Source organism: Zingiber officinale, chromosome 8B (assembly GCF_018446385.1).
Source record: "Zingiber officinale cultivar Zhangliang chromosome 8B, Zo_v1.1, whole genome shotgun sequence".
Taxonomy (NCBI): domain Eukaryota; kingdom Viridiplantae; phylum Streptophyta; class Magnoliopsida; order Zingiberales; family Zingiberaceae; genus Zingiber; species Zingiber officinale.
In genome coordinates, this window is record NC_056001.1 from 22,912,574 (window position 1) to 22,975,423 (window position 62,850).

Consider the following 62,850-nt stretch of genomic DNA (forward strand, 5'->3'; position numbering starts at 1 on the left):
CTATTTATGTTCTATGCAATCGAAAGTTTCATTTTGCAATTGACATTTATTTATTTTTAATAATAAAAATATAAAGAATGCATTTAATATGATTCTTCTAAAACATTTTTTTCTCAAATCCTCTATTTAAAAAATAATTTTTAATAAAATACCCAATGGAATATTATAAGAAATAATATCTATTTCGTACCAGTAAGAGTGAGCCACGTCTGTATTTTTTTTTTTCCGGGTGAATTGAAGGTATCTTGTCCGGACAGGTCACTGCTGATCTGGTGAGCGGCTGAACCCGTCGCGTACTGGCAGCAACCCGTCGCCCACCGGCAAACCCGGCGACTGTTTTTATCTGCGACTGAGAAAGTGAAGATTTATAACTTGAAGGGTCAAATTGAAATGTTACTTCGTCGAGAAAACAAAACCATCTCGTTCTTTCCGTAGAAAAAAGGACAACTTTTTGGCTTTCGCCGCCTCCTCATTTCGATCGATTCCATCTCACCCGATTGGCCGATCGCCAGCTCCATTCCTCGTGTGCGAATCCATCCATTTGGAGGCCGAATTAGGTACTGTCTCCCCCCCGCTCTCCATGACATTGTTGTTTAGATCTTAGCCTTCGAGGCTTTAATTCTTGGATGGCTGCGAGATCCGGACGTTCTTGTTTCGTTTTTGGTCAAATACCCATTTTTCTCCTGATTGATGCGTGCGTTCAAGTCAGTTTGAGCATTTTTTTTGTGTTTCTTTTCTGATCTAGAAGTGGATCACGTGCGAAATTTCGGGCATCCGAGGAGGTAGTGGGGAATTGTGATGGCGAACCGGGTGAAGGAAGACGAGAAGAATGAGAAGATAATTCGAGGGCTCTTGAAGCTTCCTGCCAATCGGAGGTGCATCAATTGCAACAACCTGGTGAGGTTACTTTCTTTCGGTGAATTGACGTTCTATGTAAAAAGTATGCCCTTGGTGCTAAGGAGAAGGCCATTTATATTTAAATAGAATAAAGTGAATATGGTTTTGTTGAAAGGTGGTCAATTGATACTACACTTAGACAAATTGAATAGATTTCAGTTGAAGGTATGATGGTAGAGGGAGGTAAATGGAGACTTCATTAATTAAATTTGATTTAGTAGATCTAAATGTTATTAGCAATATAGTCTTGTATAGAGTTGAATGGAGAGATAAAATACATGTACCTGATCCCAAATTGCAGGGACAAACTACTTGATGATTTTTCTGATTGTACTTGAGACATGGTATGTGTTAGATTATGTGCAATTATATATATATATATATATATTTTAAAAAATGAACACTTTATGTTGATTTGAGATACATAGATAGGTGACTATAACCATTTTCATATGCGATGTGGAGTTAATGTTGGGATGAAAATCCTTGCCTGAGTGAAAATATACATGTTTGTAAATATTTGTAAGTAACAAGTGTTGGTGCAGTCATGTCCTAAGTAATCGTGTTTGACTAAAATGTTTTGATGTGTTGGGCAAAGGGTCTAATAAGTTACATTATTATTGATGTGTGCATAAAGTTGCGTAGTGACTTGGTAGATGTACTTGGAGTTTGCAAAGTTTGACTTGGTGCAGTCAAGTTGGTGTGGCTCATGGCTCAAGGTTTGCTAGAGAGATCAAAGAAGGATGGTATGAGATATATGAGGGACCGTATGATGAGGAGCATTGAGGTGACAACTTAGTTGGAGGAGACAATCTACATAGGTAAACATGTGAAACATGAATGTGGAATGAGTTTAGGGCTCAATGCATCCAAGGGAATTATGACCTTGTGGGCAGAGGGTTGCAAAGATAAACTCTCAAGTCTAAATGAGAGATGACTTGTATAGGTAGATTATTATTTAAGCAAAACACTCAACAAAGAAACACAGTCTTTGTGTTTATGGTGTTTTAGAATTGTAGTTGATGATCCGGTAGTTTGGAGGTTGATCCCAGTCTAACTGCTTGTGAATAAAACATTTTTGTTCGGAGTTCAGTATAATCATCAATCAACTGCTAGGGATTAAGTTAATTCAATTCTTCTTTGAATTTAAAAAATAAGTGTCTAAAGAGGATCTTATGCACTACAATCAACTAACAAGGTTTGAGTTGAGTCAAAAGGTTTCCAGTCGACTGGATTTCCAATGAGTCAAATGGAAATAATAGTTAGCGGTGAACAATCCCGTGATAGACTGGTGAAAGAATTGAGTCAACTGACATTTAACAAAAAACTGGACGAAACTTATCGAAACATTGATTGAAGACTATAAATACAGGGGAAAGGGAGCTCAAAATACAACAACAAAGCCATTCCACAGCTACACTTTGTCTTCATTTTACTTTTTATAGTCTTTTATGTTCAGGGCTTAAGTTTAATCCCTCAATCTCTTAGTCTTTTTAATACATCATTGTGTTTTTTCCATTTGTTTTGATTGCAAAATGGTCTTGTATGAGGTTTCTCTGGCTCTAGTAAGGAGAAAAATAGTGAATTTTCAAGGACCGACTCACCTTAAGAATATGTAGGCCATAGTACGAACTGTAGGCTCAAAATCACATAAACTCTATTGTGTTAAGGCTTTGGTATTGCAAAAGAAAAAATTTCTTATCAGCTCAAGCACTATGCTCCCTCTCTAGCCATCCAGTCTATCTATGATCCATTCCCCACAGTAATTCAATTTGTCACCAATGCAACCTCATTTCATCAGATAATATCTTCATTAGTTAGGTTAACTATGAACCTTTGGCAGAATTAGTCTACATGAACAATCAATATATTCTGGAAGTAACACCTCTGTAAAAACATTAATTTCTTACCTGCTAATACTGAAGTAATATCTAGATTTTTATGCTATTTGGTAATTTTCTAGCACATTAAAACTGAGCCTTGGTTTCTATTTATTTTAGAGCAAACTTGATTATTGGTCCTGGATTTAAAAAGCCTCTTGGTACTAGCTTGCAGTAAAGCAAGGTTTGGTATACCAGACATCCTTGTATGCATATGTCATTTTGTAGTGGTCATCCAAGCATCATAGTGGAATAACAGAACTCATTATCTTTTATATGCTGTTCATTTTTTATTTTCATAAGGCAGTCAACTCTCAAGTTTTTTGAGTATCATGCCTTAACTTGCTAGTCTAGGTAACTGCTGTTCTTATAATGTTCCTAAAATCAGGTCATATATGTAGATTTCTCTGATTATATATGACCTTTTTTTTTCACAATAATGAAGATTATTACTGAATCACAAGTCATCATCATAGAGTAGCCTGGCCTTGTTTGGGTAGATATAGTATATTGGAGTGAGAAATGTGGAAATTTTCTTGATTTTAGTATTTTGGGATCTCAAATCACATGAAATGGTGATAAAAGATTAGAAATAGCAATGACCTTTTGACTTTTATTCCCATTGGAGGAAGAGGCATGAGGATGAATTTGAAAATAGGAAAAAAAAAGAATTCAATGAGTATACAACAATGCTTCAAAAACTAAGTTTTAGTGGTTATGGTAATTAAAACTTATCAATCCTCATCCTATTCTGCATGATGGGTTGCCAAACAAAAAGTGACATTCAGTAAGTTACTAAGTTATTCCTATTCCTAAGTTCTCTTTCCATTCTCTCCTTTTTCTTTCATTATAGCAAAAAGGTGTGCCAGGACTTCACAAGAATCCCTTAACAGATATGCATACAACATCATATCTGAAGTCACTCAACAAATTAGGAGAATTCGTGGATAAAAATAAAGATGTAAAAATGGTTACTAGTGAACAATTTTTTTTGCCAATCTATGCAACTTTATGTTGTGCCAAAGCCCACTGGTAGTTTGTGTCTAATCAGGAAACAAACAATTGGTTGGTGGCAAACACAACACTCTAATATTTAGTTTTGACTATATTTAATACAAATGTCCTATGATTGTTGTGCATATAAAGCAGAAGAAATTTTAGCTATTTACACAAGCTCAAACTTCCTTCTTGCATGCGTGCTCCTCCAGAAGCACACACAATAATGACAAATAATGGTAAGTAGAGATTGATTAGTAGCATATTCAATGAAACAAGTAATTTTCTTGCCTAATATGGATCACATACTATCCCCCCTCCTCCCCCAAACTGAAAATCCATAACGCCAATGGCTATGAGAATACCATTTAGTTGACCTATACCTGTTTCTTTGATAAGAATCGATACAATGTATATAAGAATTAGAATCCAGTTCTTCATCAAATTCAATAGGTGAATCAAATTCAATGGGGTCTACGATACCATCTTCATCCATGGGATCCCAAGTTCCAGGATCAATCGAAAGTTCAATTCTATTTGAACTACTCGTAGCAATTGTAACAACCAGTTTTGCTATGTTAGGAGATATCATTATTGCTGAACCTAATGCAACCATTGCATGTGCTGGTAAAGAGTAATTGAATAAAAATTGAATACCACAATACCCAAGGGTTCACAAACATCTGAGTAAACACACAGTTTTGTCCTAGTAACTTGCTTGTTATGTTTCATTTGTTAAGCTAATGTATATTTCTTGACAGGGTCCACAATATGTGTGCACAAATTTCTGGACATTTATCTGTACAAATTGTAGTGGAATACAGTAAGTGTTCACATTTTTTTTTTAGCTGCATGGATTCATTCCTATTTTTGTCCAGTCGTTATTTATATGATATATTATGTTGTATCATTTTTCCTTGCAGTCGGGAGTTTACCCATCGTGTCAAATCCATATCTATGGCTAAATTTTCTTCCCAAGAAGTTACTGCCCTTCAAGAAGGGGGGAATGAGGTACAATTCTATTGAAAGTATTCACTCACTTTTTTTTAAACATATAATTTGGCAACTCTTTCTAAGCATGTAAAAGGTACTCTGTTTCCTACAGCGTGCAAGAGAAATTTACTTTAAGAACTGGGATTCACAACGCCACTTATTTCCAGATAGCAGGTTACTGCCCATTCTGTCCTTTCAGTTCTTTAGTGAACTATCATGTCTTGTTAACCTTAACTGTTTGCTATTCCTTTGAGTTGCAGCAACATTGATAGACTCAGGGAGTTCATCAAGCATGTTTATGCTGACCAAAGATATGCTGGGGAGAGGCCTGGAGACATGTCTCAGAGGCTGAAGGTAGCAACTGATGGAGTTATTGTCGATTTGAAAAGTTCTACTTTTGTTCACAGAAAAGTTACTCATGTCAAATCTGCTTGACTAAAATTTGTATTATTTGTGAGCTTGCAGGGCGATAGGGACAATAATAATGAAAACAAAAGTGAAGAATCATATAGAGGTGGTTCCAGAAGCCCACCATATGAAGGTCGCTATAGTCCTAGTTATGGTGGTCGAAACGATGATCAACGTTTCAGATCCAACTATGGAGGAAGAAGTCCTGGGTCTAATTTTGGAGGGAGTCCTGGATACAATCAGGGTGATATCAAGAGAAGTCCGACTCATTTTGAGGTGGTAGATGATAGAGTTAAAGATGACAAAGTTAGAAATGGAAACCAAAACAGAAGGTTTGAAGAGCATAGGTTTCCGCACATGCCAAAGCCAGATGGGAGATCACCAGAACATCAGAAAGATGTTGGTAAGCTGAGTCCTCCGGCTGTGCGCCCTGTGAGCGATATCTTGGGTGATAAGGTACCCCGACTTCAGGTTGGCAGCATTCCTAAACCAAATGGATCCAGCGTAGCTGATGATTCTGCTCAGACGATGGTAAGTGATTGCCATATCTTAGGGAACATATTATCAATTAGGGATATTAACATGACTTTTTTGCTATCTTGTAAATGTGGTACGCCTACAGGCCCTCTAGACATATTTTCTGCCATGTGAATTTAATAGAAAATGACTTGATATTTTCCTTCTTTTTTTCCCTCTTCCAAAGCTGTTTTCTCACTGATAGCACTGTTACTTTTTTTTTGTAAGTGTAACTCATAGAAAAACACTTTGTCTATAATAACTCATAGAAAAACACTTTGTCTATAAGGCTTATGCCCATCCGTAGCCAAAATCTAAGATGACTTGAGATTGTTTTAGTCAATATTCTCATAAGCTAATGTACGAATTAGATAAATGAACAGAGTAATAGATATTTCACTATTTTGAATGCATGTATTTTTCATTATATTGGTCAAAGCTACAAATTTCTGGACTTTGACAATCAATCGAATGTTTTATTTCTTGCATTGCTCACACTTAATTGTTTGATTTCATACATAGATCATGTGGTTATTTGTTCTTCAGAAATCTTCTTGGATCATTCACACTATATCTACTATGTTGCAGAGTTCTTTATCTCCAAGCAGCATAGGCTCTGCTGATGCAAATTCAGTGCAGAAGATGGCATACATGGATAGTCTTATAGATTTTAGTGTGGATCCTGAACCTACTGTTGCTCCAAATCCAGAGCAGTATGTTCCTCAGCAAACCACCACTGTTGCTAGCGATGGGGGAGAGTGGGCAGCTTTTAATTCTGGGCAGCAAAGTGCGCCTCAAGTGGCTCCTAATGCAAACCCATTAGTATCAGGTCTTGCCCAGTTATCAGTTTCGGGATTAGCACCTTCAGGGAGTATTTCAACTTTGCCTTCTAGAATTGATTTGCCCACAAAAGTTGGTATTGGTGGGAGCTTGCCCACTGCAACAAAACAGCCAGCACCATTATTTTCATCCATGGATAGCATACCTACTGATCAGCTATCCAACGCATCTGGAATTGAATCTTCAAACAACCAGGTAGAGGCATTTTCTTTTTTGTTCACCTAGAGTTCCTTTTACTTTCAATGTTCTTAATTTGCAAGTTGTGTTTTGTTTTTGCCAGAAATGGTTGCCATCTGCTCCACATGGGCAAGGCTCTTTAAATACCCCAATTGCAAATCCTGCTGGACATCTTCCTAGAGTTGCTACTAGAGCACCACAAAATACAGTCACGGGAGTTTCTTCACAACCATCATTGGAGGGAAATACGTCTAGTGGGAGAAAAGAACTGCCAGAGGTAGCACACAATCTTATTACTAACTTCAGGAAATTGACCATCATCACTCAAAATTGTTAGTTTTGTACAGGATCTTTTTGCCTCACTTTATCCGACTGCACCCCTATCAATCTTATTACTGACTTCAGCAAATTGACCATCATCACTCAAAATTGTTAGTTTTGTACAGGATCTTTTTGCCTCACTTTATCCAACTGCACCCCTATCAGCTCCAATTTGTCAAAGAGGGCTCTATCCTGGTATGGGGTATAACATGTATTACCCAACCAGTCCGGTAATGAACTTTCAGTGTATATGAGTCTTATTAACTGTTCATTTGTGTAGTGTTCTTTTTAGACTAACACTTTTCCTTTCACCTCCAGGTGGTGCCGGCAATTATTCAATCTCCAAAATCTGTGAACCCATTTGATATTACCAGTGATCCAGCTGCAATGGTATGATATCTCTTTTATTTTTCAACATTCAACAGTGGTAAAAGATTCAGTATGTCACATCTGTGAAACATCATGTATTCGCTATGTGCTTATCGTCATGTCATCCACTGTAGTTCCAAACCCTGAAAAGGGCTACTTCATTGGACAGATATCTACTAGTGTAAAACTTCATAAAATCATTTATCATGATGTTTATCTTTATATAATTATCAAATTATATTTCTGATTATCTTTTTCTTTTTTTGCTTATTATTTTCCTATTCTATGATCTTAGAAAATATGCAATCACAGAACAAATTTGCTTACATGACTTTGCTTTCATTAGTCAACAAAAATATCGGAAAGGTCAAGTTTTTTTTCATTTATTAGCTTTTTGAATATTTTAAAAGGTTCATTATGAAAGTTTAAATTTGTATTTAAGTAGAATGGTTAATTAAGCCTGCACACAATGCCATTGATTTACTTTTCATATATGTTGATGATATGTGCTAATTGATGAGAGAGTAATGGGAATAAATTCAAAACTTTAATTGTGTAAAGAAATTTTATAAAGTAAGGCTATTTTCCTAGGTGGAATAAAAAGTAGGGAAGATGGAAAGATCAAAAGGAGATAGAATTAGAGAAGAAGGGAAAGATCATTTCCTATGTATTGTTTGTTCGAGGGAAAAGAAACATGTGAAATTTTTTGCCCATCTTTTCCTTGGAGGGATTCATAGGAGCAAAGAATTATTATCTTATCATTTTTATTTTCAAAAACTTTAAATGATAAACATTATGAAAATTAAGCTGTTCAATTTTGACTGGAACAAAATGAAAGAAGGAAAGAGAAATACTTCTCTCCCTTTTCTTTTTCCTCCCTCAAATTCTCTCCAAAAGAAATTGAGAGATTGGACATTGGAATCACTTCTACCTCTCTATCCACTGCGTTTCTTTTTGCAGTGTTTCGTTTGTAGGAAAGATGCAAATGTTTTAAGTTAATTGGTGAGGATATGCAAGATGAATGGATTTGAAATCCTTGCAAGTTATTATTAAACAACAAGAAAATATTGATGAAGGTAAGATTTGTAGGATAAAACGTAGGTGATTAAAATCTAGAAAATTTTGAAGTCTTGTGTGCTTATTGTTGTGTCTTAGGTTAAATTAAAAAATTTATATACATGTGAAACAGTCATATAATTTATGGTTTGATTTTTATGCAGTTAACACATATTAAAGTTGGTGTTTAAAAATGCTAAACGGATGCATAAGATCATTATTTCTATTGTGGAGCAATTAGGTATAACTCCAAACATATGATTCAACAAGAAAGAACTAAATTGGAGTATCTATGTGTTGGCAAGTTGAATCTATTAAAGTTGGAGAGAGGAGTATTATTTAGAAGACCTAAATGTTACTAGCATATAGTTTTATGTAGTCCGATGGTGATATATGATTGTATGTAGCCAACCCCAAATAGTTCAATGATGATATATGATGTATGTTGCCAACTCAAAATAGTTGAGACACATGGATTGTTGTTATTAGAATGTTTGATGCCTGCTCACTAATTGATACTCACAGGAGAGTAATTAATAGTTATTGTTCACCTAACTTATTAGGTAAAACAATTACAATCAATAATATTGAACAATTTTGACATTATCAATATACTCATTCGAAATCCTTTGTGCACTTAGTTTCAACTTTCATTTGCCACTTTCTGAATGTCAGATATTCTCCAAAGCTTAAACATGTTGATGATCAAATTTTCTGTGACCATTCTTGATAAGTGATATGTACGGCTACTCTCTCTTTATAAATGCAGACATTTTTTTTTTTTTTACAATTTTATAACATTTTTTTGCAAATTAGTTTAATATAACTTTGAGTACTTAAAAAGTGTGTATATTATTAAATATTGCTTAAATGTTTGAAATGGAAATTTTCTCTATTATCTAAGCATCCCAACTTCCACTTCATCCTTTTTGTTAGGCATATCACATGTTCTCAACCATTCTAGTTTGTATCATTACTTTCCAGAATTGTAATATAAAGGAATCTTAACCTTACCTTGGAATTTGAATATATTTTTTTTATTTCCAGAATTATGTGCTGGCTCCACTTTTGACTAGACATTTCTCATTGTGAAAGCAATTGCCTCATACTTTGATATGTAGATAGGATAATATTCTGTGGTGTATGAGCAAAGCTTTCATATATGGCTAACCATCAACTGGCCTTGTAGCTGTAACATACTAATGTAATGGGTGTGTTTAATGGTTTGCTTTTCTCCTGATATAGGTGACGCCTCTTCAAGGAGCATTACCAAACATGTCTCCTCCAGGCTCCATACCTCAAAGTTCAAGTTTTCGAGCCCTTTCCGCACATTGGATGGCATCACAACAATCACCCTATGCATTTAATATGTTGCCAAGTAATTACATGATCACTTGAGATTTCTAGTCAACTAATTCATGTAAATTTTATGTTACATTACACTAATCTAAAATTCAACCGTTAGGTCCCTTTGCAATGTCTCAGATTCCAAACAACATGCCTCCACAAATAACTAATGCCACGATGTCTCTGGGGTAAGTTCTCTAGTTGTATCTAATTCTATTTTGTTAACTAGTGTTAATTTTCACCTGTTATTAAGGAGTATGATATTATTGAGATTACTTATGTCCTTACTGATTTCAATTCCCGTATCAAGCTTCTGACAGATTTACTTATCATACTGTAATTGGCCATCTATTCTCAGTTCTCCACAATCTTCTTCGGTCCTTTTATTGATTCCATGTAGCAAATTTAAGTACGTTTTAGAAAAGAGTCAAAACCTAACTAAGAATTTCTCCTTCTCAATGATGGATTTTTTTTTTAAATATACTGTCTTAAGGTTTAAGTTACCTCACTTTTTAACTAGATTATCATGCTATATATAAATTTACTAAAAGGGAGGTCTTGAAATTGAAAGGTTGCACATGGAATACCCCACACTCAAGGAGGTATATAATTTTATCCTAATTATATTACTTTGTGGCCTTAACAACAATTAGGTGTAGCTCTAACAGATAATAAAAATAAAAGAAATAAGTTTAGGTAGTATATTTTATAATTAGAATAGTCGAATTGATTAGTACAAATAGTATATAGGGTAAAGTGAGAACAAAAAATATTATTTAACGCAATAATTTTTTAAAAAATTAATTTGAGATTACTAATAATATATAGCCTTGTATAAAGTGCAATGGAAGTATAAATTTCATTAGTTATATTAACTTCATAAATCTCTCTCTCTCTCTCTCTCTCTCTCTAAAGTTGAATACTCCTGAAACTGAAATTTGCATAATTTGATCAATGAAATTTCAGTCCATTGCCTACCTCACTAGAATGAAATTCTTCGAAGTAATATTATCTTTGGTTTTTGAATCTTAATTATATATTTGTTACTGAAATTCAATATAAGCATGAATGTGCTTCCCCCTCATCGTGTACAAAGAGACCAACATTTATTTCACTAGGCTAATCTTTTTTCTAATTGCAGACACTTTAGAAACGTAGAACACGTTTTACATGCACTGATACCACGTAATCTCTATCATTGCAGTAATCAAAGTGTGTTGTCTGGTACTTCAAACATTGGTCAAAATCAGTCTTTCAGTTACAACCAACCAAACACTCCAAACTCCTTTGCTCCTGTGGGAAGCAATCCCTTTGGATGAACATGAATTTCGGAACACTATTATTTGATATTTATGTTGGCATCTTACCCATTTGTTCCCTACGTGAATCAAAATTTCATTGAGGACCTGACTTGATGAAGCAACTACAATCCACTCAAAGGTCCACAGTCTTTCTGCTGCTCTGATAAGACTGAAAATTCTAGTTCGTCATGTGAATGAATTGAAGAACAATGGTGATTAGTGTCTGATTTTGATGAAGGTGTGCGAAGAGATCTTCCAGACTATAATGTAAATTGCTGTTTATTATTTGAAAATTGCCATGTTTGTTTAAGTTTGTTTTTTCCACCCTTATTGTCCTTCGGTCTGTGCATGTTGTTTAGTAGATTGTGTGTGCCAAAATTTTCCATTGTTTGGATGCCTTTTTTCCATTTGTAAGTTTTGCATCATATTGTGCCTGTAAACATGTAATATTAGGATCAGAAGGATTTCTAATAATGATATGCAAGATTTTTCCGTTGATGATTGAACCATCTTTTTGCTTTTCTCTGTCTCCTTACGTGATAGTTAAATTTAACTTGATAGTTCATAACTGTGCAGATTTCGCTTGAACAATTGCCCTGTTTGGTCTCCTAATCATTCAAAATTCCAATTAGGGTACTCTATTAGTTCAATGAACGCAACCTCCCCTCCTCAGTGTTAACGTTGACAATGGAAGATGCACAATGGTTGTGCTTGCAGTCAGTGAAAATGTTGTGATTTTAATCTAAATGTTTAAGTTTCATCCAGCTAATCGACTTTTCGAAATATAATTTATCCACACTTAGCCTTAAGTCTAAGTTATGAAGAACACAAACATAGATACGCTGAAAAGTTAAAGAAATAAGGTTACCTACACCATTATGAGATGTTATCTTGTAGGAATATAATAACTTGGACTAGCAACGATGGAAAAATTAACTTTTAAAAAACATGTATAACAGATTTTGAGTCATCCCACCAAATAAAAATAAAATGAATATCAAGATAATAAACAGCACATGGTTTATGACCATATTTGAATTATTGCTGTAAATTATTTTATTTCTCTTTTGCATATTTATATATGAATAATTTAGTTTTTTTTACCACTTGGGTTTAGAGTAACTATTCTCATTAATCAAACACATACATCAAAAGGTGAAGTCGTCCTTAGTGGGCTTTAAGTAGGGGTGTCAATTCGGGTGGGTCGGGTCGGGTTGGGTCGGGTTGAGTTTTTTTTTTTTTTTTTTTAACCCAACCCGAACCCGACCCGAACCCGAGTTCAACCCAAAACACCTCAACCCGAACCCGAACCCGACCAACCCGATCAACCCGAACCCGACCCATATAACCCGAAAATCCGATTCAAAACGACTTTTTTGGGCTATTTTCCCTATAATTCTTCACTTTTATCTCAATATTCCATCATTATCATACAAACATGATATTAATATACATAAAAACATCTAAATTTTTAAAATAAAATTTGATTTAACTCTAAAAAAACCCACAAAACCCTATATTTAAGCCAACCCGGGTCAACCCGGGTCAACCCTCCAACCCGAACCCGACCCGAACCCGAAAATGCCCAACCCGAACCCGATTTTTTTCGGGTCGACTCGGGTTGGGTCGTCGGGTCGGGTTCATTTTTGACACCCCTAGCTTTAAGATGGCTCATGCATTTTGAAAAAGGATAAATTATGAAGATATTTATCCTAATATAACGGGTTTTTAATGTATTTTTGCACCTATTACAAATTGACCATCAAACACACCACCACTTATGTTTTCAATGGAGATTCTGTAATATTTGGCAGCTCAGGGGCAAAAGTATAAGAATTCAATACTCAATCTGACGTTTTGAAAAAAAAATCTAAACTATTAAGAGTCATTTCTAAAAGAAACAGTATGCACAATTGAAATTTCTCATTAAAGAACATAGTAAGCTAAGAGCATTTTATTCTATCAGAAAAAAAAATTCATCTTAAACTTTAAATGGTATAACTATAAAAAATTATCTTATTCCTTCTATAAATTTTAAATTTATAAATAGTATTTATCTAAATTTAGTGAATGAATTATATTCCTTAAATGTTATAAAGGAGAGAGAAAAAAATAAAAAAATTGATACAAAATGTAGTTAAAAATGAATATATGAATTTAATAAAATAATTTTTTTACTTTAAATTATATTTTTTTAATATGAAAACTAATATGGATACTCTAATCCCGTCCTTTTATAAATTCTCTGGCCTTTTCGATGCCATAGGTAAAAATGTCTCATAATTTATTTGTCTCTATTTAATCGGAGTTTTGGATTATTAAATAAATAAATAAATTTAATAAAAATAAATAAATAAATACTTCGGGCCCTGGTTCTGTGCTGCGTCTCAAATCTTCACTCAAGATTTCCTTCGATTCGCCTCTTCTTTTGCTCCCTCCTCCCTCCTCCCTCCTCCCTCCCTCCCTCCCTCGGCACTGCCCCAGCAGTACAAGGTTTCTCTCTCGTAGTGCCGTTGTAACTGCCGTCGGGAAGAGGAGGAGTTGATTCGTCCCCCTGAAACGACCTGCGAGGATACATTGCCGTCTGAGCTCGAGGCGTCGCAGGTGGAGCATGTATTTCAATGTTATGTTGTATGGTATATGTTCAATTTCGATGGGCTTACCCAATTTCTGGTGGTAAACAATTTAACCGTGTAGTTGATCATGGAGGAAAATTTTCGATGGATAAATTTTGGTTGTTAGGTTTCCTTGAAACCAAATAGATTTTTGTTGGGTTGTGCCCTGGTTGGGATTAGTCTCCTGCACTGTCAAGATTTGATTTTTCATATTTTATTTGATTTAGATCTATGAATTTGTTGCCTAGAGGTAATTTATTTGGAACCGGGATTCCATGAGGCTTCCGTGCAGTGTATTCTAATTCTCATCTTCTTCCTCTAAACGATGACACTGTTAATATTACCAATGGTGTTAAAACTAAGATTTATGTTTTTGATTTTGTGGACAAATAGTAGGCATATACAAAGGAAAAAATGAACATATTGCACAAGTGGTTATGTTTGATACCCTTTTTCCTTTTTTTCATTAAGATTTAGAGCGAAGATTTCTTAGAACCCTCTAATATATATCTTAGCTTTAACATTTAGCACAAAGGAAATTATAGGCTTTCCCTGATTTGCTTCCAATGCTTTGATTGTGACGTCAAAACTTCTACCCTCTAGGTAGCAAGGATGTCGACTCCTGCAAGGAAGAGGCTGATGAGGGACTTCAAGAGGCTCCAACAGGATCCTCCAGCCGGTATCAGTGGCGCTCCCCATGAAAACAACATTATGCTTTGGAATGCTGTTATATTTGGGTATGCTCGGAAGGAACTACTTGTTGTCTCATCATTACTTTCATGTGGTGGATTACTGATACTTAGGTATTATTAACTGCAGCCCAGATGATACACCTTGGGATGGAGGTAACTGATAGTGCACAGTTAGATCATGTTGATTTTGTATCTTGCTTTTGTATTATTTAATCTTGTTTTCAAGTAAGCATTAAGGCCTGAAGTTTGTTTCATTCAACTTGAAGTATAATATAAAGTAACGACATCTATGCCTTGTGTCATGGTATACATTAAAATATGCCAATATTTTACTTATCATTGTTTTATAAATATTATAATCCATTCTGGATTTATATGGTAAACAAACAGGACCTATTCTTACCTAAAGAACTTGAAGTTAATTATTCTCAGTAACAAGGTCTTAAGATCAATTCTCACCTTCCCCAAGTATATTTCAAGCCTTATGCCTGAGTGGTAAAGATCTTAGCAGATGATGCCAAGCTCTAAGGTTCCAGACTTGCTTCATTATTAACTATGCTCAAGATCTTGAACTGCTACAAAGATATTGGACTTCAACATAGCTTTGCTCAAGATGCGCTAGATGCACAAACGCACATACACTAATTTTTCTGAACTTGCCCTACCCTACCGCTTGTTATGCTAAAGATATTAGACTTCAACATTTCTGTGCTCAAGACACACACACAAACATTAATGTTCTAAACCTACCTCATCGCTCAAGACTTCAACATAGCTTGCTTAAGATTCACACATATCCACGCACACTGCTTATGATATTAAGGATGTTAGGATGTTAACATTGTTTTGCTCAGTAAACAAAAACATAAAAAGACAAATAATCAATGATAAAATCGCAACAGAATGCTTCCAACTTAACACAACAAATCCATGTAAGGAATGACCAGTCAACTTCTGTTGCAATTTCTTCAATTGCAAAACTAAAATATTGATGTAATACCAGCCTGCTGTACAGGGATGAATGTAATCCTAGAAGGCAGCAATGATTCTCTGCTAATCATTTATCTGGACATGTCATTTAAGACATTATATCAGTCTATCTGTGCGTGGAAGTTGTACAAGATCTTAGTGTACAGGGAAGGAAAATTCCACATCAACAAAATGCAGATTTAGTATATTTGTGACTAGAAGTTAAATAATGAGATTATAGTGTGTCCAAATTTCAAGGTTGGTCAGGTAACCAACTCCAAATAGTTAGGACATATATGACATGATGATGATCTTCCAGATGGTACACATTCCAAGGATGCCATTCACTGTATGTTACTGAAATCAATTCCAAGGATGATGGAATGCGCATTTGATTCAGATAATAGTCATCTAAGATTGAAGCTGGGGTCATTAGTAGGGGGATTGTTGCTATATTGCTTGCATATTTCAGTCTACACTAATGCACCACATGCATCATCTATTTTCTATATAATCCCAAACTTCCTAACAACCAAAGAAACACATTAGAATGCACCAAGTGCTAGCAGCTACAGCTTATGTGTCTCTAATATGGCAACAAAAATCATTAATTCCATTTAGATATTTGAGCACGCCACCTATAACTAGCAATGGCCAAAATCATCTGATATCTAACATTGAAATCCAACTCTTGTGTCGTCATGCATTTATACAATAAGGGTCGTGTTTAATATGTGTCTGTCAACTATGCCACAAAATAACTCATGGACGTTGTTAGACCATTGGATTTTCCATGCACTCTCATACATGACCGAGGGTGGAACCTAATATTCTCTCAGCAGGAGTATGACTGTACACTACCTACCTGACTATGGTGCATCCAATATCACACTTGCACTTGTTTCATCAGTATAACTTGTGACTAACACACGAGCAAAACAAGTTTGTTGATATAGGTGGAGCCTGGAAGCCTTTATTCACTTAGCGTAACTCACTCTTCATATTGACTTGTCTTGTCAATAGTCAATACTACGCTTTATTGTAGTAATAAGTCAAATATCACAAACAAAGATGATGAAGTTGAATGCAACATCACAAAGAGTAGCCATGATGACATGATATTCTAGTTATGCCACACCAACAAGCATATAACTAACAAGCACCAACATAAGTAAATACATCTTAATTATACAATTGTATATAACCAAAGAAAAATACAAAAGACTTATAGAATGAGAACCATGCCAAATAATTATCCTCATGTAAATGATAAATAACAATGGGTGTTAAAAAAAAAGTAATCCATTACTTTATTCTCAATAGTTAACTTAAAAATTATCCTTAACAACAAACTCAATAATTAGTCAAATATACTTTCCCGATAATTACCTCTATTGATATAACTAAATATGACTTGATTAAAAATCTGAAATTTTCTAGGATCAACATGTAGTGCCGGCAGGTTTCGTGGTGATAATGAGGAACCTATTCTTGTTTGAATATTTATTTGTCATGTTAAAATAGCATTGCCAATTTCATTTTATGCCATTCATGAAGCGTTGCTATGTCCTTTTTGCAATTGCCATTTAGTTTCATGCCTCTCTTCTTAAGTTGAAATATCTGCTTTGGTCAGGCACGTTTAAACTGACACTTCAGTTTATTGAGGATTATCCAAACAAGCCACCCACCGTACGCTTTGTCTCTAGGATGTTTCATCCCAACAGTAAGTGAAGTTGCTTGTTCCCATTTTCTTGAAAAGCTTCGTGGTGAGTCTACTGTAAAATATATATTTTTAAAGACTACATGCACCTCACAAATAAATTTTTGGAGACTGCAGATATTGCTACTTATAGTATAATACTGCATGATCTTATATGATTTCCTTGATGTTTGACTGTTTGTATAGCATGATGCAATTTTCCCAGCAACGATTATTTCTATCAAAAATATGCTATGTTGTCTGATTGCGAAGAGACAATTATGTCTTGACTACCTTGTCATCGGATAAGATCATTAACTATTCATTACCCTTTAGGCCTTTACAACATAGATCTTTAAAGTTCAGGATGTTTATATCACCTTATTGTTGTAAATTTTTTAGGCGTCATCAGTTCGAGGTTGAGTTTGTGATTATAGAGATACTATTTGCAAAGGCTATTCACTTGGGCATTTCTAGATTTAGGTTTGGCACCTAATTGTTCTTTATGCTTGCTTTGCATAGAAATTGTCAAAGTCCAAGATGTTAACTATCATCTAGCTGTTTGAGAAGAATTGATGTTGGTTTAGGTTTCAAATTCACCCATGGATGCTACAATAACAACAACTAAGCTTTTATCCTACTAAGCGGAGTCGTCTATATGAATACTCTTACGTGCTCGATCCACTACTATATTCTCATTTATTTTTAAATGAATTTTATTTTATCGTTGTTATCTAAGTCTTTTTTGATCTCCTCTTCCTCGATAAATGTGCATAATCATCGTAGTCTCACATTGCCTAATTGAGATAGTTATTGGTGTCTAAGTACATATTCATATAATCTTAAATGTATCAATTGAAATTTTCCCTCAATAAGCACAACCTCGATTATCATGGTCATTCTCGTATGTCCGTACATCCACCTTAACATTCTCATCTCTGTAACTTATCTTTTGTGCTTGCTTCATAACCTAACATTTAGCTCCATATAACATAGTATTTTAAATTCACTCATTGGATGCTTTTATATATATATATATATATATATATATAGTAAGATGTTAAGCTATGGATCAAATAATTTTTCGTTTTTTGTTTATTTTTTTAGCTTGCGTTTATTTCATTTAGGGTTTTGTCTTTAGGGTTTATGAGTTGAGTTATAGTATTAAGCCCAAACAAATTTTCAAATCGGAAAAAATTCTTAGGTGTGCACGAGATGTGCGGCGTAAGGTCCGCTGCATATCAAATCTCTCTCTCTCTCTCTTTATATATATATATATATATATATATATATATATATATAAAATCCAGAGTTAGTTACTAATATTTTGACCACACACACTTATATGGTAAATTTTGCAAAAAAAAGTGGTGCATTGAACAGGGATTAAAACTATAATTATTAAGATGTAAGAGATTTTTTATCAAAGCTATTGTTAGAATCTTGGAGTACCTCAGTATTGACTCCAGCATGGTTTGACAAATTAATAGAATCATCTTTGAATATCCTAGAATATCTTCCATTGATTGATATTATCATAGCATTTAAGAGAGTTCAACCATGACATATCTAAGAATTGGACTACTTGTCTAAATAAACATTTAATAATGCTAGGGGTGTAATCGAGCCGAGCCGAGCCAAACTCTTGGATGTTTGAGTTTGGCTCGTTTATAATCGAGCCGAGCTCGAGCTTTATTTAACGAATATATTCATGGCTCACGAGCTTATTCGAGTTTTTATCGAACCTAAACGAGTTTAATAAATATAAATTATAAATTATAAATTTAAATATTCATTAAAAACTAAATTATATATTTTTAAAAAATTATAATATTCTTGTTAAAATTTATAATTTTATTTTAATAAATAAATTTAATATATTTGTCTATGTTTTTCATAAGTAGAGTGTAAATTCAATATTAAAACTATTATTTTTTTATTTAAAAGTTGATTCATGAGCTTAACGAACATGTTCACGAGTTAACGAGCCGAATATTGTGAAGCTTGAGCTTGGTTTGTTTATCTTAACGAGCCTCATTAAACGAGCTCAAACGAGTTTTTATCGAATCGAACTTTGAATAGCTCACAAGCGGCTTGACTCATTTACACCCCTAAATAATGCCTTCTCTCTCTATAACCTTTATATAAGTCATGATGCCTGAGTGGTTTCTTTTCTTGCCCTTTCATCTCCCTTGTCAAGCCACTAATATAATAGATTGAGTAGATATCTTGATGGTAATACAACTCCTAGAAGCATGATACAATAGATTGAGTGTGTGTATATATATATATATATATATAGTTTTTTTTTTGATAATCCAGGTAATCTTGTATTGTCATTTGATCTATCTTTTCGTATCATTGTTGTGTTTGTTCCAACTATTCGAGATATTTCTCTATAAGTTTAGAATATTATATTCTAAAGATTTTTTACCTAAATTTTAACTTAAGTAAACATTTTAGTTAATAAGCTAGTACTATAGTGACTCTACAAACCCTTTGGGTTATGCCCGACATGACTACTAAAATTTAAGCTGTGCTGAGCTTGGCTTGGGCAACGGGGCAGGCTAAGTAGTAGGGGCTCATACCATGCACTAGATACAATTCGTGTCGACTTAGGAGTATTTCCAATAAAAATAATAAAAAGACCAAAAGTCCCTTAATTTACAAAAATAATTTGGGTGTGGGTATTTTGATCAACTTTAATCTAAATTTGCCTTATTGACCTTAAAAAATTTTAAAAACTCTATAAAATTTTACTATAAATTTTATAGGGTTGCATTAGGTTACCAACTAGTGTTAAACTATGATAAATGTAAACTATTGTGTTAATGCTAGGTTGTTCCCTATAATCTCGACAAGGACCACTATATCTCTAGAACTCGGGTGTAGTGTTAAATAAGAGTTTGCATTGCAGAGTCCGACTAAAATGTATAAGCAAGCACCGCTACATCTCCCTGAGAACTTGAGCGTAGCCTTAAATAGGCAAGGGTTCTCATACTATAGGTTGGACAAGAACAAATATTATAGAAAAACTAATAGTCTAATATTTAGAACATGGAATATAGGAACTCTCACTGGTAAATCAATGGAAGTAGTAGATGTGATGATTAGGAGAAAAATTAGTATTTTGTGTGTACAAGAGACAAAATGGGTAGGTGAGAAGATAAATATGATAGAGAACTCGGATTTTAAGTTATGGTACATAGAACAAGAAATGAAATAGGTATTATTGTAGATAGTTCATTAAAGGATGAAGTTGTAGAAGTAGTTAGAAAAGGGGATAGAATTATTGCCCTTAAGATAATAGTGACAAAAGAAATTATAAATGTAATTAGCATATATGTACTGTAAGTAGGATTAGATGAAGCTACCAAATCAAAGTTTTGGGATGACCTAGATGAAGTATTACAAAATATTCCACTAAATGAAATGATTTTAATAGGAGGTGATCTAAATGGGTACGTCGAAGTGAAAAATGAGGAATATGAGAGGTACATGGTAGAGGTGCAAATGAGTCAAGCCGCTCGTAAGCAGCTTGGTCTAAACTCTATTCGAGTTCGAAATTGACCGAGCTCGAGCCAACTTAATTAGAAATTGAGCCAATCTCGGGCCTAATTATAATTGGTTTAGTGACTCATCGAGCTAAACGAGCCATTAATAATATATATTTTTATATATTTATATAATATATTAATTTATTTATTAAAAACTAATAAAAAAATTCGAGCTCGAGCCCATAATTAAATATCGAGCTTGAGCTCAACTCTACATGCTCGAGCGATCTCGAGCTTGAGTCGAGCCGAGCCGAACTCGAGCCAGTACATGGGAGTTGTGGATTTTGAACGAGAAATGAAGAAGGAAAAACTATATTGGATTTTACAATAGCATATGACTTTATATTAGCTAATACGTTTTTTAAGAAAAGAAAAGAACACTTGGTCACATTCAAAAGTGGGAATAGTAAATCGCAAATTGACTTTCTTATGGTTAGGAAGAGGGATAAAAAGATTTGTAATGATTGCAAGGTCATCCTTAGAGAAAACTTAACTACTCAACATAGGTTAGTAGCATCAATAGAAAGAAAATATATATGATTCTTAGAATTAAGTGGTGGAAGTTAAAAGATAGGAAACAAAATATATTAAAGGAGAAGATAGGAGTATAAGCATTGGGTGAAATATACGGTGATTCTAATACGATATGTGATAAGATTATATTAAATTTGAAAATAGTAGCTAAGAGTGTACTTGGTGAGTCAAAGGGACATGCACCACTAAGTAAGGATTTGTGGTGGTGGAATGAGAAAGTACAAGAGAAAGTGAAGAAAATCGAACAGCTTATAAGGAATTATATATTTGTAAGAATAAGAAAAACTTAAAAAAATATACAATAACCAAGAAATAGGCTAAGAAAATAGTGAATAAAGCAAAAATGAAACTTTTAAACGATTATATCAAAAATTGGATAGAAAAGAAGGGAAAAGAGATATTTATAGAATAGCTAAAATGAGAGAAAGAAAGACAAGAGATCATATTCAAATAAAATGTATTAAAAATGTATACAATATGATACTAGTAAACGATGAAGAAATGAAAGAGCGATGGAAGATGTATTTTCATCAACTTTTTAATGAAAGTTTAGGTGATCAACTTAACTTAGGTAATTTAAGTACGTCAAATGAGTATAAAAATTTATTGTAAATTTTAAACTTCAGAAATAGAACAAATTTTAAATGGAATACACAATATAAAAGCCGTTGGACGAAATGAAATTTCGATAGAGGAATAGAAGTGCGTAGGGAAACAAAATATTGAATGATTTACAAAATTATTTAACATGATATTGAAAACGAAAAAAATGTCTGATCACGGAGGGTAAGTACTCTAGTTCCCTTATATAAGAACAAGGGAGGTATACAAAATTGTGCAAACTAGGAGTATTAAACTAATGAGTCATACTATAAAACTTTGGGAAAGAATAATAGAAAAAAGATTAAGGAAGGAGACCATGGTGACCGAAAATCAATTTGGGTTCATGCTTGGAAGGTCGACAATAGAAACTATATATCTTTTTAGACAACTAATTGAAAAATATTGGGAGCAAAAATGAGATCTACACATGATATTCATTAACTTAGAAAAAGCTTATGATAGAGTCCCAAGAGAAATTATATGGAGAGTTCTAGAAAAGGGAGATGTTAGCATAATATATATTGAACTAATTAAGGATATGTATGAGAATGTAACGACTAGAGTGAAGACTTCAGACGGAGTAACTGAAGTATTTCTAATAAAAATAGGATTACATCAAAGATCAGCTCTAAGTCCCTATCTTTTTACACTAATTATCTATGAACTCACTGCACACATTTAAGGTACAGTACATCAAAAATCAGCTCTAAGTCCCTATCTTTTTACACTAATTATCTATGAACTCACTGCACACATTTAAGGTACAGTACCATAGTGCATGTTATTTGCAAATGATATTGTTTTGGTAGATGAAACACGTGAAAGAGTAAATACTAAACTAGAATAGAATTTTGGCGGGAAACACTAGAAGGGAAATATTTTAGGTTTAGTAGAATAAAGACAAAATATATGAAATTTATGTTTAGTAATATTAGACGTAATGAGACAATTGTTAAGACAGAAGATGACGAGTTGTCTAGAACGGAGAGCTTTAAATATTTAGGATCATTTTTGCAAAACGATGGAGAGATTGAGAGTGATGTCTTACATAGAATACAAGCAGGATAGTTGAAATGGAGGAGAGCGTTGAGTGTTTTATATGATCGTAAAGTACCTCTAAAACTTAAAGGAAAGTTATGTAAAATCACAGTTAGACCTGCTATGTTATATGAAGTTGAATGTTGGACTATAACTCGAGCACATGAGCAGAAGATGAGAGTTGCAGAGATAAGGATGTTAAGGTGGATTTGTGAACATACGAGAATGGATAGAATAAGAAATGAGAGCATTAGAGAGAAAGTCAGAGTTGCATCTATTGAGGGAGAATTCCGAGAGATACGTTTAAGATGGTACAGACATGCACTTAGACGACCAATAAATGTTCTAGTTAGGTGATGTGAAATTATGACAAACACGCACATCAAACGAGGAAAACTAACAAAAGACTTGGTTAGTAATAATAAAATAAGATAAAATTTATTTAAGTATAAATGGTGATATAGTAGGGGATAGAGCCCAATGACATAAAATGATTCAAATAGCCGATCCCACCTAGTGGGATAAGGTTTGATTATTGTTGTTGTAGTATTTTCCATGTAAATATATAAAATTTTCCTTAAATTAAAAAACTTTTTTTAGTTTTCTTTTTTAAAAATATTTTCTGACTTTTATTTTTGAATATTTTATTGTTTTTATAATTTGCTTCTTTTGATTTTATTTTTTATTTTTAAAAATAATTTTTATCTTGTGGGTGTAAGGCTAACATAGGCATGCTTCAATTGAACCCATGCCCATATTGAGCAGATTAGTGTGATGTCACCAATAGCCAACGATGTGGCTTGCCATATCTGGCCTTACACAACAACTAAACTAGCCAGCTGGGTCCTGCCATGCTCGGCTCGAGCACAACTTGTTGACGCCATGTATTCAAATTATATCATTTGGTTCCTTTTTCTTTTTGTCTTTATAAAATAATTAATGGACTACCTACCTCAAATGTTATAGGACATAACCTTTGATCTATGCTTGGTTTTATCATTTTGTTATGCTAATGCTTCCTAAATGATTAGTTTACGCGGATGGGAGTATATGCTTGGATATTTTGCAGAACCAGTGGAGCCCAATATATGACGTTGCTGCTATTCTTACTTCCATTCAGGTAGCCTACTTCTGTTATAATTTCCAACTTTCTTTAGCATTTTTCAGGGATTAAATATATATTGAAAAATGATGTGAATCAAGGAGGGATTAACAGGAACTGTATAAGAACCCATCACGTTTATCCACTAGGTGCACGAGTTATGATTAGTTTGAGATTTACACAGAAAAATAAGGCAATTAGAGCTCCATTCAAACATAACTTGATCACAATACTTGCCCATAGAACTAGTTGGGAAAGACGTGTAGGGAAAGAAGGCTAAGGAAACATGACTGTGGTTCTGAAAATCTCTTGAATCACATGGAGTTGTTGCCATCATTAGATGAAGACCTCTGCCTCAGATATCATCTGTGTAAAGCTTTTGTTTGATTTTTTATGATTTGTCTCAACAGCACACCTACGATGAAAATGGACTATTGTGATCTCCACATGCAAAAGTTTGACGACGACCCATGGTTATAATTTGTCTGAACAACACACCTAAACGATCATCGGAGTCAATTGGTTAGCAAATATAGTCATAGAATCTGCAAACTGGACCCAGTCTGACCAGCACATTAGTCCCTTTTGATCTTATTATAACCAAAATAGCAATTCCTAATCTTTGGCAGAATGGATTGTGGTTGAGATATATTCTCATGGATCACTGAGCAAGTTGCACGATAAGAGACTGAACCATATGTTATCTAAAATATTTAATCTGATATTTATATTCCACCCGATATGGGTTAATTGCATTGAAGGCCTGCCATGCTGATCTTGCGGACTCAACTATCACCACTTCATCCTTTGTTCCATCTAGAGTTGCCTAAACACCATCACCACCTCAGATTTTGCCATCTGTATAATATGCAAAAAATTGCAATGGTGCGTGGCTAATTTGCATAGAGCAGCTTAGCATGGTCAGTTCCTGGCTCGTTTGACTCAATTTTTTGCAAGATTTGCCAATCTTGACCCAAACAATAGCCAATGCACTTATTTGGTACCTAGTGCAATTAAAATACGAAAATATCTAGAACACTGTGCTCCCTATCGAATTTGGACTGAGATCCTACCATTATCATATACAAACTATAGTTTCAATTTTTTTCTCAGATTTATCTAAGGCATGAAAAAGATGATTGACCTCTAACATTCAATAAAGAAATCAAGTTGAACTGCTTGAGATTGTGCTTTTTTTTTCGATAAAAAGTTTTATTTAAATTTTCTGATCTAATACTTGTTTTTATGAGAGGGTATATTAGATGTTTCACATGCGTTCTCAAAGAATGCATTTTTGGATGTGCTCTCAGAAGTATTTCTTATTGCTTTTATCCTCTTGCACAAGTAGAATGATTAAGAAAATACTGCAATTTAACCTGAATGATTTATCTAAATGCCAAATTACCCGCAGATATGTCTTAAGGGGCAGATTCTATTAAAATATAGGATATGATTGGAAAATAAAATCTGGAGTAACTCTGGTTGAGTTGTATATCAGCAGTTTGCATCAGGAAATTATACCACTAAAATTTTCATGAATCCTTCAGTTTGAAGTTGGAATAGTACCCAAGGATAGTTGAATGAGTTGATATAGATCAAGATGTAGAGCTTATATAAATTGGTTAAACTACCTTGTTCCCTTAATACCAACCTGCACTTGGTAGAATATTTTGTAATACCATGGGGGATTTAAACCACCAAGATCAGGGAGTCGTGGTAATAACTTTCATACATAGGTCTTTTAAAGTTATTGAATGATTTAGGAATTGTAAAATTTATTCTGTTTGAGTTACAGAATGTCTACTCAGAGTAACAGTAACTGATTACTGCTGCAGTCCCTGCTTTGTGATCCAAATCCCAACTCCCCTGCAAATTCTGAAGCTGCGCGAATGTTCAGCGAGAACAAGCGGGAATACAACAGAAAACTGCGTGAGATCGTCGAACAGAGTTGGACAGCAGATTGATTGATGGCGGATTTTTCCCTACTAGTATCCTAAAGTTATGTTGCCGTCGTGATGAATAATGCTTGTTTAAGTTGGACGCAGGCAAAAATGTGTAAATCTTATCCCCTCGCTTGCAACTGTCAAGTTTGGCGTTTGTTCTGGTTAGGGTTTGCTTATCGTTTAAACGCATGCATTTGCGGCCAGTAAACGTAATTGCATGCTAAAGTGAAACTCAGTATTTGTCATGATAAAAGTACAGTGTCTGATGCTCAATACTATCGTTGTAAAACAATAAAATTATTGTATTAAGTTTTCCTTTTAGCAAAATGTCATTTAATCTCCGGAGTTACTTTTGAAAATACTTTTATAAGAATTTATCATTTCATGTTACCTATTAAATCGGTATTTCATTTAATAGCAAAATAATATGAAACTACTCGTACAGTCGTTATTCCAGATTTAAGGGTGCCATGAAATTTAGAGTGATTATTTTATTTGATAAAATTAATTGTGTGGAGGTAATACGCCTAATTAGTCTTATCGACTATACTTAGAAGTCGATTTGATTTAATTTGACGAAAATTTGTCACCGATATTAGAGTAAATCGAGAAGTACACGTGACGATCAATTCAGAAGTCTAGCATCTTTTAGTTACGCCTCTCATTTAGAGAAAAAATTTCTACAAATACATCATAGTTGAGGATCGAACCGTAGATGTCTGAATGATAATTTGAATATCCTATCACAACACCATAATCCCGTAGATGTGTGGAAGGTTTTCGAGTCATTACATAACGACGTTAATAATTTAAAATTAAAATGAAGATTATTAACATTATTAATTAAATCATCAAATAAATGACATAAATTTTTGTGTTATGAATAAAAAAACAAATAAATTTATGAACTGGAATGTTTTGAATGGAACGATAGAACGATAGGTTTGCCTATTGAACTTTTCTTTTTTCAATATTAGTTTAAGTTATTCTAAGGGTTCTGCAAAGAAGCCCGCGCCCTCTAAATTGACTCTGCACATAAACATAATGGTGAAGCCCAACAGTCCTGAAACCAAATATTCATTCCCAATGGAAATTCACCTTGGAAGAAATGCAATGAGTTTCCAAATCTGAATGGTTCCACCTGTGTTTGCAGCTTCTATTTCAAATGAACTACAAATGATCACCAGCTTTCGCAAGATCTGTCATAAGAAAAGCTCATTTGAAAGATACTACATAATCTATTAGAAATTTGGAAGTAAATAAAATATGAATATACTTCATGTTCCCTTAGATGAGTCTAATGGTTAACACATGAGATGTTACCATCATGAAGTCTGAGGTTCGAATTTTGACAAAATCGAGATAAATATCTCCCTTATATGTTAGTCACTGTTCCAAAAGCTAGTAGCCGCCCATGATTTACCTCCTCTGTGTTGACTCTGGGGCAGGTTGACGGGAACGCTGGGGGCGAGCGTATTCATCTTTTGCCGCCATGTTTCACATGAAATTTAGTTTTTTTGTTTTGTTGTTTCCTAGGGTTGGCCTGCTTTTAGTTATTTATCAATCATTGGTGTCAGCAGATAATTTTATTTCAGAACTGTTCAAGATACTTCCATAGTGTTCTACTTAATAAGCCAGAGGTTCCACGGTCATCCTAAGCATCTAAAAGGATTTGCAAGTCAAACAGAAACAATGCACACCAACAGAAAATTCTTCACGAACTATTTCATACTCCAGATTTTATTTTTTCAAAAAACGATATAATTCTCAAGCACACAATCTACTCAAATTCCAATTACACTTTGATATTGTTAAACGAACTCAAGAAAAGGAGCCAAGAATCAGAAAGCACAACAATGATGAAAAAAATACACAAGTTAGGGTTTTGAACACAAAAAGAAGGATGATGAAATCTACAAGGAAGAAGAAGAAAAAAAAAACTTGTGAACTACCGAAGTATAGACCCAAGTTACATTAAATCAACTAAAGTGCATTCGATATGCAACTAACACCTGCCCAAACCTCTACTTCCCAAATGAAGCAAAAGGTCATGAGAACGATTTGCACAAGACAGAGACGAAGAGAAACACTTCGGGCAATGAGATACCAGGAACAACAGAGAAATAACAATGAAGCGGAGGAGAGCTGCGTATGCGTTGACAGCATTGCCGGTGGCCTGCCATCGACGAAGAGGGGCCTGAAGGAGTGTTCAACAGGTCAGCTTGAATCCCTAATTGGCCAAACCCTTTCACACTCTCCTCCTTATCATGCAATCTTCGTTGAAACAAGTTGTATTGTACATACAAATTAAACTCACATAACATTTTATGTACCAAAAGGAAATAAATGAATGTTATATGAGGTTCAATGCAATGAGCTTTATCTTACAACAGCTTTAACATGAGAAAAAGAGGTTCAAAGAGGTTCTTGTTACTAACAATAAAATAAATGCAATCATGAAGAATCGGAATTTGCCTTCAAAATCTCAATGGCGTGACAAGCAATTTCCAGCTAACAGTTCACTGTTGTGCTTCCTATGGTCACTTTTCCTAGATCCTTGCTTCGGCAATCGTTTATGGAACCAAAATGCTGATAGTTTACAAGAAGGATAAGGTGTGTGTATATATATATCTTCAAAATGCTGATAATAACAAGGACGTACCAGCTCTTCCCTCTGCCTGCTTCAGAATTTTAATTCGGTAAAGAATCCTTGTGTGCGCTCATCTGAGATAAGGAAAAAAAGTCAAACAGGTTAGCATTATGCGCAGAATATAATTTGAACTCCATTGGAAAGTACAAGTAGATCAGAAATGTTTGTGTACCATACCGCTGTGAAGGAGTTGACAGGCCAAAGTCGAACAACGACCTCTTTTCAAAAAAAGGGACTGATTTACACACATCTTCATTCTCTGTTTGGTAACTCTCAACTAATGTGAAAAATTATTGGTATTAGAGTGAGAAACCGTCAATGAATTACATCACTAATATTGAGATTATAAATCTACTTTTTTTCTCTTTTTTTTTTTTTTCAAATAAAACCTTATATACTAAGTGTTTTTTTCTTGATATATAACCTAATGTTTTAGTGAAAGGAAAGCATGCAATAGATGTGCAAATAGATATACATGAAATTTATTGGGAAAAAATCATGGCTCACTAGTAAAGTCAACTCTGTCATTTGTAGGTTAAGTCTGTTGTCTTCTTACATTGTTCCACTGTCAATCTATGAGATGACTTATCTTTGATGTAGACTAATCCATATGATTCTTAGTTGTGTACCAGTAACAAAATTAAAGCATAACTAGGCAAGATGAATGGAGCCTCTAATACTCTGACTTTATTTTTGTCCACACATCAGATGCAACACTTTAGGTGACACCAAGTTGGACACCAACACTCACACTGAGCATGTGCAAAAACATAAAAAGTAAAAATATGAGTGTGGACAATTAGATTGATACTTACGTTGATACTCCTATTCTAATCCAACATAGGTTAGAGAATGGATGCATATTCGGCTAATTTCTTTAACTAGGTCCGTAAGATAACATAGATTTAGATCTCTCGAACAGTCTAATATACTAGAATATTTTGTTTGTGTGATCAAACATTTAGGCAAGAATACTACTATGAATTGCATGCTCTATTGTCTATAATTACCAAAAACTTACAGAAATAGACCAAAATACAAATAAGCACATGGAAATTAAAATAACAGGGACAGGAAGCAATTATAGAGTAAAGAAAATAAGTTATCTTTAAACTTTCATAGAAGCAACTTACATGAGAACTGAAAAGACAACCTTGCCCTATTGTCATCCCTACTCGTCATTCTTTGCCAATGTCAGCATCTTCACCTATTCAACAAAGAAATAGCTAGCATACACTACACAAAGATCACTCTAAATTAATGAGAAAAGATGAAACAGTTTGAATAAATCGTTACGGTAATAACTAGTGAGTTTATCCAATTTGTTATGCCGAGAAAAGATGGATATCTTGGTTCCCATGCGGCAACATAAGACAGGAGACAAAAACATGAGTTTTTCACATATAAACCACCCTTAACGTCCCCGCTAATTGATGGGATTTAAATGACAACACAAGTATTCTCTCTCCAAACCGGTAGCCTTCATAAATGAAGAGAACCAAGTATAATCAGCTAAATCTCTTACTTTTCACCTCCATTTCCACTCTGGATGTTGCATCACTGAGCACCTCTGCTATGCTCACCACTTTTTGCAGCTTTCGTTGCTTGAGCAGTAGCAACTGCTTAAGTCCTTGATTACCATTTTTCTAATGATATAAAAGTCAATTAACATTGGCATAGTTGATTCTTCTTGCAAATATGTGATGGATTCTTGATCAATATACCTGAAATAAATTAACTAAGAAACCATATCTTCCAAGCTTATAGACAGTATGAGTGATCCCCACCACCAAAGGATTTCAATGAATGACAATGCCTCAAGGGGGATTTTAGGCTAAAAGAACTTTTTTTCAATATCGGAATGTGTGAATTATCTAAAGGGAACAAATGAGATTAAATCAACAAATCAACTTCTTTGATAGTTCGATTGGTAGAAGAGAATATCATAAATAAAATTCACTTTTAGAATTATTAAACATTTCAAAGAATTTTTATAAATGAATTAAAGTGTGGAAATAAAGTATATCAAAATTTATGTATGAACTCAGATATAATAAAATATATTTAATGCTCAAAATTAATTACTATTAATTTAAAACTAAATATGCTATTATTTGGAAAAAGAGGCCTCTACTTAGTAATTAGGCAAAATAGACTGAAAACTACTGTTAAACTAACGATAAAACAAAAGGAAAAAAAAATTAGGAATTACATAGAAATGTAATTAATGTATCAAAAATGGATGGTGGCTCCTTTACCAGGAATTCCATGAGATGGTTAGAGGTTCATAGACGAAGGACATCAACACATTAGTCAGATAGTAATAGCACAGACCAATTGTGTGCACTGTAAAGTTTAAAGTAGATAAATATATCACTTTCCTTTTTCTAAATTTATTGAATCAAAAAACATATAATTTATGAACTGGAATGTTTTGAATGGAACAATAGGTATAACTATTGAACTTTTCTTTTTTTCAATATTACTTTTAAGTTATTCTAAAAGTTCTGCAAAGAAGCCCGTGCCCTCTGAATTCACTTTGCACGCTAATTATATTTCTTTATAAATCTACAGGTGGCAAAATTAATCTAGAGGTGGTAACACTTGATGAGATTAAACAATCTTCAACGTAAAAGGTGCTCTGTAAATTCACAACGTTTCAGCACGACAAATCTAACTATATATATATTTGTATAAAAAATCTAGGAATCCCTCTTTTGTTTTGTTTTTCATATCTAAAGTGATCTTGATGGCATAAACCTTATCCAACCAACTTCAACACCTTACATTTTGATAGTTATAGTAGATGCACTGATGCATTGGATCCTAAACAAAGACAATCTTCCTAATTACCTCGGATCGCATGTTTGTTAATTATCTTTAACTGCATAGTTATGGCAGGATGCAATGCCCTCTACCCTTCTTCATTCCTACAAGCAAGTTTTCAATTGATCACACACACTCCAGGTGTTATTTGGTGAATTTCACACAAAAAGCTAGTTGATAATATTAGCATTCATGTAGTGTGAGACAATCAATTAATGGATTAAATCTAGTAGAAACTTGAATAGTAGAGTTTTTAAGCAGTTACTAAACAAAGGGAGCAATAAGTTCATCCTTGATGATATTCAATCAACCATTCCTAGTTTCAATATCAAATCATTCACATTCCTATAGAGAAAGCATTAATTTGGAGATTGGATCAAGGATCTGCTGATTCAATGATTTAATCGGTCGAGCCAGAGAATATCATAAATAAAATTTACACTATTAGAGGTATCAGATATTTCAAAAAATTTTATGAGCTAGCCACCTGGAGCTTTTCAGTTAAACTTTCTCAACCAATTTTTTAAACTATGGATATAACAAATTGGCCAGAGAGTAATAACATACAACCACTACATGTACATGGAAAGGTAAAGTTTAGAGCAGTTAAATAGAGCATTCCTTTCCTTTCTAGAACAACAATATGCCTACAAGTTTCGGTCATCTTCACGCTTGGCTTGATATGGTATACTGATTTCTTGAATCCAAACCTGTTCCAGAACCCCTACAGTCCTAGTTGAATAGATGTTTGTTCATAAACTAGTAGATGCAACATTGAACATGCACATTGACTAAACAAGAAGTTTTCAAATCAGTATTCCGATAAACCAAAACTGATCTTGATGCTTTCATATTGGCTGCCTAACAGATACTTAAGTCCTAGTTTGTTCTAAGTTTTAGACAGACACACATGAACATCATTAACATTCAATCTATGCTAGAGTGGTGTTACAGCTATAGATCATAAAAACAAATATGGAAAAACTCCACAAATCCGGATTCAAGCTTGCTAATTAAGCAATATAACTTCAGTCGCGAGAAATACTTAGCTTAATTAACAGCCTAAAAAATAATGGGAAAATGATGAAGATAAACTTATTAATTGTAGCTCAATGGAAGAATCAAGTATTAGTGGTGGCCGGTAAGCTTTGATGGGATTAAACAATCTTCAACGTCAAAAGAGCACAAAATTGAAGTAGATGAGCGATCAAAGTTAATATTGGATGAAATGGTAATAAGTAGATTCACATGGAAACTTCTTTTTCTTATTCCATTACTTGGTAGTGTCTGAATATAAAAGGCATGAACTAAATGAAACAATTTCACCTAGCATGACTTATACACATAATAGTCAAGCCTGAGAGTCCTGAAACCAAATATTCATTCCCAATTAAAATTCACCTTTCAGCAAGACTCTAGGAAGAGATGCAATGAGTTTTCAAATCCAAGTGGTTCCTCCTGTGTTTGCAGCTTCTATTTCAAATGAACGATCACCAGCTTTCACAAGATCTGTCATAAGAAACACAAGAGCTTAACGATAAGTAATTCCGCTCATTTGAATGAAACAACATAATCTATTAGAAATTTGGAAGTAAATAAAATATGAATATACTTCATGTTTCACAAAAGATTCAGTTTCTTTTTTTTCTTGGTTTGTCCTGTTTTTAGTTATTTTTCAGTCATTGGTGTCAGCAGATAATTTTGTTTCAGAACTGTTCAAGATACGTCAATAGTGTTCTACTTAATTGAGGCAGAGGTTGTGCATTTCACAGTTGTCCAATTCCTACGCTCATCCTAAGAATCTAAAAGGAATTCTAACTCAAACAGAAACAATGCAAGCCAACAGAAAATTCTTCTTGAGTTATTTAACGTTCCAGATTTTTTTTTTAAAAAAAGATATAATTCTTAAGCACACCATCTACTGCTTCCATATGCCAATTAGACTTTGCTATTGTCAAACGAACTCAAGAAAAGGAGCCAAGAAGAAGAATCAAAAAGCACAACAATGATGAAAAAAAAAACACAATTTAGGGTTTTGAACACAAAAAGAAGGATGCTGAAATCTAAATAGAAACAACAAAACATCAAAGAAAGGGGAAAAAAAACTTCTGGGAGTTAGAGTTAAAGCTAGGGTTCGGGGGTAAAAAGCCAATGATGGAGGAAAAACATTAGAGAAAAAAAAACATCAAAGAAGAGAAGAGCTTTTGCGAGTTGAAATCGGCAATTGCAGGTTAGGGAAAAAAATTTGGACCATTTCTCGATTTATGCGTGTCATCCTTGCGCAGGGGCCATGCTAATCTTCTCTGTATCGTTCCAATTTTATCGGATGTCTCCGAAGAGACAGTTCTCTGTAGCCGACTAAACTATAAACAGAAGCAATGTTATATTAAAACTTCCGATGTGGGACTAATCTGCACTCGATATTCAAATAACACCTGCCCCAACCTTTACTTCCCAAATGAAGAGAAAGGACACGAGAACAATTCGCACAAGACGGAGACGACGAGAAGCACTGCCGGCAATGAGATACCTGGAACAACAGAGGAATAGCGATGAAGCGGAAGGAGAGCTGCGTGTGTGTGGGCAGCATTGCCGGCGGCCTGCCATCGGAGAAGAGGGACCTGTTGGAGGGTTAAACAGGTCAGCTAGAATCCCTGATCGGGCAAACCCATTCACAGTCTCCTTGTCAGACAAACTTAGCTTTCATCCTATCATTTTAAAAAGAATTCAATACTCAAAAAGAATACACAACATAAGACAACAAGCTCGGCTACTGTACAAATGTCAAATAAAATTTACTTAAAAAATCGTAAGTGATTTTACCAATGATTCGAACTATCAGTTTTCTTTAGATATCCAGAGAATTATGTACAAACTGTTCAAGCAATATGCGATTTTTTTTTATATATAAATATATTAGTTCATTAAGGAGGTAAAATTATGTAGATTATGCGAGTAAGAATAGATGACAAATCCTTTGGTTTACAATTCCTAATCTTTTCTTGGCCTCTTCCACAATTTACACATCGAATTGTGGCGGGAATCCGGCCAAATTTAACTGTATCTCCTCTGGGTTCACCTTTCTACCTAGATTATAATTTAGATTGAGCGAGACAGCCGGTGGATGACCTGCCCCGTTGCTCAGAGCCCTACATAGTTTTAATTTTAATTTTAATCTTAACTTTAATTATAATATAATATAATTTAAATTTAAATTTAAATTTTAATCTAGTTTCATTTAATTGAATTTAAATTTAAATTCAATTTTAATTTTAATCTTAATCTTAATTTTAATTTAATTTTAATTTTAAATTTAATTATCTCACTCGATCTATGTTTTCAATCAAAAGTATCCCTTAAATTTGTGAGATGATTTATATTTCAAATTTTATGTTAAAGATAGTTTGACCTTATGCTAGATTCAAGTTTAATCGTTAATTAATTAAATGTGCATTTCAAAATCGGCTTCCAGACTATAGCGAGACATAGAGACCTTCTTCGTTATCGAAGCAATGACCACTTCTAGATAAAACCTTTTTAAGAAATTAAACATTTAATCTTCTTATTGATAAATTTTGGTCTAACTAGTCTAGGATGTGGCGAGGTAGCTTCGGTTAGTTCCACTTATCTAAGTAAATCAACAAGGGTACGCCTTACCCGACTTGACTCCCTAGACAAGCTTCCCTAATGTACTATCATCTCACCCCACCCTTCTATTAGATTGAACATAAGTCAAATTATCCTTTTAACCTAGTCCTAATTACCCAACATGGTAGACTATTGTTTTAGATGTGCCAACTAGTTTGGTGCCCCCCCTAAATTATTGAGCTTGGGTTTTGTTTCAAGTTTTATGTTTATATCAATTTGTTTTGTAGTTGTAGTAAACTTGAGTTTGATTTGTTAGAATTCAATTTGCAGTTTAAGTTTGTGTTTGATGTTTTAAATTTGTTTAGATTTGTTTTATTAGGTTTATCTTGTTTTGTCCTTAGGTAGTAAATTTTATTTTTGGATATATAATTTTGGTTTTATCCTACTGGCTTGATTAAACAAGCTTTTGGAATCTAAGATTTGGTTTGATTTTTGTTCTGTCAAAAAAATGAGGTAAATATTTTATTTGAACTGGTTTTGCATCCAAGTCTGGATTTATTATAGACAACTCTTTTGGATCCAAGTATTAAATCAAGGTTTTTGGATCTTGTTGTAAATTTTTATAGTAAACTCTTGAGATTTATAATTTCAACTTTCAGTGTTGAATTCTCTTTATCAAGTTTTACAACTTGAGTTGAGTTTACATTTTCAACTTGTTTAGTTTTTAGGTTTAGATCAAATTGTTCTTTGAGTTCTTCATTTTCTTTACTAAGTACATTTACTCGGTTTTCAAAAGTAGATAATTTTCTATGTAAGCATGCAATAATTTTAAATAACTTTTTGCTTAATATAGTTTGTACTTTATTGGAACCTTCAGAAACGAGTACGGACTCGTAGCTCAACTCGTACTTAGACTTGTCTTATTGTTCTGACTCGCTTTCTGATTCCGTTCTGGTTGTCATCAGTGCAAGGAAATTGTTCTGCTTTGGTTCGTCAATGTCCAATTTTGAAGATGACTCATCCCAAGTCGCTTTGATGACCTTTATCTTCTTGAAATTTTTTAGCTTATCTTCCTTGATATTTTGACATTTGTACTTGTAGTATCCCTTTTTGTTGCACCTATAGCACATGACGTTGGCTTTATTGTTGTTGGATGTAGCCTTTACCATCTTCTGCAGATCCTTCTTGCTAAAGTTCTTCTTTCTCCTAGTGAACGTTTTTCTTACCAAGTTCACTAGGTGTTCTTCATCATCTGAGTTTGAGTCAGACTCAATTTCTAGTTCAAGTTTGGTTCTATGTTTCTTTGGAGAAACTTGCAAGAAGAGCAAAACCTTTCTGAGCTTATTTGGAGTTAGTTTGCTCGTGTAGTTCTAATTCATAAAACAGCTTGTCTAATTTTAACTTCGACAAATTTCTTAAAACTTTGTAGGCATTTACTATCGATGCCTACAGTGCATTTCGAGGAAAAGAATTCAGGGCATACCTTATTTCATTCCTATTTTCTAGCTAGTGGTCGTTCAGATGAATTTGTTGAGGATATCTTTGATCCTCGCGTGTAGCTGCGTTGTCATTCCTCCATTCTGCATTTTAATGTAAAATAAAGAATTTACCAAAAGATACTTTTTTGTTACCTTTGTGTCACTAGTGCCCTTATACAGCTCGATCAATTTGTCCCAGAGCTCTTTCGTATTCTTGAATGGTCCAACTTGGTTGAATTCTTCTAGGATAGTCCACATTGAAGAGTGTTCAGGGCTTTTGAATCAACTTGGGCTTATTTTTTCATCTCCGGGTTCTATCTTTCTGGGTCAAGTGGAATCCCAGTTCTTCATCTTTAGGAGCCTTATACCCTAGTCGTATGTTAAACCACAGGTTGATGTCTATTTTCATATACACCTCTATTCTTCTTTTTCAGTAGGGGATATTTTCCTACTAAAAAGTGGAGGACAAATAGTACTATATCCTTTGCCTTGGGCCATTTGGATTAGCACAACACTTGAAGATAAAAAGAAAAGTTACCAAGACTAGGTCTTGGATTAGTAGTATGGGAGATGATAAAAATAAGAAGACTCGATTGATGTTGCACTAATTCAGAGTATTTTGCATTGTAAAAACTTATCCAAAAGAGATGATTGCACCAATTTGAATTAGATTGAAAAACTTAAAATCGAATGAGGTTCAAAGGAAAAAAATAGGCAAACCCTTGCTCGATTGGTGGTTGCACCAATTCAAAGCGAACCTGGCTCTGATACCACTTATAGGATTGAGGCACACGTGGGGGGAGGGGGAGGGGGTTGAATCACAAATATTTTTAAAAATGAGTTTCTTTTTAGAAACTTAAAAAAAGAGTACAAAGTGTGCAGCAGGAAAATAGAAACGAGAGAATACAAATAAGACGAACATGAGGAGTTACTTGGTTCAGAGCTTGCAGCGACTTCTACTCCAAGAACCATGATCCCTGGACCATATCGACAGACAATACACTATAAATCTATTCTGAAACTGCCAAAAGAGGGAATCGAATACAAGTACAGAAATTAAAAAAGTGTAACAGTCTACACTTTTGGAAGGGGAGCCTTGGCGCAACGGTAAAGTTGTTGTCATGTGACCAAAAGGTCACAGGTTCGAATCCTGGAAACAGTCTCTTACAAAAAGCAGGGTAAGGCTGCGTACAATGGATCCTTCCTCGGGACCCCGCATGGCGGGAGCTTCGTCCACCAGGCTGCCCTTTTTAACAGTCTACACTTTTCTTTTACAAGTATGAAAGAAATACAACAATACTAAATCATTATCAACACTTGAAGTTGTAGAGTTTGAATGGGCTCATGTGTCAGTGTCGATCTTCCGGTAGCAGTCGGATGTCCTCGGAGCAGTAGCACAGCGGTAGAGCGTAGTCGAGGTAGTAGAACAGTCGTTGAAGCTTGTAGAAGGGTTTGAATACATTGTGTTGCTCGAACACTTCTTTTAAAGAGTGTTGAGGGCACCTCCAAGCTCATCGGAGGCACCTCCAACCTTAAGTTTAATCCCTTAAACCTTAGTCATGATAAACAACATAGACTTCAGCATCTATCCAATCAAAGGCTCCTTCCAAGTGCTCCAAGGTGCCTCCAAGCACTCATCAGGGGCACCTCTGGTACACTCCAAGGCACCTCCTCACAGTGCAAACTTTATCTCCTTGAGGGCGCCTCCAAGCCTGCTCTGATGCACCTCTAATCAACTTTGAGGCACCTCAGATATTATTCATCCGAGATTGATTTTTGCTACTTTAGTCTTGTAAAATGCGTTAGTTCAAAAATAAAGTATAACATGCAAAAATAAAGTTAGCACAATAATAAGATATCATTATTAATTAGATCTTGTTTGTCTAAGACCAGGATCTAGTCATGGTCTCAATTTAGGCATCTAAAATGGTCTTAAACTGAACCAACATCTAAAGTCCCTAATTGGAACTCGCCCTCATTGGAATACTCTTATCAGTGACTTACCTTACTTATCGTGCAGAATCACTTAACTCTCTTTCGACACACCAGGTCTTCCCACCAGTTGTCAGGTTCGCAGACCCAACTGGACTTCGGCTAGATGTCAGATCTCGTGGATCAAGCCAAACTTTCCACCAGGTATCGGGCCACTCCTTAACCTATCTAGACTTTCCATAAGCTATTAGGTCCAACAGATCTAGTTGGATTTCATCCTGGTGTCAAATCCTTCAGTCAAGTCATGCACACTTGGTAAAAGCTTAAATCACACCACATATCACCCCAGGGTGTAGCGCAGACGGTGGGCATATGATATCTCTGGCGTAATGGCCAGGGGTCGATTCTCAGGAACTGACAAACTGGGGTTTACCCCACTATGCGCCTATGGCCTGTGTACCTGCATGTACCTCTTTCTTTATCTGTGGGGCCAACACTAGGGGGGTTGCTAAGGTAGCGGATCTACCTTTTTTTGTTTAAATCACACCACATATCACTTTAATCCATTTATAATTCATCAAAACTTAGGTTTGACTATGGGTACTAACTGTTGGAACCCCAAGGTTGTTTTGGTGTGATCAACAAGTTAAGTTAGGTCATGTGTGTTTCTAACCTTGTGTCTAAGTGTGCAGGAGCTTAGGAGCACATGTAGTCGAGTGGAAGACGCAGTTAGCGAGAAGGACGGCACGCGGTGCGTCCGAGGGACGAGGTGCTGCGAAAGAGTACACCAGAAGACGAGAAGGAAGCTTGCGGTGGTTCCGAGGGACGAAAGTCGGAGCGGAAGACTGCTCGAGGAGCAAGAGACACAGCTAGCGAGAAGGACGACACGCGATGCGTCTAAGGGACGAAGACTGCAGATGAGTATGCCGGCAGACGAGAAGGAAACACGCGGCGACTCCGAGGGACGAGAAGTCAGAGGGAAGCCCGCTCGAGAAGACCGAAAGTTGGGTTCGGGTGAGCTCTTTTCCAGATGGCAGAAATCACCCAAGTGAGCGGATCCGGAGTAGAAGACCCAGACCGAGGCGGACCGAACCGGAGCAAAGGTCCCAACGGAGAAAAGTCAACATCTGTTGACTTGGGGGTCCGGGGCGCCCTGAACAGTCCGGGGCGCCCTGAACCCTTCCGGGCGCCCGAACTGTGAAGTTTGACCAGATCGAGGTTTGACTCGATCTGAACGTTGAGAGATAAAATTTATCCCCCCAGGGCGCCCAGAACTTTCCAGGCACCCCGACCAAGGCTATAAATATACCCTTGGTCCAGAAGCTTTTCAATCAGTTCAGAAATTGTAACAACGCTTGTGCGCTTCCACTGTTCAGATTAGCTTCTTTCTTTCTGTGCCTACATTGCTGTAAAAGAGGCTTCTCCGTTTGAAGGAGATAGTAGTGCGATCATTTTCCTTGGATTAACAACCTCCCTGGTTGTAACCAAGTAAACATCTGGTGCCTCATCTTTTTCTGTTTTGATTTATTGCTTTTCTATTTTATATGCAAGTGTTAATTTGAAAAAGTCGGGAAGGGTTGTGTTTTGTATTTACAGGGCTATTCAACGGTCACAATGGTCTTACAAGTGGTATCAGAGTCAAGGCGCTTCAGGAGTACTAACCGCCGAATGAAGCAACGAGATGGCCGGACCAAGCATCCACCCGTCGAAATACAAAGGGGACTTCGTCACCTGGAAAAAATTGATGTAGGTATTTTTTACAATAGATTTTGAATTAGTTTTAACAATGGAATCTGGCTTTGTAGCTCCAGAAGGTAAGGAAAAATGTCAATGGACAAAAAAGGAGCAGGCTGAATATGTGGTGAACAGCAAAGCAGAATACCATCTGCTAAGCGTTCTTCCACCGCAAGAAGTCAACAGGATCGGGCACTACGACTCGGCAAAGGAACTTTGGGAGAAGTTCCTCGAGCTGCACGAAGGGACGTCCGAAGCCAAGCTCGCCAGAAGAGATCTGCTTCGCAATCAGCTCACCAGCCTGCGACTTGGGGAAGACGAGACAGTCGCGCATCTGCACTCGAGACTAAAAGAAATTATTACCGGACTTTCGAATCTTGGAGAAAAGGTAAATAACCGAGATTCGCTTAGGTACGCACTGAATTCCTTTCCTAGAAATACCAAATGGGCATCATTAGTAGATGCCTTTTATATTTCTAAAGATTTAGAAAAAATTTTGTAAGAAGAATTCTTTTCAACATTTGAAGTGCATGAGTCAAGATGTACAGGAATGAAGGAGCCCAAGAACAACGTCGCCCTCAAAGCTTCGAGAGACGAACCAGAGTCGGAATCTTCTCTCGACGACGAGGAAATGGTAATGATGGTAAGAAGATTCAAGAAACTTTGTAAATCCATATCTACTAACCATCTGCAGGGGAAAAAGAAAAGGACGATCCGCTGCTACCACTGCGACGAAGAAGGGCACGTCAAGGATAACTGCCCCAAGCTGAAGAACAAGGACAAGGAGAAGGGTAAGAAGCCTATCCAAAAGCGAAAGGTCCTAAAGGCGACGTGGGACGATACGTCATCAGAGTCAGAAGTCGAGGCATTCTCCGGACTTGCTCTAATGGCAAATCATCAAAATGACGACTGCGAGTCAAGCTCTTCCGAAATGAGCATCGAGAGCATCGATGAAGGGGGAGCCACGTCGGAAGCAAGCAGCAGTTCAGGGGGAGAAACAGACAACGAGCTCGACAAGATAAGTCAGGTACGTTCTCTTCCTCCCGATAAACTTTTCAAGTTTGTTAAGTTATTAACTAAAGACTGCTGTAAATTAGAAAAGGAAATAAAAAATTTAAAAATAATTTTAGCTAAATCTTGTCCTTTAGAAAAATTAGATAAATCAAAATTGGAAAATGAAAAATTACAATTAGAAAATCAAATTTTGAAAATTCAAATAGACAACTTGAAAAACTATGCATGTTCACCTAAAACCAATTTTAGAAGAATTAATAATTTAAACTGGTATTTTAAATATCACCAGGGACAAATTAGGAATATCTCTAGAAAATATGTCCCTAAGAAATTTTTAATCAATCTAGTAGGCTGGAACCTTTATTGGGTTCCTAAATCTTGCTTAGTTTAAATATTAATAAAAATTAGTGCTTTCAGTGAGAAAATTAAACAATGAATTTCTCTATGAGGCTTTGACTAAGGAAGTGATTGTTGCTCCAATAACCAAGAAGGTCTAGTGCCTCACCACGACCTGGAAGCCAAAATATTGAAATAAATGTTTAATTAACTTTCTGTCAAAGAATTAAAATTAGAATTAATTAATGCTTTTAAAGTTTTTCAAACACTTTTTTTCAAAATATTTTTATGCTTAGAAAAATACTTTTACGTGAAATTTTTACTTAATATATATATATATATATATATATATATATATATATATATATATATATAAATATATATATATATATATATATATATATATATATATATATATATAATATTTTTTACTTAGAAAATTTTTCTCTTAAAAAAATTCTCTTCTATACTTAAATTTTTTTTTTCAGAAGATATTCTTTTTGCCTAAGTTAAAAGCTGTTCTGAAATTGAAAATTTCTGCTTAAAGTTTTTTAGAATTTTTTTAATTTCACTTAGAAAATTTTTTCTTAAAATTTTACTTAAAAGTTTCAGAGACTATTTATTATTACAAATTTTTTTAAGATCTCAAATTGTTTAAGTTTTTACCCTTAGATTTTTTTCTTTGGACCCCATTTTTTATGTGATTAAAGGGGGAGAAGGAAAAGTATAAGTCTAGGGGGAGGTAGACCAGAATTTAACTTGTCTTATTTTTGTACTTAAATTACAAATTAAGTTAGTTATATTTTATGTCTATTTTTACCCTATCTTAACTTGGGTTGCTCACACCAAAAAGGGGGAGATTGTTGGAACCCCAAGGTTGTTTTGGTGTGATCAACAAGTTAAGTTAGGTCCTGTGTGTTTCTAATCTTGTGTCTAAGTGTGCAGGAGCTTAGGAGCACAGGTAGTCGAGTGGAAGACGCAGCTAGTGAGAAGGACGACACGCGGTGTGTCCGAGGGATGAGGCGCTGGGAAGAGTACACCAGCGGACGAGAAGGAAGCGTGCGGTGGTTCAGAGGGACGAAAGCCGGAGCGGAAGACTGCTCGAGGAGTAAGAGACGCAGCTAGCGAGAAGGACGGCACGCGGTGCGTCTGAGAGACGAAGAGTGTGGATGAGTACGCCGGTAGACGAGAAGGAAACATGCGGCGACTCCGAGGGACGAGAAGCCGGAGGGAAACCCGCTCGAGAAGACCGGAAGTTGGGTTCAGGTGAGCTCTTTTCCGAATGGCAGAAATCATCCAAGTGAGCGGATTCGGAGTAGAAGACCCGGACTGAGGTGGACCGAACCGGAGCAAAGGTCCCGACGGAGAAAAGTCAACATCTGTTGACTTGGGGGTCCGGAGCGCCCGGAACAGTCCAAGGTGCCCGGACCAGCCCGGGGCTCCCGGAACCCTTCCGGGCGCCCGGACCGTGAAGTTTGACCAGATCGAGCTTTGACTCGATTTGAACGTTGGGGGATAAAATTTATCCCCCCTAGGGTGCTCGGAACCTTCCAGGCGCCCCGACCAAGGCTATAAATATAGCCTTGGTCCAGAAGCTTTTCAATCAGTTCAGAAATTGTAACAACGCTTGTGCGCTTCCACTGTTCAGATTAGCTTCTTTCTTTCTGTGCCTACATTGCTGTAAAAGAGGCTTCTCCGCCTGAAGGAGATAGTAGTGCGATCATTTTTCTTGGATTAACAACCTCCCCAGTTGTAACCAAGTAAACATCTGGTGCCTCGTCTTTTTTTGTTTTGATTTATTGCTTTTCTATTTTATATGCAAGTGTTAGTTTGAAAAAGTCGGGAAGGATTGTGTTTTATTTTTACAGGGCTATTCAACCCCCCATTCTTACCGGCCGCAACGGTCTTACACAACTACACCAACAAACACAGTATAAATTACAGTGCATAATATGAATGTATAACTATTAATAACCACAACTTATAATTCACACACCCATTTAGTATCAGATAAGCCCTGATAGAGTTGTTTAGTAATACATGCTACTCTTGCAAATATTGTTATGATTATAATTGAGAAAATTCTTTATTAGATAGGAATGAGAAACTATTCATTAATTGTTATTGATCATCAATCTAGTCAGTTTAATTTGGTAAAGTCTTTCAAAAATTTTTACTATCAAGTATAATATGATTGAGCAAGGTCTTATCAAAGATCCTATTTTCTCATTCTTGTTGAACTAAAATTGTAACAAAAATAGCGATTATGCTCACCCCAGATGCCCTTCACAACTCATCTGGTTGAATTAAAATGATGAGAAGGAGATGGGGTGAAATTGTCTTGGGAAGAGTTGATGTAAATCATTATAAGAGTGATTATATATATCTCCCAATCACTTAGAAAGGATATTGGAAGGTGTAGGATCGTAGCGTGCTAGAGGAGGAGGGCGGGGTGAATAGTACTTATGATTTTTTTCACTTATTTTGAAAAACACAAAGTAAATGCAGTGGAATGAGGAAAGAAACAAAAGCAAGGCTAACCAAGTTTCTTTTACTTGGTTTGGAGCCTTTGACGACTCCTACTCCAAGGTCCACGATCGTTGATCGTTTTCGTTGGGCAATCACTATAGATTTGGAAATAAGTACAGATATTACGTACAATTAAAAACTTTGTTACCAACAATAATAAAATAGTTAAGTAGAAGTTCGTCGATTGTTGGAGCAGCGGTTGCACGTTGTCGAAGTGTTTCGGAGCAGCACACAAGAGCGTATGTAGTTCTCAATTCTCTATTTTGCAGTATTGGTTGAGACTTTATTTTTATAGCCACCTTAGACCTGATCTAAATCCATTGATCTCGGGATCAGGTTTGACCCGACTCTGATTTGTCGACTGATCCCTCGGATCGATCGACTGATCCTGCCTGAATCGGCCCAACTTCCCGTCTAGGTTCTGCTGCTCGGATAGAAGTCTTCGTTCGGTCGACTGATCCCTCCATTCGATCTACTGATCCGCTAACCGCGCTAGCTTATCTGATCTGATCAACTTGGCTCGATCATTCTCGGTTCGATCGACTAAACCTGAGTTCGATTGACAGATCCCTTGGTCCAATCTGATCAACTCGTCGCTGTTGGCACAGCGGGGCCGGCAAGAGAGGGGTGAATTGCTTGTGTGATCGTGGCCATCCGGGATAGGGCTCACCCGAACCCATTTCCCAGTCTACTCCTTGAGCAGGCTTCCGCTTTGGCTTCTCGTCCCTCAGAACGTCGCACACATCCTTCTCATCCACCGGTGTACTCTTCCGTAGCACCTCGCCCCTCGGATGTATCAAGCACGTTGGCTCCCTTCTCGTGACATCCTTTTCACTAGCTGCGTCTTCTGCTTGATTTCTTGTGTTCCTAAGCTCCTGCACACTTAGACACAAAGATCAAACACAACATGACCTAACTCAACTTGGTTGATCACATCAAAACTATCACGGGGTCCAACAGTCTCCCCATTTTTGATGTGCATCAACCCAAGTTCAAGTTACGATAAAAAAAAAAAACAAAATTGCACTAACATAAGTTTTGTAAAGAAATTGCAAAATTAAGTTAAGCATTAAAATGCATTTTTAATGTGATAAGTTGGACTAATAAAATGTGAAAAAAATGTCCTTCACTCCCTCAAAACTTATACCTATCCCCCCCCTCCCCCCTCCCCCCTCCCCCCTCCCCCTCCCCCTCCCCCTTTGATCACATCAAAAAATAGAAAAAAGTAACATAGAAAGTTAGAAAATTTTGAAATTCAATTTTAGGGGTAGTTAAAAAATAATTCAATAATTTTAAACATAATTTTGAACAATTTTTCAAAAAAATTCATAAAGACATACTTTGACATAAAAAAACTTTAACTTGTTAGTTAGTCAATTAAACATTTATTCAAATAATTGGCTTCCAAGCTGTGGCGAGACAGTAGATCTTCTTAAATATTGGAGTAACAACCACTTTCTTAAACAAAATCTTTTAAAGAAATTAATATTTAGTTTCCTTTCTAACATTTTACCCTTTTAAAAATTAAAAGAATTATAGTCTAAGCATGATCTTGGAACCCAATATAAGTTCCTTCATACTGGATTAATTAGAAATTTTAGAGGTACATAATTTCTTGGGATCTTTCTAATTTGACTCCTGTGAAATCGTAAATATCAGTTTATCCTATCATGATTTCTAATTTTAAATTTTTGACAATTATTCAAATTCAAGCATGCATGGTCATTTTTCAATTTTTCGATTTCTATCTTTAATTTTTCATTTTCTAATTTTAAATTATCATACAATTCTAGAGGGCATGCATTGGCTAATTGTCTTTTTAAATCAATACTTTCTTTTTCTAATTTGTATAAATTTTTAGAAAGTATTTTGATAAAATTAAAAGACTGTTTGGGAGATAGTGCATGTACCTCACTTAGCTCGTGATATGATGCTCCCCCTTCATCGTAGCTTTCTTTTGATGATCCTCCCCCTTCATCGATGCTCATCTCTGAGCTGTTTTCATCTTCTGTTTGATGGTTTGCCATTAGGGCTAGTCCAGGGAAGGCCTCAATCTCGGATTTAGAGGATGATGATTCATCCCATATGACCTTCAAGTTATTGTATTTTGGTCTGTTGCCCTTATCTTTCTCCTTCTTCTTTAGTTTGGGGCATTCATCCTTAATGTGTCATTCTTCATTGCAGTTGTAGCATCGGACTTTCCTTTTGTTTCAATAATCCTTTTTCTTCTGCGATTTAAACTTATTAGATCGAATAAACTTATTAAATTTCCTTACCATTAAAGTCATTTTGTCTTCATCCATTGACTCTTTAGAGTTTGGATCATCCGTTCTTGTCTTTAGGGTAATATTCTGACTCGGTCCCTTCCTTTGTCATGCACATCAAGATTCGTGTAATTCGAAAGTGGAGAAAAGATTTTCTAAAGTACTCACCTCGAGATCTTTGGAGATATAATAGAAGTGTACTATAGATGCCCATTCTGGTGTTCTCGGGAACGTATTTAAAGCATACCTTAGCGTGTCCCGATTGGTTACCATTTCTTCGAGGTTCGTTAAACCAGTAATTAGCTCCTTAATTCTTCTGTGTAGTTGAGCAACTGATTCGCCTTCTTCCATTCGGAGATTGCTTATTTGATTTCGGAGTAGGTCCCATTTTACGAGTTTGGCTTCGGACGTACATTCGTGTAGTTCTAGGAACGTCTCTTAAAGTTCCTTTGCTGATTCATAGGTGCTGATTCTGTTGACTTCTTGCGGAGGTAGCATGCTAAGTAGATGGAATTCAGCTTGTTCATTTGCCACGAAATCTGCTTGCTCCTTTTTGGTTCATTGATACTCCTCTTTTTCTTCAGTATTACAAATCCATATTTTAATATTAACAATAATTCAAAATCGATTTTAAAAAATACCTTCATGCGTTTCTTCCAAGATGCAAATTCTCCTTCAAACTTTGGTGGCTAAATTGTCGATACGACCATCGTTTCGGTGCTTCAGTCGGTAGTTAGTCCTTCTGAGGCGGTTGGACTCTAATGCCACTTGTTGGCACAGCGGGGCTAGCAAGAGGGGGGGGGGGGGGGGTGAATTACCTATATGATCGTGGTCATATGAGATAGGGCTCACCCGAACCCATTTCCCGGTCTTCTCCTCGAGCAGGCTTCCGCTTCGGCTTCTCATCTCTTGGAATGTCACGCATGCCCTTCTTGTCCACTAATGTACTCTTCAGCAGAACTTCGTCCCTCGGATGCACCGAGCTTGTCGACTCCCTTCCCGTGCCATCCTTCCACTAACTGCGTCTTCTGCTTGACTTCTTGTGTTCCTAAGCTCCTGTACACTTAGACATAAGGATGAAAAACAAAAGGACCTAACTCAACTTGGTTGATCATATCAAAATTACCACGGGTTCCAATAGTTGCAAGTCTGATCCTTTTGTTCTGGGGTTCAGTCGATCGAACGAGGTAAAATCAAACCCTAAAAAAGTGTTAGTTTATTGCAAAACAGAGTTATGATAACAGCAAATAATAAAGTAATATAAAAGCTAACTTTTGACAATCTTCGGACGGTCCGATTCTGACTTTTGGATTTCCTCTAGAAACCCTAGGTCGAACCATCTTCTACTATTCCTTTCGAGGAACGCGCCCTCACCTACTCCTCTCAGGAGAGTTAACTTTTTGCCAGACCGGTCCTTCAAATCGACTGGACTTTTGCTCACCGCCCGAGACTTTAAGTCTTTATGCTGGACGTCCGCTCCACGACCCGTCCAGACTTTCACCTGGTCCGCAACTACCAGGATTTTCACCTAGAGTCCCTGACTCTAGGATTTCACCCAAAGTGCTTGACCTGCCAAGACTTTGCCAAATCTCCCGGATCAGGACTTCGTGTCTAACCACAGCTAGGACTTTCCTTTACCTATGATTACCTCCCCCTAGGGTTTTTCACCTGCCTAGAATTCACTAGGACTTTTGCCTAAGAACACTTAGGACTTTCTTACAAGTTCATTCACACTTGTTAGATAACAAGAAAACTTAACTTTAAACCCTTTGCCATAATCAAAACTTAAGTTCGATCGTCTGGTGCTCCCTGCACCAACAGAAGGTTTGTGTCTTGAGTTTTGTCTTGACTAATCAATTACTCTTTCTTATAAAATGATTTCACAACACAAAATTGAATTGGCAATTTAACATGAGAGATGTGATCATTGGTGGTGAATCTACTAGTATTGCATGCAAACTGATTTATTTTGTTCCCATTCTTCCATTCATGTCTCCTATATCACAATTTAGTTATCACACATTTCGAAAGCTGGGAGATAAGAAAGAAAAACAAAACTAAGGATCATACATTCTTAAGGGAGTTTGGATCTTTGAAGAACGCGTTTGAAGAAGAAAACTGATGCTCTGGACGTACTCTAGCAAGTGTAATGCAAGACCAAGTGCCAAGACTAACACCTGCCATCACAACTCTGTCGTGAGAGAAGAAATTGAAGATGGGGGAGAGGGATAGTATCAACTAACAAACACGAAAAATAGTTATAAAAAGAGAAGGATGCAGTGCTCACAACTAATCCTTCAAGCGTGCTCTAGCAAGAATGCCACGAGATCGTGCCATGAGGGGAGAATTTAAAAAGGGGGAAGGGGCAATCGAGGATTAGGACACGAACCTAAGAGAAGACTAATGCCGTAGAAAAGGGAAAAGAAAGGTCGATCGGTCAGCTTCGGTGTGGTGCTGTGTGTGGAAAAGGGGAAAGCTTCATGTGGCGCGATTACTGTTTTGAAACTTCAACAGTTTTGATCATGCACATGGTTATTCTCTATTGAGTTTTTAGTGTCCCGGAGCTATGGTACCACGGTAGAATATTTAAATTGTCATTCAGTTATTTACGGTTCAATCCTCAGTTATGACGTATTTGTAGAAATTTTTCCTTTAAATGAGAAGCACAATCAAAAGATACTAGACTTCTGAATTGATCGTCACATGTGTTTTTCAATTTATCCTAGTATCCGATAGAACACTCTTCTAGATGTTAATTACAGCTCCAGTCAAAGAATCATCAACTTAGGCAGCCATTTATGTAAACCTCTGTCTCGCCTGCGCCGGTGCCGCCACAATTAGTAGACTTTATCGCCACTCCCACACATTTATAGACCAGTCATAGCAGAGACTAACTCAACTTGCAAATGGAAGACCATGACTAGTTCTTCACTTGGACCACAAGTCACAAGTGGAAGGTGAGCATCCAGAAAGTTAACATACGACTCCATGGAGAGCCACTGACTTTGACGTCCACAACCCTTGGCACAAGCCAATGGACTCCCCGTGAGAGATGCTAACCGAGTTGGATGCTTAAAAGGTGATGGATAATTAACCTTTGAAGATGCGGCCCTTTCCAGCGTACCACGGTGCTATTCGACAGAGACGTGGTATACTTCTCTACGTAGTATTTCCGCAGGAGTTAAGTTCACAAGTAGGGGTGATAAAAAAAATCAGCTAAACCAAATTAATCGATAAAATTCTGAAGTTGGGTCGGTTAATTCAAAATTTTAATATCAATTGATTGATGATTTATTGTCTTTTATCTAATTGATTAATTCGGTAATAGATTAAATTAATCAATTTAATGATAAAATTCACAATTTAATAGATTTTGATTTGTTCTATTCCTTCAGTTTGATTTTGAATTGATTATTCGCCTCTCTTTTCAAATTGTTTTAAGTGTGTTTTTTTTCTCTCTATATTTATTTTAATGAAAGAGAAGTAATGACTGATTGGTCAGATTGGCTCTGTTCTAATTGTGTTGAAGGTTGACAGAGAAGTGAATTGAGTAATGCGGCACTAAGACAGTCTCGAAGGCCAATTGCTCCTGTGCACAAGAGCGGTGGTGGACTGCCGCCCAGTTCGTGCATCAGCTTAAACAACAGTGGTCTATATATGTGAAGTTAATTAGGGAAGGCAAGAAAATTATCGAAGAAGAAAAATAATTTTTTTGAAATCACTAAAGAAATCTTCCACTTTGATATGTTTTACCAAAGGGCACCTCCATTCACCAATAACTTATATACAATTATCTAACTATCCTTTAATATTATTCTTATGATTATTATTTCTCTTCTTAATCTCCTATTTAAATTCTGAATCATGATCACATACTTAACTTGTTCAAAAAATATTCATATTTTAATAATTAAATATCAATAAGATAATTTTTTTTTTAAAAATGATTTTTTGGCATTTGATTTGATTTGTAGTTGTGCATCATCGTCCACAATCCAAGCAAACACAATCAATCCACACCACAGAGGCAGCAATAGCAGGAGCGATTAGCGCGTGAGCTCACGCTCCTCCTCATCGTCCATGGTGATGGATTCCACGTGCTCGCTCGCTCCCTTTGACGCGTCCAATTCTTATTCCGCCCCTTCGCCGACTTCTTCCTATATAAATTCCAATCCAATTCCATCGAATCTAATTGGCCATTCGCAACGGTTTGCAGTCCGCAGGCACCGATCGATCCAATCAATCCCACTGAAGCGTACAGACGGCGGCGGCGGCGGCGGCAGCGACGACGATGACGTACATGGGCCAATCCGCCTCCGCCCTCTCCTCCTCCCGCCCAGTCACCTTCTCCGACGCCAGAGACTTCACCTCCGACCTGCCGGACGAGTGCCTCGCCCTCGTTTTCCAGTCCCTCAGGCCCGCCGACCGCCGGAGCTGCTCCCTCGTATCCCGCCGTTGGCTCGCCGTCGAGGGATGCTCTCGGAATCGACTCTCCCTTGATGCCCGCGCTTCGCTGCTCGAGGCGGCGCCGTCTCTCTTCGCCCGCTTCGACGCCGTCTCGAAGCTCGCCCTCCGGTGCGGCCGCCGTTCCAACAGCATCGGCGATGAGGCCCTCGCGCTCGTCGCGGCCCGCTGTCCCAACCTGGTGAGTCTTAAGCTCCGTTCTTGTCGCGCCCTCACGGATGTCGGCATGGCGGCCGTCGCCCGTTCCTGCCCGGGCCTCCGCAAGCTCTCCGTCGGCTCCTGCTGCTTCGGCGCCAAGGGTATCGACGTTGTTCTTCGAGGTTGCCCCCTCCTCGAGGATCTCTCCATTAAGCGCCTCCGCGGCCTGCACGACCTCGCCGCCACCACGGGTCTCGTCGACGCGGCGCCCGCCCTTCGCTCCGTCTGTCTCAAGGATCTCTACAATGGCCAGTGCTTCGCGCCGCTCATTGCAGGCTCTCCCAATCTCAGGACACTCAAGCTCATCCGCTGCTCCGGCGACTGGGACCCGCTCCTGGAAGCCATGGCCGGCAAGGTCTCCGGCATCGTGGAGCTTCACCTCGAGCGGTTGCAGGTGAGCGACAGCGGACTCACCGCTCTGTCCGCGCGCGTTGAGCTCGAATTCCTCCACCTGGTGAAGACGCCGGAGTGCACCGACGCAGGCCTCGCCGCCGTGGCCGAGCACTGCCCCAGCCTCCGCAAGCTCCACATCGACGGCTGGAAGGCGGACCGGATCGGCGACGAGGGCCTCTCCGCCGTGGCCAGACGGTGCACCGGTCTCCAAGAGCTCGTCCTCGTGGGGGTCCACCCCTCAATCCGGAGTCTGGAGCTCGTGGCGACTCACTGCAACTCCCTGGAGCGACTCGCTCTCTGCGGCGGCGACACCATCGGCGACGCCGAGATCGCCTGTATCGCCGCCAAATGCGCGTCGCTGACGAAGCTCTGCATCAAAGGGTGCCCTGTTTCAGACAAGGGCATAGACGCCTTCGCCAGCGGATGCCCCAAGCTGGTCAAGGTGAAGGTGAAAAGGTGCGCCAGAGTGACGCCGGAATGCGCGAATCGGCTAGCTGCGAGCAGGAACGGCCATCTGTCCGTAAGCTTGGTGCCCGCCGACGAGGGACTAATGGAGGAGCAAGGGAGCGTCGCGGTCATCGAAGAAGGTGCAAGCGAAGACAGCAACAATGGCGGCGGCGGCGAGCCAGCCGTTGACTCCGCCGCCGGCGACGCAGCCCCTAGCGGAGAAATTCCGACGAGCTGTAGAAGTAAAAGCAGGTGCACGGCGACGAAGATGCGACTGGGGTTGTCAGCGGCGGGGAGGAACATGGTGGCTTTCGCCATCAGGAGATGGTCGCACGGCGGCAACAATTCTGGACTGGGACCAAGTCAAGCATGACATGGTCACCTCCTCCTCCTTCTCCATTAATATCTATTTTTCTGTTTGGAATTTCAATTGGAAAATTGCTGTAAACTCTGACCAGATCAAAATTTCAACAACAAAAATGTGGAAAAGCTTTACTTCTCATGCTCAATCCTGACTTCTCTGCCGCTTCATACTGTTAATCGTGAAGTAGTCATTCAGAGAAATTGCTAAGAAAGGAGAAATTTTTAAAAATAAAATTTGATTTTTTTCCCTTTCTTAAATTGAGTAGTTGTAGAAGATTTCAAGTATCTTGTGTAAGACATTTTTGTTTAAGTTTTTTTTTATTAATTTAGCTATTCAACTCTTCAAATCGATTCAACTCTTCAAAGTAAATCCGGATCCACAGCTAACTTCTCAGGATTGTTGCAACTAAGAATTTATAATTCGGGACCTTGTTTAAGGCTTTAGGTAGAGGAGGAGTTCGTTAGGGTTCAAAAAAATAAAATTGCATAGGTTCGGATTTTTTTAAATTATTTTTCTGATTTATTATATGTTCGAGAAGAATCTACTATCCGAATATCCTGCCGCACCCATCGATATCCACTAATTCATTAGATAATAGTGGAGTTTTTTTTGACCATGTGTTATTAGTTTATCGACAATTTATTAAAAGGTGTATCTTAGATATTGTAATTATAAAAAAATATATCGTAGTTTTGTATTTACTAAATGACACAATTAAGTCATGTAAAATTCTTATTTTAATCCTCACGCCAACCTCCCCTCCTTCGTTACATTTTGAATTATTTTGATTTAAAACTAATAGTGCAATCATTTTTCTCACTCCGTTTGTCAACTCGTGCATGCCTGGGTGTTCTTTGTAAGTCTTCGATTGCAGCTCCAATATTGTGGTGAAATCATTCCCCTAGTGAAACCCTACGTAATGTCTTCGTACCTTGATCAAGTGACATCTAGCATTTAGACCTAAAAATCCAGTGTTTGCGAGGCTCAGGTGTAGAATTTTAGGATTTCCGTCAATAATATTATTTCATAATGGCGCAAAGAAGAGGATCGGGTGTATCGTCCTCTCCACTTCAATTATCTGTAAATGTATCATCTTTCTAAACTCTGTTAATCTAAAACTCTGTGATTTGAAAAGCTCAACAAGAATGATTTTAAAATTTTTAAATTTTCAAAATTTAGGGTTCAGTGGATGTTAGACAGAAACTACATTGGAACAGTGTCTTAGGTCACTTTAAATTTTTTTTTCAAGCATCCACAAAGAAAGGAAGACATCATGGATCTTAGATTTTACATGACCGACACATAGCAGTGATCAAACAGTCACCCTTTAGCATTTTTTGGACATACAAGATATGCAACATATCCGTAGTATTTTGGCCAATATATTTCAAAATTAGGATTCAAGTACTCAAACCTTTAAATTCTCAGGTACAATGTAATTTTATTATGAAGTAGTTGTATAGTAAAATCTAATATTTTGCAAAGGTGAATATTTTTATCAACTAATGGCACCGATAGTGAGTTCTTATTGCAAACGAGGGGCTTTAGGCCTGATATGATATCGTATCAGGCTCAGCCCACCGTGTGGCAAATACTTATGTATATGTTTGTAGGTGTCAACTAATCATTTAACTTGGTCAGGCGTTCCGGTTGCCTTCACAAGAAGAGATGTTTCATTGTTGCTTGGTATTGCAGACCGAGGAGCTTCGATTCCGATCAATTCAAATAAAGCATGCGGTGACCTCTTTCTAACATACTTCTCAAACAAAAAAGAAGCTACTAGATCAAAAATTGAGGAGTTGCTTAAATTTTATGGCAATCATGTTGAAGGAGAAAATGATGTTTTATTATTTTACAAATTCTATATTTTGTATATATTTGTTTGCGTCTTATTTTCTTTTAGTACATATAAGGTCCCGTTATGTCTTATAGATATAGTAGATGATTTTGATAATCTTGCTAGATTCAATTGGGTTAAAGCTATCCATGAATTTAAGGCTCCACAATTACTGTCACGCCCCAGGTAGTCTTTGCCAGACAAAAATTTGGCAGCAACTCCCCTGTACCGGTGACAATCTGAAGCATTGCTACATACAAAATATACATCAGCCACATACAGCTGGGATATATACACAACCACGTAGTTTAATAAGCTTACACAGCTGAAAGTAAACACACAACCACGTAGTATAATAACAGCCCACACGGCTGAAAGTAAACATGCACAGCGGAAAACACAAAATAATACGAACATAAGACCAACAACGACACTAACAAAAATGCCTGCAACCACTAGACTAGACTCCAAAAAATCCACATCGACTTGTTCAAAAGTAAAATACGCAAAATTAACATACCACCCAAACAGTAACAAAACCCAAAAAGAAAACTATCCTCGAGTGTGACGTGGGACTGGCAGCCGGGACTCTCCAAGCAACTTCTCAATCATCTACCTGTTACTTGGCGAAAGAAAAACCATTTTGGGGGTGGTGAGTATTAGAACTCAGCGGTTAAAGAAAGATAGCGCATGAACATAATATACAAATAGAAAGTGAGCCAAGAGTATACATTCTTATAAGAGGAATAGCAGATACTAAAACAAAACCATAATAAATGCTCATACCTGAAACTATATCCTAGGCTAATAATAGAAGGTCAGAAGTAGTACTAATCTGCTACAGTACTGCTCTTAACTACAGAGGAAACATGTAAGGTATATACAAACTTCCAATAAGTAAACCAAAGACTAAACACCTACAACGAGGGTATATCTCAACATAAGGAGGCATATCAGCACAAGTAAACCATAGCAAGCTAAGTAAGCAATAATAGCATAGGTAAACAATAGTAGCTAAAGCAAGCATAATAACAGCATATGCACGGATGGTCACCCTGCCCACCTCTCTGCACCACAACCCCTGTATGGTCGAGAGGCCGTATCAATGACAACTATACCACTCAAAGGCCGCCACTACTACCAAGTGACCGAGTGAACAGGTGCTGAGTAGCTAACTAGCTACACAGCGGAGGGGGTCCCTGCTGCTCGCAACTCCAGCTACCACTACCCACGAGTGGCTGAGTGCGGCACTACAGGACAAGCAGCATCAACTCCAGCTACTACTCTCTCGAGTGGCCGAGGATGCGGCACTGGTCAACGACTCTCTCGACCACAAGGGAGAATTTGTCATTGACATGCATGCCATGATATGATGCACCAAATGCAATAGTTATCATACAAATATAAATAAACAACAATCAAAGCATACAACCATGGTATCTAGTATCTGCTACCTATCATAGAAGTCAACAAGAGACTGTATAGACATAGAAACGAGTAGCTCAAAGATCTAGTGGAAGTATCAAATGCAGGAAAAATAAGAGTGGAGTCAAGGTAAAACAGTTCTTATCCAAAAATAGCTCATGCACCAAGTTCAAAGAACTAAAAAGACAAAGTAAGAAGTACCCGCCTTTATCTGCCGATCGTGATAAATAATCTCACGTCGATACGCTCATCTCAAATCAACGTCCTGCAAATAATATGATATATGGTTTAGCTAATCACATATACAGCAACTGGCTAAACCCCAAAACCCAATCCTAATTTGATTAGGTAACTATAAATGGAATATGATCCTTGATTAACCACATAAATCAGAATTAAATTGGTTTAACCCTAATATTCCATAAACAATTAGATTAGGTTCAAACATGATTTACCTTTAAATCCTCATACCCATAGTTTCCAATCCAAAATCCCTAATCTAGTATCAACATGGATTCAATAATACATGCTAATATATCTAAATAAGAACAAAAACCCTACAGTCCATAGAAAACCTAATTGCGTAACATACTAATGAATCCAATAGAAATAACTCATCGGAACATCACTTATCTTGAGGTTTGGCAGCAATTCAGCAGCTCACCTCCCAACAATCCACTGTCCAAAAGCTACAAAAACATCACAACCAATTTCTTCCAAGAATAAATCTAGAATCCAATCATACAACAAAGGATTTGCTGAAACCCTAATCCACAGTACAAAACTCACCTCATCAACCCTTTACCTCCTCACCCGTGACCTCCCGTGACCTCCACAACTTCAAGAATTGAAGTGGCGGCAGTGATCGATAACAGGGATATCCACCAATACTTTGATTTGATGCCTTCCTCTATGTTAGAAATCCCAATGCTACAGCGGTGCAGAGCTAGGGCAGAGGTAAAGGTAGCTCGGCGTCGGCTATTAAGGCTTGTAGCTGTCGGCGATCTAGGGCAGAGAAGGGAGAGAAACGCTCGGCACTGCTTGGCTAGCTCTTGTCGTGGGCGGAGGTGGCAGTGGATCGGGCGGCCGGTGCTAGGGTAGAGGGAAGGCCAGAATTGGGTCCTGCGGCGTCTATGATGGCGCGAGGAAGCTCAGAGAGGGACCACTTCTCGCTCGTGAGCGAAGAGGGTGGATCGACGTCAGCGATGAGAGGGTCGTCGACGTCGATCGTGCGGAAAAGAGACAAATGAAGTCCTAACTGCGATTAGGCAAATGAAATACCCTAGGGGTGGCAACCCCATGTCCTAGGAGGTGGTAACTCTAGGCGGAAAGTCATGGCGGGTCGAGTATTTCGAGCAAAATCCTAGAGTCGGGGACTCTAGGTTGAAATCCTGATGTCGCGAACCTGGTGGAAGTCTGGACGGGTCATAGAGCAAACGTCCAACATGAAGACCAGAAGACTCGGACGCTGAGCAAAAGTCCAGTCGGTCTGGATGACCGGCCTGACAAAAGGTAAACTCTTCTAAGTGGAGTAGGTGAGGACACGTTCCCCGAAGAGGAAACAGTAGGCGTCAGTTCGACTTAGGATTTTCGGAGGAAATTTGAAGTCAGAACCGGACAGTCCAGTGACTGTCAAATACTTGTATTTTTTATATTTTATTGTGCTAACTTGGTTTTGTAGTGTATACTTTGTTTGTGGACTAATATGCATTACAGGAATGAAGTTACACAAGGATATGCTCGGATGAACAGTATTCGAGGCACCTCCGGGGCTATTGGAGGCGCCTCGGGCGCCTTAGCTGGAGCTGCGCAGGAAGCAGGTAGAGGGCGCCCTCCAAGGCTACTGAAGGCGCCTTCGGTGCTGGATGAGAGTGTTGGAACCCCAAGGTATTTTGATGTGATCAAACAAGTTAAGTTAGGTCATGTTTTGTCTAACCCTTGTGTCTAAGTGTGCAGGAGTTTAGGAACACAGAAAGTCGAGCGGAAGATGCGACTATCGAGAATGATGGCACGGGAGAGAGCCGACGGGCTCGGTGCGTTCGAGGGACAAGGTGTCGCGGAAGAGTACACTGGTGCGTTCGAGGGATGAGAAACCGGGGAGGAAGGCTGCTCGAGGAGAAGGCCGAAACTTGGGTTCGGGTGAGCCCTATTCCGGATGGCCGAGATCACCCAAGCTAGTGGAGCCGGAACAGAAGATCCGGGCTGAGACGAGCTGAACCGGAGCAGTGGATCCAGACCATAAAAAGTTAACTGGGTTGACTTAAGTGGTTCGGGCGCCCGAAACCATTCCGGGCGCCCGAAAGTGGATTTTGACCAGATCGAGTCAAACACGATCTAAATGTTGGGGGATAAAGTTTTATCCCCCCTGGGTGCTCGGAACCCTTCGGGGCGCCCCGACCAGTGCTATAAATATAACACTGGTTAGCACAGATCATTTAATTCACTTGTAATCAGTTTCTTAGTGCTTTACTTTTCTGTCTGTGCTCTCAACGCTGTAAAGAGGCTACTCCGTCCGAAGGAGATCGTCAGATAGTGCACCATATTCGTCTTGAATTAGCAATCCTCTGATTGTAAACCAAGTAAATCTCTTGTGTCTGATTTCTTTAATTAGTCTCTGTTTCTTTTATTACAAGTGTATGTTATTAGTTGAAAATCCGAGAAATGTTAGATTTATTTTTGTAAGGCAATTCACCCCTCTTCTCTTGTCGGCCTCCAAAGGGACCAACAAGTGATATCAGAGCTAAGGCGCTTCAGGAAGACTAACCTCCGATCGAAGCAACAAGATGACCAGACCAAGCATCGTGCCACCAAAATTCGAGGGGGACTTCGTACACTGGAAGCATCGTATGGAGGTATTCCTAAAAACTGATTTTGAAATTCGGTTTATTTTAAAATATGGTTTTGTAGCTCTGACGAATCAGAATGGAGAAGAAAAGGAAGAGAATCTTTGGACAAAGAAGGAGCGGAATGATTCTGTAGCGAACAACCGTGCGAAATATCACCTGCTGAGTGTGCTACCGCCTCAAGAAGTCAACCGCATTGGAAGCTACTCGTCGGCTAAAGAACTCTGGGAGAAGTTCCTGGAGCTCCACGAAGGAACATCCAAAGCCAAGCTAGCAAGAAGAGACATCCTTCGGAACAGACTGACGAACATCCGTCTAGAGAAAGATGAGAAGGTAGCCGATCTACACGCGAAGGTAAAAGAATTGATTATTGGTCTCGAGAACCTCGGTGAAACAGTAACAAACCGCGACACCATACGCTACGCACTCAATGCGTTTCCCAGAACTCCGGAATGGACATCAATTGTCGACGCTTATTATATTTCAAAAAACCTGGAGGTAAGTACCTTAGAGGAGTTATTTTCTAAACTTGAATTACATGAAACCAGGTGTGCAGAGACAACAAAGGAAACAAGCCAGATGATTGCACTAAACGCAACCAAGAAGGATGAACCCAAATCAGACTCAAAAGAGGACCAAGAAGCATACATGGTAAGAAACTTTAAAAAGTTTTTTAGATCTAATAAGTTTAAAGAAATATAGAATAAAAAGAATCCAAGAAATAGAAAAAGGGTTCGTTGCTACCAGTGTCAAAAGGAAGGACACCTAAGAGAGGATTGCCCAAAACTCAAGAAGGACAAAATCAAGGTACCCAAAAAGCACAAGAACCTAACTTGGGATGACACTTCATCATCTGAGTACGAGATTCAAGAATATGCGGGGCTAGCGATGATGGTAAGCTATGAAGGGCAAAGTACATTAGAACCCAACATCGATGAAGGGGGAGCGACCTCAGATGAAAGCAGCGAAGCAGGGAGAGATTCAGGCTTCAAATCTGATATGGTAAGTGAGATATGCCTCTTACCTCCTGATCAACTTTACTTTGGAATTAAGTCTATGGCAAAATCCATGTATAAATTAGAAAATAAAAATACCGAATTAAAAAATAAAATTTTAGAAACAAAAAGAATCTTGGCAAAATCATGTCTAATAGAGGATTTTGATAAATTGAAACTTGAAAATGAAAAACTAAAAAGAGAAATAGAAAAATTGAAAAAGTCTAATGGTTCAAATATTTCTACTTTTAGAAATTATAGAGGTTTAAATTGGTACTATAGGTTTCATCAAAGTCAAATTAGAAAAATAACAAAAGCCTATGTACTTAGGAAATACTTGATTAACCCTGTAGGTAGGAACCTCTATTGGGTTCCGAAAACATATTTAACTTAAAAATTAAAATTAGACTTAACATTTTCAGCAAGAAAATTAAACATGTAATTTCTTTATGCGGCTTTGTCTAGAAAGTGGTTATTGCTCCAATAACCAAGAAGGCCTAGTGCCTCGCCACTGCCTGGAAGCCAAGTATCGTAATGAAAAGTTTAATTGACTAATTGAAAAAGTATTAATTCAAATTACTTAATGTTTTAAAAGAGTTATTCAATTTTTTTTAGAAAATATATTAAAAAATATTCATATTTTCAAAAACTTAGAAATTTTTTACGTTAGAAAATTTTTATGTTGCAAATAAAAAAAAAACATGGCCTTAAAGTTTTTTTTACTTAAAGATTTTTTAAGTAGAAAATTATTTTAGAAAATTAGTGTTTTACTTAGAAATTTTTGTAAATACTTAAATTGTTGAAAAATTATCACATTTTTTTATAACTTACTTTTTTTAAAGTTAGAATTCACCTTAGACTTGTTAAAAAGAACTCCATTTTTTTTATGTGATCAAAGAGGAAAAGAATGTTAAGTCTAGGGGGAGGTATACTTTTTTTGAATATTGAAAAAATTTTGGACTTATTTGTAAATTAATTGTTTTTATTGCATATGTTTACCCTAACTTAATTTGGGTTGCTCACATCAAAAAGGGGGAGATTGTTGAAATCCCAAGGTGTTTTGATGTGATCAAACAAGTTAAGTTATGTCCTGTTTTGTCTAACCCTTGTGTCTAAGTGTGCAGGAGCTTAGGAACACAGGAAGTCGAGCGGAAGACGCGGCTAGCGAGAAGGACGGCACGGGAGAGAGCTAACGGGCTCGATGCTTCCGAGGGACTAGGTGCTGCGAAAGAGTACACCGGTGCATTCGAGGGACGAGAAACCGGGGAGGAAGGCTGCTCGAGGAGAAGGCCGGAACTTGGGTTCGGCTGAGCCCTATTCCGGATGGCCGAGATCACCCAAGCTAGCAGAGCCGAAATAAAAGACCCAGACCGAGACGAGCTGAACCGGACCAAAAAAAGTCAACTAGGTTGACTTAAGTGGTCCGGGCGCCCAGAAGTGGATTTTGACCAGATCGAGTCAAACTCGATCTGAACGTTGGGGGATAAAGTTTTATCCCTCCCAGGGCGCCCGGAACCCTTCGGGGCGCCCCGACCAGTGCTATAAATATAGCACTGGTTAGCACAGATCATTTAATTCACTTGTAATCAGTTTCTTAGTGCTTTACTTTTCTGTCTGTGCTCTTAACGTTGTAAAGAGGCTACTCCGCCTGAAGGAGATCGTCAGATAGTGCACCGTATTCGTCTTGGATTAGCAATCCCCTGATTGCAAACTAAGTAAATCTCTTGTGTCTGATTTCTTTAATTAGTCTCTGTTTCTTTTATTACAAGTGTCTGTTATTAGTTGAAAATCCGAGAAAGGTTAGATTTATTTTTGTCGGGCAATTCACCCCTCTTCTCTTACCGGCCTCCAAAGGGACCAACAGGGAGGCGCCCTCCATGGAGCTTGGAGGCGCCTTCAAGTGGATAAGCATCGCAGGAAGCAGAGCTTATTGGCACCGACGCAGAGGGGATAGAAATCTCTGCTGGAGGCACCTCCTATGGATGCTGGAGGCGCCCTTAACGGACTATTTGAAGCTGGTTCGAGCAGCAGCACAAAGAGTAACTTACAATACTTCTTCCGTGTGCGGCTAACAAATCGATCCGGCAAAGTCCTAACACTACTCCGACGACCAGAAGCTCTCAATTTTAGATTTCCTTATTGTCAGTATAATATTTGGTAGCACTTTAATTGTTGTACTCTTTTTGTAATATTTCTGAAGCTATAGTGATTGCCCATCGAAAGCACTCTTACGTATGGGCCTAGGAGTAGGAGTTACCACAGGCTCCGAACCAAGTAAATTCTTGGTGTTTGCGTTTGGTCTTTATTTTCCACTGTGATTACTCGATTATCTTAAAAACAAGCGAATTAGCTACAAACGCTATTCACCCCCCCTCTAACGCTTTTCGATCATACAGCTGACACACAGTCATTTTTAGTTTTCATGTTGTGAGTGGATTGTGTAAATCCCTATATCTTCCGCTGTGGTTTTATAACAGTCTTGTGGGATGCTTATTATTTTATGTGGTTGTGTATGATTCTAGTCGTGTGGGCTATTAATACTGTACTTGTACTACCTTATGGTATTGTATCTAGGTTCCATATGTTATCAAAAGGGGGAAGATGTTGTCCATTTATCGGGCAGGAACTCTCTCAGGGCATAATAGTACTAGGGTGGTTGAGTAATGCTATGACCCTCTTTCAAAGACATCCTTACAGCTCAAAACTTGTGCTCCTTTAGATGTAAGTCATCTGAAGCAATCTTGCTCTGATACCACACTTATTAGGACCGATAGAGCTAGATTGGGAGGGGTGAATAGCTCGCTTCGATTCTTCTTTACAATGGATACTTGAATATTAGAACACCACAATGCTAACATCTTGATTTACTTGGTCTCCACCTCCTTGGTATTGTATCCAAGTTTCATATGTTGTCATAAGAGGGGAGATGCTGTCCGTTTATCAGGCAGAGACTCCCTTGGGGCGTAACAGTAGTAGGGTAGTTGAGTAGTGCTATGACCCTCTTTCAAAGGCATCTTTATAGCTCAAAACTTGTGCTCCTTTGGATGTAAGTCCTTTGAAGCAACCTTGCTCTGATACTACTTATTAGGACAGATAGAGCTAGATTGGGAGGGGTGAATAGCTTGCTTCGATTTTTCTTTACAACGAATACTTGAAGATTAGAACACCACAATGCTAACACCTTAATTTACTTGGTCTCCACCTTCTTGAGGTGACTAATCTAAGGGTTCACACTAGCAATCACATATTCACTATGAACTCTGCTTCTCAGAATAATACCGAAGGTGGAGAAACCTCTTACAACAAGCTTTCAAAGCTCTCAAAAGAAAACAACAATAAAGGAGAAGCATAAATGAAAGATTATAAGTTTTTGGCTTGGTTCTCCTTCTCACAAAAAACCTGATAATCGATTGCACCAATCGATTTGCCAGTGCCTAATTGATTAACTAATCAATTTAACAATTCTCTATGTACTCACAAAAAGCTTGCTAATCGATTGCACCAATTATTGGCCAATGCCTAATTGATTTGGGAAACTACTTTGGGCTCATAATTGATTACCAATCATTTGGTGAAGACACCAATCGATTGGTAAAGGTTTCTCACCTAAGTCTTTGAGCCAACACTCTCCTTTGATATATCAATCGATCCCAATTATCTTATGTTAGATGAACCTCCTA

The 62,850-nt window shown here is 37.2% G+C and overlaps 3 protein-coding genes, 1 long non-coding RNA gene and 1 other non-coding gene across 13 annotated transcripts; 3 read left to right on the forward strand and 2 right to left on the reverse strand.

The window, feature by feature from the left end:
• The first annotated feature begins 395 nt into the window (after positions 1-395).
• LOC122015056 (probable ADP-ribosylation factor GTPase-activating protein AGD14) lies at positions 396-11,597 on the forward strand. 2 transcript variants are annotated; one of them, XM_042571707.1, is made up of 14 exons: positions 396-557; positions 746-897; positions 4,535-4,596; positions 4,697-4,784; positions 4,879-4,940; positions 5,027-5,120; positions 5,232-5,705; positions 6,279-6,725; positions 6,811-6,984; positions 7,154-7,258; positions 7,347-7,418; positions 9,699-9,831; positions 9,919-9,988; positions 11,005-11,597. In XM_042571707.1, exons 2-14 carry the CDS (start codon positions 799-801, stop codon positions 11,117-11,119), a joined length of 1,995 nt encoding a protein of 664 aa, XP_042427641.1. In that variant the 5' UTR covers positions 396-557; positions 746-798; the 3' UTR covers positions 11,120-11,597. The 2 variants fall into 2 exon arrangements, with proteins under 2 accessions (XP_042427641.1, XP_042427642.1); XM_042571708.1 differs by having other exon boundaries at positions 397-557; positions 749-897.
• A 1,885-nt stretch (positions 11,598-13,482) lies between these two features.
• On the forward strand, positions 13,483-26,194 carry LOC122015822 (ubiquitin-conjugating enzyme E2 2-like). The gene is made up of 6 exons (XM_042572878.1): positions 13,483-13,705; positions 14,320-14,453; positions 14,536-14,561; positions 17,011-17,100; positions 23,840-23,928; positions 25,746-26,194. Exons 2-6 carry the CDS (start codon positions 14,329-14,331, stop codon positions 25,872-25,874), a joined length of 459 nt encoding a protein of 152 aa, XP_042428812.1. The 5' UTR covers positions 13,483-13,705; positions 14,320-14,328; the 3' UTR covers positions 25,875-26,194.
• Positions 26,195-28,115: 1,921 nt separating this feature from the next.
• Positions 28,116-34,015, reverse strand: LOC122017253. Of its 8 annotated transcripts, XR_006121304.1 has the most exons (8): positions 33,581-33,716; positions 32,731-32,838; positions 31,357-31,433; positions 30,029-30,149; positions 29,637-29,710; positions 28,681-28,780; positions 28,516-28,577; positions 28,116-28,442 (listed from the first exon to the last, which is right to left on the reverse strand). It is a non-coding gene; the product is annotated as an uncharacterized LOC122017253 (long non-coding RNA). The 8 variants fall into 8 exon arrangements; XR_006121306.1 differs by lacking the exon at positions 31,357-31,433 and having other exon boundaries at positions 33,581-33,715; XR_006121301.1 differs by lacking the exon at positions 30,029-30,149 and having other exon boundaries at positions 33,581-33,715.
• LOC122018200 lies at positions 33,569-33,671 on the reverse strand. Its single transcript, XR_006121631.1, has one exon. It is a non-coding gene; the product is annotated as a U6 spliceosomal RNA (small nuclear RNA).
• A 16,367-nt stretch (positions 34,016-50,382) lies between the features above and the next one.
• On the forward strand, positions 50,383-52,215 carry LOC122017761 (F-box protein SKIP2-like). Its single transcript, XM_042575450.1, has one exon. The coding sequence runs from the start codon at positions 50,496-50,498 to the stop codon at positions 52,077-52,079; it is 1,584 nt and encodes a 527-aa protein (XP_042431384.1). The 5' UTR covers positions 50,383-50,495; the 3' UTR covers positions 52,080-52,215.
• Positions 52,216-62,850: the final 10,635 nt, after the last annotated feature.

Bases quoted from the DNA above. Each gene is read 5' to 3' on its own strand.
- LOC122015056 (XM_042571707.1), top strand. From the start codon at position 799: ATGGCGAACCGGGTGAAGGAAGACGAGAAGAATGAGAAGATAATTCGA. The intron at 4,941-5,026 runs GTTACTGCCCAT...TTTGAGTTGCAG, and splicing joins CACTTATTTCCAGATAGCAG to CAACATTGATAGACTCAGGG. The intron at 5,121-5,231 runs GTAGCAACTGAT...GTGAGCTTGCAG, and splicing joins ACATGTCTCAGAGGCTGAAG to GGCGATAGGGACAATAATAA.
- LOC122015822 (XM_042572878.1), top strand. From the start codon at position 14,329: ATGTCGACTCCTGCAAGGAAGAGGCTGATGAGGGACTTCAAGAGGCTC. The intron at 14,454-14,535 runs GTATGCTCGGAA...TATTAACTGCAG, and splicing joins TGGAATGCTGTTATATTTGG to CCCAGATGATACACCTTGGG. The intron at 17,101-23,839 runs GTAAGTGAAGTT...CTAAATGATTAG, and splicing joins TAGGATGTTTCATCCCAACA to TTTACGCGGATGGGAGTATA.
- LOC122017761 (XM_042575450.1), top strand. From the start codon at position 50,496: ATGACGTACATGGGCCAATCCGCCTCCGCCCTCTCCTCCTCCCGCCCA.